Source organism: Saccostrea cucullata, unplaced genomic scaffold, assembly GCF_032062105.1.
Source record: "Saccostrea cucullata isolate Sc308-1 unplaced genomic scaffold, CSIRO_AGI_Scuc_v1 ctg189, whole genome shotgun sequence".
NCBI classification, from domain to species: Eukaryota; Metazoa; Mollusca; class Bivalvia; order Ostreida; family Ostreidae; genus Saccostrea; species Saccostrea cuccullata.
Genome location: NW_026927680.1, coordinates 1 through 59882, shown reverse-complemented (window position 1 = coordinate 59882; position 59882 = coordinate 1). Strand labels below are relative to the sequence as shown.

General features: G+C 33.5%; 2 protein-coding genes and 2 pseudogenes across 6 annotated transcripts; 2 read left to right on the top strand and 2 right to left on the bottom strand.

Annotated features, from left to right (window-relative positions):
- Positions 1 to 10459: 10459 nt before the first annotated feature.
- Positions 10460 to 39918, top strand: LOC134275183 (uncharacterized). Of its 5 annotated transcripts, none has more exons than XM_062757436.1 (6): positions 10460 to 10634; positions 30585 to 30686; positions 35279 to 35450; positions 36059 to 36204; positions 36499 to 36652; positions 38134 to 39917. In XM_062757436.1, exons 2-6 carry the CDS (start codon positions 30662 to 30664, stop codon positions 38351 to 38353), a joined length of 717 nt encoding a protein of 238 aa, XP_062613420.1. In that variant the 5' UTR covers positions 10460 to 10634; positions 30585 to 30661; the 3' UTR covers positions 38354 to 39917. The 5 variants fall into 5 exon arrangements, with proteins under 5 accessions (XP_062613420.1, XP_062613421.1, XP_062613423.1 ...); XM_062757437.1 differs by lacking the exon at positions 10460 to 10634 and adding an exon at positions 17834 to 18039; XM_062757439.1 differs by lacking the exon at positions 10460 to 10634 and adding an exon at positions 23739 to 23762 and having other exon boundaries at positions 38134 to 39918.
- Positions 11741 to 13751, bottom strand: LOC134275176 (uncharacterized; annotated as a pseudogene).
- A 1640-nt stretch (positions 39919 to 41558) lies between the features above and the next one.
- LOC134275175 (transmembrane protein 45B-like) lies at positions 41559 to 44481 on the bottom strand (annotated as a pseudogene).
- Positions 44482 to 58875: 14394 nt separating this feature from the next.
- LOC134275194 (dnaJ homolog subfamily B member 9-like) lies at positions 58876 to 59682 on the top strand (the record flags this gene model as incomplete). Its single annotated transcript, XM_062757453.1, has 2 exons — positions 58876 to 58935; positions 59247 to 59682. Coding segments are annotated over exons 1-2 (496 nt in total), but the record flags the coding sequence as incomplete, so codon positions are not given.
- Between the last annotated feature and the right edge of the window lie 200 nt (positions 59683 to 59882).

Below are 59882 nucleotides of genomic sequence, written 5' to 3'. Positions count from 1 at the left end.
AAATTATTTTTAAAAATGAATGTGATCCATACATATAACAATTAACTTCTATACATATGATTCTGACCTTGTTATATAGATATGACCTATATATGCAGTGTCTGCTATCCATTCCTATTTATTTATACATTTTTTGCATCCCTGGGATGTTATTTAATATCAGAGGGATGTTGTTCCACTTTAAAATTTCTGTAATTTCTTTTTTTTTTTAATATACCTCGTAGGAGTTATTTGTGCTTCATTACAGTCTATAATCTAATCAGTGGATCATAAAGTGACGGGTTTTCAGTGTAAATTGTAGACTACAGGGAATACAATTAGTCTTTTACAACTCTTACAAACGGTAACAGACTAAAAAACAAGGGAATTAGAGCACGTTTTATTAACTTTATTTTTTCTCAGAGGGACCATTGTCTAACTTTTAGAACTTTATCTTCATTTACGACCGTTTTAGTTCGTCTTAGAGCTTCACTTCTTATATCTTATCTCTTACTTTTTTAAAAGTGAATTTTTTTTCTATCCTAATCTTGTTATGTCGTTATGCAATATTACATTTTCTTTTCTTTTGGACACTTTGACTTTTCTTGAAAAATGAAAATGAAGATAATTTAGTGACAAATAAAAAAAAAGAAGATAATGTTGTCACGTGCTTACAGTAATTGTCACGTGATACACTCGAATTATGAGCTCAGGGACCTAAAAACAACTTTCAGATCAAAATCGTTTTGATCACGTTAAAAATTTTAAGATCTTTTTTTTTTTTTACACAGCGCAAATTAAAAGCAATTGATTTATAATTATCCCAGAGGCCTTGTTAATAGATTTTACAATTACTTTTATTCATGAATGTATTTCGACAAGCCTTGTTCGATTTTCAGTACAGTATCGAGAAAAAAAACGAGGTTTAGAATCCGTTTAAAATCAATGCAATATTATTCTATTGGAATTAAAGTATTCTATCCTGAATGAGTTTTTCCCCCAAGCTGGAATAATGAAAAGATTAATTAGGACCATTTTCCGTATATTATTTGTCCAGGACAATAAATCACTCTTAAAGTGTAGATTATTTTGCTTATGTTATGTTTATGTGTTATACCGGTATTCTGTAGACAAAATTGTTTAAATGTGATTTCGAATAACTTTGAATAAGCATTTGTTTTGCCATATAGCTTTAACAATACCTACGCATAAATTATATTACTAACAGCTTTTATACAATCATCAGTAAATTTGTACAAAATACACTGCATTTTTCCCGAAGGACTTAAATTCAATACCACTGATGAAATTGTAGATTTGAAGTATATATTTCTGCAACATCTGCAAAAAAATATTTATTCCACTGCGCAGATTGAGATTTCCAATTTGATAAATTTAAAAGGATTACATGTATCTTGATAACTGTGGAAACATGTTTCATTTGCAAAAATCAATCTTGTTTCAATGAATATAATTTTGAACACATATATAACAAATACATGTGTAATTCTTTTTGTAAACTTGCCTTTAAATAATGTATCGCAGAAATGCTATGATATAGCATGGAAATATATTTTGGATTTCTTTTAAACAATGTACATATGTCTATTTGGTCGATTTCAACACATTGTTAAAAAAAAGGTTATTTAAAATATTATAAATAATTTCCTGAAAAATTGGATGCATTTGGTTTATTACATGTAACCCCTATTTCGTTGCTTAAATATACATGTAATAGTATATTTCACAAGAAAACGTAATAGAATGTAATAGAATAGCACTTTTGATACCATACGCGGCGATTTTGTATATGTGCGAAGGCTGAAAAAGAAAGATTTTCATGTTGAAAAGAATTTTTCAGAGAAAGTCTACTTTCAAAAAATGAATATTGTTTTAAAAAATCGTACAAACTCGGTCAGCATTTTCTACACGGGACCCGGAAAAGGCGCGACCCACACATAGAGTTCTTTATTAAGCGGTATAGGAAGAATTATGGATCTGTCATGGGCACCCCCTTATTAAAGAAAGAACTATACAGTGTCCATCTTTTTGCTTTGGGAAACCCAAAATATCTCTTCGACCGAAAGTGAACGAAGGGTCACAATGGTACTACATGTATATAATAAATATTCTGTGAAAGTAATTGTAATTTTTATTCAATGGCATTGGAGGAAGGTGCAGATAAGAGATGGGTACCCCTAAGTGGTACATGTATGGACGTACTGACGTCCTATCGCCATTAAAACCCAGATTTACAAACAGAATGGGGCATAAGTAAGTACATATATTATGTACATCATATGATTCCATCTAAGCTTAAATTACCTATGAAATAGGTTATAAACAATCATTTTAATGTCCTTTTGATGACCAATTTTGGTTATTTTTTTTATTCGCTTTAGAAAAAGGGAAAGTGTAATTGCTTTGAAAAAGGATTTGATCGGATGAAATGATTCGTGCACAGAACATTTTCATCTAGTTGTCAATCGATGTAGTTGCCTGTAGATATTCTGTTTAATGCTTAATTTGTAATGAATGAAGCATTAATCCGTAACTTTTATAGTTGGGATTTGATGTTAAATTGAACCAAAATTTATATACCGCTTTTATCGATATAAAGTATTAATCTCTAAAGCCCTGTAGAAAAGAATCTAATAGGGTCTTGCACAACAGCTGTTTGAAAACTTGTTTTTCAAAATGTTACATGTACTTTTTTTAATGTAAAAGTTAGAGTGGAAATCGTTTTACACCAACGAAGAATTACTTTTCTTCCCTTCCCGAGCCCTCAAGTAGGAGTTCACCGGAAATTGGAAAATTGTATAGGTAAAGTTAAAGCTTCAGTTTTTATTGCAAAGGTAGAAAAGCCGACATACGCACACAGTATAAGTACTTTGATCCGTAGGCTTTGTTGTCGCCGGCGTGGCGCAGTGGTTAGAGCATCTGCTTTAGAATCGCGGAGTGAGGATCTGATCGCGGGTTTCGAATCCACTGCGGGACGTGGAGACCGGTGATTCGGTTTAGACCATAGAAATCGAAGTCCCATATGTTGCAGTAGGTGATGACACGAAAAAGATCTCTCACAGCTAAATGGCCCTAAGTGCCGGATTTAGGTGCACAAATTTGCAGCCCTCCACCGGCAAGTGGTGGCGTCTTCATGTTAGTGAAAAATTCTTAAGAAAGGTGTTAAACAAAATGGAAACAAACTGAGAAAAATCGTAGTAGATTTAAAACACAAATAGTGACTCTCTAGCTCTTAAGGAGTCGCCAATTAGCCCAATTTCAAATTAATTTTTTTTTAAAACCAATTTCATCTTTACAGAAGTGTAGGTTTAGAAACAAAAATGGTGTTAGCTGAAAATAATTCAAGAACGAAAATTAGAAAAAGAAAGATCGAAGTGCAAAGAAGTCCGGACTGATTGATGTAAAATCTAATGGTTAAATGGGCGAAGTTCAACAATTAATCTCAGAAACTAAAACCCACACAAAATCTGAACAAAATTCTCTTCTGAAAAAATCTCTTTTTTAAAATTTTATTTATTTTTTTCAATCCAATATAAGTAAGATTTAAATAAAGGATAGTATAAAACTGACTTACTCTATCCCCAACTTGTACAAGAATGTATGATTTGTACCCCATCTCATTTGTTTCATCAGCATTTTTGATGGAGTAGTTCGTTTATATTTAACACTTTCTGTGTGAATTTAGGGCCTATATATCGGATTATTTTATTCACTGTTAGACACTATCTAGGCGCCGACAATGACATTAGCAATTTCCTTAATTAATCCGGACAATCCAGTTCAGCAAAATGAACCAGCTCTGGTCATTTCAGAGGGATATATATACATCTCGGTGACTTGATGAATTGTCATTACGGGACGAGATGATGAATGCTGGTAGTAGATGACAAATCTGTAAATTGTCTATCTCCTAGCAAAATTAATCACGAGCATTGTGAAAAAATTGCAGGACATGCATAGCATTCTGTCTCCCTCTCAAAATCTCAGTTATATATGTGTTTGTGTATTTGTTCAATTTGAGAGAGCAAGACCTTTTTATCTCAAAAAGTCATACATGATTTATGATACCATGACTTGTTCAGTTTATAATCTGATTATTTTATATGTGTTTTTCAACCCGAAGTTTTTATAGTAAGTCATTAAGTATCAGGCGCGGATCCAGGATTTTTTCCGGGGGCGGAGGGGTCCACCCCAGTCCAGTTTAAACCACTTTAAATGTTATGGCCAAGGTTAAATTTTTTACAAGACGGTCAAACTCCGAGATCAGGGTTAATAGGTCAAAAATATTTATACCCACTGAAAGACATTGTTACAATTAATACACATGAAGTATGAAAGCCTTAGCACCAACTGATCAAAAAGTTATGACCAAGGTTAGAATGTGATAATTTATTGTAAAAGTGTGTCAAACTGCAAGCTCAAGGTCAAGAGGTCAAATTTGGTTGTACCCAAAGAAAGGTCTTTAAATAATGAAACATGAAAGCCATAGCACACTACCCAATCAAAACTTATGGGCAAGGTTGAATAAGTTTTTGCGGAAAAAGAGACGAACGGATAAACAGACAGGCAGACGGATAGGGCAAAAAATATATACCCCCGAATCTTCGATGACGGGGGCATAAAATTCAACTACGAACACCTTAAGCTCAAACTTTGTATGATAACGCGAGACCACTGCGTGAATTATACGAGACTCCTGCCTCTGTTCTTCATTTGATATTCTCCAGACGACAGAGACAATCAATTTGAGTTTCTTTCTGTTGGTGACAGCTAAGTCGATTGCTGAGAAACCTCACAACAGAATTAATTTCCAAGACATGCAACTTGTCAGCTTGCACGCGGTGTTCGTTTCAATTCTAATCTTCGTCAGGACTAGCTTTCATATACAGGGCCAGCAATCACGCCATCTAGTGTTAATAAAAACAATATGTCAATCAAGGGGGCTCACCGATGTCAGAAAGTATTGTAATCTGACCAGATTTGTTTCTTTTTTGTTTGATTCATAATAATGAAGATTCCTTTTTTGTATATGTTAATTTTATTAGATTATTAAGTCTGCGTTTTCTATGCACCATCGAAGATCGAAGAAGGCCCCGAATTCAAAGTTTTGTCCTGTTCGTCTGCCTCTATGTATGTATATATGTTGTTAATTTACCGGTATTTTTCTGTAAGTTCGATCGCCCGCGTGGCGCAGTGGTTAGAGCGTCTGCTGCGTCTGCTGTAGAGTCGCGGAGTAAATAGTTGATCCTTACGTCGCGGGTTCGAATCCCATGCACTCTGGGAGAGACCGGTCCTTCGGACGAGAGCGTATAAAGCGAGGTCCCGTGTCGCAGTAGGTGCTGGCACGAAAAAGATGTCTCCCTGCTCAATGGCCTTGAGTGCCGAGCATAGGTGAAAATTTGTAGCCCTCCACCGGCAAGTGGGGGCGTCCATATGAGTGAAAATTCTCGAGATGGACGTAAAACAACATACAATCAATCAATCAATCTGTATGTCCGCTCATAATTTTCTGTTTTTGACCCTTTGACCTTGACCTTGGAGTTTAACACCGACTTTTTACAAAAAATTAATGTTAGCTAAAGCTTTATATTTATTTGCATGCAATAATCATTGATACAAGTCACTTCTTTGAAAAACAACATTATCATTTTTGACCTTGACCTTCGAGTTCATTTGAGAAACTGGAACATTTGCCATAGGCTGCCACACGGAGGCATCAGTGTCCTGTTTTAGGCGCTTTAAAATTTCTCTCAGCTGAACTTTTGTAAAACTTAATTTAGGCATCTTGCCTGTAGAAACATTGCAGTTCAACTGAACTCAAAACTCCTGTTCGACCGAGCACAGTTCTAGTGGTTTTTTTTTTTTTGTAACATTAATGTGATTTAAGATAGCATTTGCCTAGAGGAAGATAATTCGCAGTCTGTCTGTACGAGGTAGTCAGTTATTTCGGACATGGTGACTGAATTAATTGATCCATAACTAATAGAGGTGGTCTTGGCAAAAAATCTTATTAGAAACTTAAATAATACAATGTTGTCTGGAAATGTGTCGGGCATTATCCATTCGCGCCTATAATAAACATCTTCGCCGATGCACAATGCTTCTGTAAATATCATTCACGTATTGGGTGTATATGTAACCTGCTAGGAAGTGCCATTTCTATCATGAGCGTGACCTGCAAGCGTTTTCTTGTGATATCTTGATTGCCAAAATACTCGCAATGTAAATGCTCTGATAGCTAAATGATGGGCGGTCATCCTAGAATTTCACGTAATTTTGTTGCCGATAAAAATGGATCAAATTAAAAGAATGTCTGATTTAAAGATTTTGCATAATTTATAAAATGTAAAATAATCTCTCAAATTAATAATAAAGCAATAACCGAAATGATACTGCAAAAAGACCCCCTGAAAATATAAAGCCCAATTTCTTCTGAAAAATTCAATCTTTTAATAAAATGATGACCTTTTATTCACAAAAAGAGAATTTCTGGTCACTCGAATTCCAATTACAGGAACACACCATTGTGGTGATTTTATAGCATGAAACAAACAGTACAATTTGACATGCAAAATAAATCTTTTCGCCAAATTATACTTCGTTTTTGTTTACGACACTCAAGGGAAACATTTTTCGGCAGCGAAATCAATGTTTTGCCGAAATACGGTAGTAAAGAAAGAAAAATGGCCGACATCACCGACAGGTTGTGGGTGAAAACGGTGGCAAAACAATTTCAAGAAAACGTGCTCGTAAAATATTTTTTGTACATTAATGATGTTGATTTTATGTATTCATTTCTTTAATTCTAGTTAATCCATATATAGTGCATATTTATAATGGTTAGGTTTCCTGCATTTCTACGTTTCTTAACAGTACACATGTACATGTAGATAATTAGTTAGAATAGAATCAACTTTAAGATCATAACCATATAAATGTACCACTTTGAAATGTGACGTTCGAAGTCATAATTAGTATATTTAAGATGTGAAGTCGTAGACAAAGATTTGGGTGATAATTCAATTTTTGGATTACATACTGTATATCCTTATATATTTTTATAGAAGTGCATGTACATGTGTGTTTCTGGACTGTACTAGTTGTTCTTTCAGAGCATTGATGCACAAAATATAACAAATTCAAATTAATTTTCTCTAAAAAATGGATAAAAAGTGTCTAATCAAGCATCGATTGCTTTTGAATTCTCCTTTGTGGTATCCATATTGACGAGTCCTGCTTCAAAATTGAAAAAGAAGCTTTGAAGTCTATGAAAAGAAATGTTTATCAAAGAGGACGCAGAAGTTCTTTTGGTAGAAAACTCATTATACATAAGATTACGAGTTGTTTATGGTACATGAAGTTTCATGGTCTTTCATTATCATCCCAAAAGACGGTTAATTATTAGTTTTATATCGATACATGTCTTTTTATTTACCGAGACTCCTGAAAGACATATTTAAAGCCTTTTCTAACTACATGTGTAATGCAAAAAAAAAAAAATTGATAGGAAGTCTCTACAGAATATTTCAAGAAATTAGTAAAATTAATAACTATGTACTCATACCTTTCAAATTTGATTTTATGTAGGTAAAGCATATTTGCAAAAATATACATAAAGTGCATGTATTTAAAGACAATGTTCAATTGAACGCCACCAGTTGTCGGTGGTGGACTGCAGATTAAGACCTTTGGCATTTGAGAAGTGTGGAATGCACTAATAAACTACGACACACGGTCTAAGTTTCTTTATACAGCCTCATCCGAAGGATCTCTCTCCAGACTCCAGTCATTGGAAATTATGAATCGGTTGCCAAAGAACCACTCCTCAGGCCATTCTGAGCATCTTCTTTTTTTTTTTGTTTTTTGATTAGCATACAATATCTTAATATGAAAACCTATCTTTCTATTCGATTAATAAACACAAACTAAAAGGGAAAAAACAGAGCATTTTAAGCACAATACTAGAATTTCTCGTCATCATTTGAGAATTCTTGCATTTTAATCGTAGTAAATAAACTACTAGTTTATTGAAACAAAATTACAATGCTTAAAAAAAGCTCGGTACTAATCCAACGAGATTGAATTGCATTTCAAAGATTTTGTTTTGTTGATTTTAATTTGTTTTACATTTTTTGTATTTTAATTTAAAAACGTCAAAAAGTCGCCCGCGTGGAGCAGTGATAAATGTTTGCTCAAGAGTCGCGAGTAAGGAGTTGATTCTTGCGTCGCGGGTTCGAATCTAACTGTGGGACGTTGAGACCGGTCCTTCGGATGAGATTGTATAAATCGAAGTTCCCGGACACGTGTTGCAGTAGCTGTACTGGCACGAAAATAGATCACCCATTGCTCAATGTCCCTGAGTGCCAAGTTAAGGCCAAAATTTGCAGCTTTCCACTTACAATGGGTGGCGTCTCCATGTGAGAGAAAATTCTCGAGAGGGACGTTCAACAACAAGCAAAACCTCAAAAGCAATCCGTATGTGGACGCTTAACATAAAAAGGAATGGCTTTTGGTACATAAAAGATCAGTTATTATAACTTGATCGTTGTTTTAATGCTGTGATAGACAGAATCTACAACAAATCTTATCCATGAAGTTCAAGTTCGCCCGTTGATCGACAAATATCGGTAGTTTCGATAATATAATCCCAGTCAGAACTCGTTAATATCCGGTAAAATCCTCGTGTACGTTAAACTCTCTAGAAGAACCCGCTGTCAAAACCAATAGTCTACTATCAACGTCAGACCCAAACGCTGCAGGTGTATTCAGCCGCTACTCGATACCAAATATGAGAGGCACTCGTATTTTACAACAAAAAGCAATTTCCGGACAAAATTCAATCGTCCAGTTTGAGATTTTACATCGAGGTCAGAAGTGAGCAATAATTAATGTCTGAAAAAAAGGAAGGGAAATAAAATGATCAGGCCCCTAAAGAATAAGAGTCCGACTCAAGATGGGTTTATTACACGGGAGAAGAGAAATATAGACAGAAATCAAATAGATTTCCCGGCATCGCAAACTACGGCTTCCTGTAAATCAAGTTACGAGAATTCATTTCGACACCGTATCAAAGGCTTTCCACGCAATAAACAGGCAAAGTTTATCGTTTTGTTTGATGCGTCGAATTCAATTTCCAGGAAATCAATAAAGAATAAGATTGAATTCTGAGGGATTACAAGACTTTATTAATCTTTTGGACTTCTTTGTTTTTCAGTATCAATTTTATACATTATAAATTATCATTCTTGAGAAAAATGAAAAAAAAGTTACCCACATAATTAGTCTTTAATGTATGGAAACTGCCAGTTAAACATTATCCAGAATAACCTTTTTCTCTGTCTAAGTGTCTCTGTACTTTGTAATAATAAAATGCGTAACAGTGAAGGAACCTGATTTCCGGACCTGAACCGGATGCATATAGTTTTATCTCCCTCTCTAGCAAATTTACAGGAAATGGAAATTTTTAATACCTGCATGTCTGAACTGCGCATATAATTTTTAAAGTTATAATCAGTCCCGAATGCTCATTATATAAATCTTGCAAGTACTAGAGTTTACTAAACTGACTGACTTTTTCATACTTTATATATATTTACATACTAAATTGTCGGCGGATTTTTCCGTTATTTTCCGACCATGACTAGGGGCACACAGCGAGCGTGACCGATCGGCAGGGGATGTTCACTCCTCCATGGCACCTGATCCCACCTCTGGTGTTTTGGAGGTCCGTGTTTGCTCTGCTCCAAATTTGTATTGTTTCAAGGACTTTGAGCTTGGATAATGTTAATTTTCTCAAAAAAAAAGTATGTTTCAAGTATATTCAGAAGATAACTTGCAATAGGGCGTCAAAAGGAAATTAAAGTGCGATCGCACCGCCCTTAAAAATGTATGTCTTTAAGAGTATACATTGTCCAAAATATTTGTAAAGGATTATTTTTTTAAAGATATACATTTATTCACGAGAATGTTTATTAGGAGACATCATTGAAGACCTTGACTTTTTTCTATAGTCGTGTTGGTATATTAGCGAGACCATCTGGTGACAAAAATATGGGTATCAATGAATTCCTGTCAATAACAAGGGATAAATATTTGCAATCTGATTTTTTAAGCAGAAAATCTTAACTTGGAAACAGCTGTTCGTGTTTGACATGGAATCGATATACCCCTCCGTAAGTGTATCGGCAAAATATCGATTAAAGAGGCGGTGCATAAGATGTTGATCGCTTTAACCGTAATACCCTCGTTCTTAGTAGTTAAGTATGATTTAATCGGACGAGCTTTAGTAATCATTTACTCCTGTGCCAATAGGTCTGATAATTATTGCAACGTATAGCCAATAAACGGAAGAGTAAAAATCGAAATTTCCCAACAGTGTATATATTTTTTCTTAAGTTTACACGTGGTATGTGTTGCTCTGTGAACTTGTGATTGTTATAAATACAAATATATTAACATTTTTTCCAGTGTGTAAATTCTGGGACCAAGTGGTTTGAACAGTAGCAGGATTAGAACATAGATCGGGGGCACGGGATTACGGATTTAAAAATTCGGACTGAGGGTCGGAGCCTGAAGCAAACCTATCGAGAAAAGGGGAATTATTTCATTTCTTTTATCTTCACCACTTAATCAAGGTAAATTAATCAATTTTTATTATTTTTAGTTTAATTCTTCAAATTGCTTTTAGAAAGGCAGTCAGAGGCAGTTTTAAACCCTAACAGGGAACTATATGACATGAATTTTTATTAAAACATTTTAAAGCAATAAGGAAGTTCCTTCCTTTTTATGTGACACTTATTTTTTCGCTAGATATTCTAGGTTAATTTCACATTTAATGTAAACCCTTTTTTATCTTTTTACATTTCTTAATGAGAAACTGAAAAAAGATCCCATTAAACAATCAAAACGCGAACCAGGTCAGACAAGAATAAAACTTTTTTTCTCCTTATTTCGGGGTTTTCTTCAAGTACACTTTAGAAAGTTTTAAAATGAGTGAAGTAAATGGCATTACTATTTATCAGATTATAAGTCCATTTATTGAATAACAGAAGCACAATTAAATATGATTTAGTATGCCTTGCACGTTCATGTAAAACTGTGAACTTAAGACCTTTGTTTGAAAAAGTACTTAACGGTTTTTTTTTTTTAAAAAATATTGTTTCCCAAATTACATAAAAAGGTTGAAGAAATTTGTATATTCAGTATGATACTTTATTAAAAATAAAAACATGAAAAATTGAAATAAACATTCTATGTTAGGAAAGGACTATTCAGCTTAAAGCAATATGAGCTGCAACTTTGATGTCAGATTTTTTTGTTGCAAAATTGTAAATAACTATTCCAATGACAGAAAAAAGTATGTTTATAAACTTCTGTTATTCATATTTGCGATGTAAGGACTGTTTGTAAGCTTTGATTGAATCAACATTGTGACACGACTTTGGTGTTTTTGTATAGAAATTGACTGTGCTGTAACTGTGATACAGTACACTTTTGAGGGGCGTGTTTTATGCAAATGAGGACAAAAGTGTACTGTATCTGCAAAATATCCCTGATACAGCACGAACAATATTTGGATCACCGCCAACATCTCAAGTAAATTTCAAAGAAAGAGACCTGTGTAAATTTTAAAATGTTTAATGCAGCTATCTGGCATGAAATTCAAAATAATCTGAAGCAACATCAATTTTTTCAGTTTTTTTTTTTTTAACAAATCTGAAGCAGCATCAATTTTTCAAAGTTTTTTTAAACAGAATCTGAAACGACATCAATTTTTCAAACATTTTTTTTACAATATAAAAAAAATTACACTGTAAAAGTCTGCTTAATTGCCAATGCTAAAATTAAAACTACAATTAGCAAAAACTGCCTTATTGTTTGAATTGGTAAGATCTTCCAGAACACGGAATTCCCTCAAACCGGAACGATATTCCTCTGAGCCTGAGGAACTTTCACATTTCACCTTCTTTCTTGGGGGCTCAACATCATTTTCAGATTTTACACATACGGACTTATTCTGGGGGGGATCCAAAACTTTCGACACTGCAACATCAATCTCTTCACTACTTCGCTTGTACTTTCTTACACTTTTCTCGGACCTATGCCCCGTGCGTCGCATAATTTCTTGCTCAGAAATTCCACTCATGTACAACTGCATGGCGCAAGTACGTTTACCACTATGGTTACTAAAATTTCCCTTCAGTCCACCCTTTTCAGCGATTGTTTTCATAAATGATTTCAGCTTGTTTACTCCAACCAATTGTTGACCGAAACGTATCTGAATTTCGTCTGTGGGAGGTAATGGCCGTCTGTAGAATGCACCCGTATTCCCCAGGGACTGTAAATACAGCTCAAAGTAGTCAACCATACAGCGATCACCTTCAATAAATAAAAGGAAGTTAACTACAGTATGTACATTTCTTTGAATGTTTGGGTGTAAAAGGGGGGGGGGGGGTCAACTAACAGTTACAACTATAAATATTACACTAGGCCTATATTATATCAATTAATGTAATTTGTATTCATCTCGACCAAAATTAATTACGTCTCAAATACAAATACACATACAGTAAATAAATACAGTACATGTACTTACCAGGGGGAGAATGGTGCTTCAAGTTTTTTGACTGCACATTCAGATGTCCTAAGCCGCCTTTATAGATTTTTGTGGCCCTCCCAGCGAACTGGATGTATCGTCCAGCACCGTCCTCTCCGATTTTGAACTGCGCACTGTAAACTGTGGTGTTCATCGTATCCTCGTAATCCAGAGTTTACACGCATAAAAAAATACGGTATGTTGCAACTGCTCTGAGGTTTCCCTTCCAAACACGCTCTTTTGCCACAGGATTTCCTCATCTTGGGTGAGAATAGGGTCCGCCTGCTTTATATCACACCCCAGTCCTTTGTCGATAAGGGATTTCATCCTTGCGTCAACTAATTTCCGGAATTCTACAAATTCTCCGTTAGACTCATCGAGGAAATTCTTGTCGTGTACTCCGTTGTCCTTCAAAAATCGCAACAGTCCGCACAAACTCAAGTAGATTGATCGGGGTGGGTATTCTGTACCATCTTTCTTACGGGCTTCCATTACGAATCGTGCTAACCAGAAATTCATCTGTTCTGCAGTCATGTGGTTAAGCTCGGGAATGTCCGCTCCTCGACTGGCCCGCCATTTCTCAAATAGGTTCATGGCCCATTTGGTGTTGTTTTTCGTATTTACATTTTCTTGGTCTTTTATCAGATTCTTAATATCAATATCACTCACCGGTTGAGCAAACCGACTTTCACTCAAAACAATGTCTTTGTTTTCAATTTCCATCAACGAGCTATTGTCATTGCCAGGCACAGGGGATAGGGAGAGGTCCATCAATCCTTCATATATGCCGCGTTTTCGAATTCTATCGTCTCACAAACTTGAGATAATGTTATATCATCGATTTCGTTGATTAGGAATTCATCTAAACACGGCAAGTCTAATAAATCAAAATCGCTGCCCAGCTCAAATTCTCCAAAAGCGTCCACATGTTCCATCGCAATGCTACAGTTTTAGCGCGCTCTCTCAACTTTTTTTTATATATTCAACAATGAAGTAATCTGATTGGCTGAACAGTGAAATACCGTAATCTGATTGGTTTGTTCTATCGAGGGAGCATTTTAAAACACAAACTTCATTTAGGGGTCGTGTCACAAGTCATTTAGAGTACGAGTTTTCTACTGTATCAGAGATACAGGGCGGGGCCCGGCTCGAGCTGTCGCTCTCGCCTTAAGCCCCGCCCTGTATCTCTGATACAGTAGAAAACTCGTACTCTAAATATAACTTACATTATTGTCGTCCTTGCAAAAATGATTTTGTGTATGACTGTATATTCGATTGTATAGAAGTTTTTCTTGTGAAATAATTTAATGCTTTATTTTAGTCTAGTTCATCAGAAAAGTTTAAAATACATACATATTTATCAAAATAGTATATTTTGATAGCAAAATAAAATTTTCAAAAATGCAGCTCATATTGCTTTAACGTATAGAGGATGCCTAGAAAATGTTTCCCAAAATCTATACCAATACATAAATATTTCAGAGTCTGATTTTCTGCAACAAACTCGCTAATTGTACAACCTGGGCTAAGTGTAAAATTCCCATCAATTATTCACGATTCAGCAAAGATCAAGAAAAAAGTGGAAATTAAGGTGACGTCATCAGATAATAAGCCGCAGTAAAGATTCTAGACTATTTGGGCTAATTCAGTTGTAAGATTTTGACCAAATATTGACATCATAAAATCGCCAGCAAATCAAAGATATTCTGTAACCTCGCTTCATTAAGTTCACTTATTGTACAAACACAAATGCAAAAAGGAAGTCCCTTGCGTGTTTTTATGTAAAGGAAAATTCGTTATGTATTCAAGTGAAAAAGGTAATTAAGAAAATAGAAGAAACAAATGAAAGCAAATTACGTTTTCCTTGCATAAAAATAATTATCTTGATTAGATAAAGATAGGAAAAAACGGCGATTTCGAAGGAATTTCTTGTAGTCATGCAAACTGCGATAACGTCTGCTTCAGTTTCGCAAGTTGAAAGAAACAGTTATTGGAAACAATAATAAATTTCTACCAGAAGGATTATAATTAGCATTTATTTTGTTTTCTCTGTCTCTCCCTCGGCAGAGAGAATCAATTTGTATCTATCGACGTGCTTATCTCGCCTGCACGCGCGCCTGACTAATTCTCCCCTGGTAAGGATAAGTTTTTAATTATTAAAAACGGCAACGCATAAAAATGTGGAATTCTTACATCTGTTTAGGCGAGATTAGCATGTACCAAGGCATGAAATTGATTAAACATTGACACTTGGAGGTTTTTGTTCTGAACAGTCATTTATGGCAATAATTTTGGTCTGCGTTAGAAATAGATTATTACCCATCTCCGTCTCCCTTTCTGTTTTTTTTTCACCCGCGGTAAATGAGATACAAATGTATTTTTTAAAGTGAAATTACTTATCTATTTTGTAACCATGGTACCAAAAATATATAAGTAAAACGAACTTAAAAAATCCTTCCGCATACTTTTTAAAGCAAAAGATTTGTAAAATAAAAGAAGAAAAAGATTGCTAATATTTAACCCAAATATGTATACTTTTAATATTTTCAAAAGATTTAAAATCAGTTTTAACTATCAAGCAGAAATATCATTCATAAAAGAAGGATATGGAGATAACGAACAGTATTCAATCTCAAAGTCCATTAAACAATATACAAAATAAGAGCAGAGCAAACACGGACCTCCGAAACATCAGAGGTGGGATCAGGTGCCACGGAGGAGTGAGCATCCCCTGCTGACCGGTCACACCCGCCGTGTGCTCGTTGTCATGATCGGGAAATAACGGAAAACTCCGTCGTCAATTCAGTGTATAAATCATGGACTAACAATTGGTATGAAAAACGTCAGTCAGCATTCATAAAACTGACGTTCTTTGCAAAGCATGCTCTAACCGCCATACACTCTTTGACGAAATGAATCGGAAATTTAATTTCTATTGAACACCGAAAAAAGTTCGCTGCATTTTTCAGTTGTCGATATTTTTATGTAATTCTAATACAAATCCCCCCGGGATTGGATACAGTTTTTGGTTTCGTACTTTATCTGATTCAGTCGATTAACGACATGAACTTTGTCTATTGTTTGATAAGATTTGCGATTTAGTTTAGTCTCATTTCCAATGGAGAGAAATTTGTTTCATAGACCAATGTTCCTCGAGGAATTTTTCCCACTTCAAAAGAATGCATAGGCTAATTTCATTTCCGTGCTTTCCTGCTGTAGTTTAAGTATTGGACAGAATCGTCTGGCTCTAAATCATTTTGATGTTTTTATATCCGGCAAACATGATCTGAAATTATATTCGATCTTTTGATTTTTAGATTCAAAATCCAGAGGAAGCTACTCTTCTACTTTGATGGCATTATCTTTTTATTAGCAAGTTGTCTCCTTTTTTTTTAAAAGAAAGCAATTGACAGATTAAAAAATGTTACCTTTGTTTGGAGTATTTAGAAGTAGTGTCGGTTCTTTTTTTTTGTTGGTATACATGTAGGTTGATGTCATGTTACAATGTGCCGTGGTATCATAATAAAACAATGCTTTATGTTTACTTGAAACGACGTGTACGATACCTTAGTTATTTTGTGCTTCTGTATAATGTTGCATGTATATATATTTAATACAGTAAAGAATTTATATAATAAAGGTAAAGTCATACATGTAGCTTACGTAAACGATGAAACTGAAATGAAAACAAGAGGTGTTTTGTAAAACACTTATGCCCCCCCCCCCCACACACACACACAAATTGGAATTTTTAAGTCCAAGGGGCATAACTCTGTCAAAAATGGCGCGATCGTATCCAAAACAGAACTTGACCTAGATAGTCATCTGATATATCTGTATACTAAATTTCATTTCATTCATCTTCGAAGGGGGGCATTAATATCATGATTTCATTAAATGAGTCGCCATTCCTGATAAACATGGGGAAATCGAAGTAGGAGATGGGGGTATGCAAAAGTGTTACTGAATGCTTTGACAAAAGTCATTGTATCTGATTGTGTGTATCATTCAATGTAGGTTTTGAATAGCAATTCGCCTTTTGCATGAAATGACAATTGGTTAATTGTGGATTTATTTCTCCCTTAAAAATAATGATTGATTGATAGATTGTATATTGTTTAAAGTCCCTATCGAGAATTTTTCACTCATATGAATACGCCACAACTTGCCGGTGGAGAGCTGCAAATTTTTGTCCTTTACTTTGCACTCAGGGCTATTTAGCACGCAAGGATCTTTTTCGTGCCAGCACCTACTGCGACACGGGACCTCGGTTTATACAGTGTCATCCGAAGGATCAGCTTCTTACTTCGCGACTCTAGAGCAGACGCTCTAACCACTGTGCGACTTATAAGAATTTTGTTTGAGTATTAGGTACCGGGTAGATAGATCGATCGAAGTTGTGCAACTTTTTAATTAATGTGACATCATAACAAATTTATGATGTTTATTTTTAGATGTTTGATTATACAAATAATATTAATTTAAATTTTCCGCACTATAAAAATCATGGGCTATTTTCTGTTCTATTTCCGTTCTATTAATCGTTTGTTTAGAACCAATTGAAGGAAAAATTTTACTAAAAAAGTAAAAATATTATTATTTAACGTGGACTGTGTTTATAATGGTTGGGTTTATAAGCTAAAAAAGAAATAAACAACAACAAAAGTGAATGATAATGGTTTTTTGTGAATACTATGCAACCTAAGAAAAAATTGACTGACTATATAAGGTCAATTATCTAGAAAAAAATAGAATAACGATCGTTTCGTATAATTTTTCCCGGAATGCTTTACCTTGTATAAATACTTAGTCTAGTAGTTATTTTTAAAACAAATGAAATGTTAATATATACATTTGCAAAATATAGGCAAACATATGGTACAGGTAGTCTATTTGATTAACTTTATAGTTAACCATCCACAATCTTAAAAGACCTTACTGTGAAAACAAAATATTTGCACAATGTCAAATAACATTCATTAACTGCACAAGATTTATCTGCAACATTGTTTCAAATCAATGGCAATTTGACGAATATGCGATCTTAATATTCCAATTAAACTCGCGTTTAAGCTGTATCGCCGAAAGAAAAAGTAAAAGCTATGTAGCACGTGGAAAAATAATCGATGGTTTTCGTTTTAAACATAATGTACGATATCTGGATCCCTTACAAGCTGATTCTATTGATTCAGTTATACACTAAAGCACTTTAGGCCCTGGATAAATAATTTAAGCGCTCGTTGTTTTAGCAAGAAGTTTTTTTTTCGGGTGAGGCGAAGTCATTTCATTTGTGATTTTTATTAGAACACAAAAATCGTATAGCAAAGAAATAACATTATATAATAGGTTCAATTGATGATTGAATCATTTTAGCATTGTTGCGTCATAACATGGATCTCAGACGGGTAAAATTCAGCATGGAAGTTTGCTGCTTTCGTTATTGTGTAAGTATATGCTTGGTTCATGTGTTTAATAATATATGATTGGAACATTTTTTAACAAGAGAGAAAGAGAGAGTATCATAGATTCGTTTTCTGCTTTGATATTTCTTTTTATCTAAAATGCTTGAATTTTAAGTCGTGTAGATCAAGTTATGTTTACAATGACATCTGTCAAGAGTCGATTCTGTGACAGAATAGCTGAGTTTGAATTATTGAACAAACATACTTGTAATCAATTATATGACCTTGTATAGACAGTGCATAAAGGAATAGTACTAGTGTAATATATTTACTTTTCTCTGAATGCTTGGAATATTACGTCACATCAGTGATATATGAGTTTGATATTGCTGGTTTGTTTAATGAATTAAGTTTGAGAGTTAGGCCAGTGTTGAACATTTTAGTAATGAATCTATGCATTACAATGATGAAAAAATGTATCTTTATCTTGTATTCGTCATATTTTCGATTCAAAACTCATCATATATTTTATGAAACATTCTGTAAAGAGCGCATGCGTGAACGTGAAAGGTGGACTAAAAAAGAAGAGAGAAATTATGAGCTAAATTAGCGTATTGTGACAAGAGAACGAAGAAAAGAGGTATTCTAATCGCATTTATAGTATTAATAGATCACACTGACTCCTGTTTGGTAAAAAATGTAACGTGAATTACTGTAAACAAAGATAATAAAGAAGTGTACGTGTTCGATAGGGCTGATCGTTCTACAAGTCAGGAGCGTCTATTTATAGCAAACATTCCTACTAGTAAACAACAATGTCGACCGAAGCAAAAACTGTGAGTATATTAGGAGAGGCTAGGGCCGTACTTTATGAAAGTGAAGATTCGAAAGAAAAGGAAATTACTTTAGAGAAATTATATGAGCTTGTGAGAAATATGGGTGTCTCCTTAGACGATCGGCTTAACAAAATGAGCTCAATTATCGATACAAGAAATAAGAAAATCGACGAAATGTGTGAAGAAATGGTGAGGCTTTCTCACAGAGTAAATTCCATTGAAAGAGAAATAAGTTCTATAAACCAAACAAACGCAGAGTTTCATGAAAGCTTACAGGGAATAAGTAATGTTTTTGACGGGATAAAAGAGCAAGTGGACAAATCAGAAAATGAATTTCAAAATATGAAAATAAAGCTAGACGCTATGGAGGCGAAAGTTGTACACTATGCGTCTAACAGAGAGAAAGAAATTGAGGAGTTAATCGAAAAAAATGAAGAGCTAACGGATCAAATACTCGATCTCAGATGCAGATCCATGAAATATAACTTGATTTTCTCAGGTATCCACGAGAATGTACCAGAGAACACAGAGGAGACATTACGAGGTTTTTTAGCTGAAGAGCTTGAAATTGATTATGACATTGAATTCACTGTTGTACATAGATTTGGGCAGAAAAACAACAAAAGAAATCGACCAATTGTCGCAAAGTTCATTTATCAACGTGACCTCGACTACGTACTCCAATGTGCAAACAAATTGAAAGGGAAACCCTTCCAAATAAATCGCCAATTTCCGGACGAGATCGAGCAAGCAAGGAAAAGCCTCTATCCCATTATGAAGGAGCTACGACGCAAGGGTGAAACTGTGAAACTGGTCAGGGACATATTATACGTGAACGGAAGGCCATATGACCCAGAGGACTCAGGACCAGCTGAGACACCGAATCACCCACAACGCACCCCTAGCAGATACGGCAGTTCGTCGAACAAACGCAGGAGAATCAACTCCACCCCAGAAAAACACTAGGGACTCTCCGGGGAGTGTGAACATGTACCAAACGTGAGAAACTGCGCGCAGAAAAGGAATGAATTAAAAATTCTCTCATTAAACTGTTGCGGTATAAAGAAAAAATTAAACTATCCCGAGTTTCAAAAACATTATGAATAACAATAAACACTGCTTTCTAAGAAAATTGTGCTCCTTTGTAAAGAAAATAAATAAAATATGCTCCCCGGCCTAAATTCCCATACTTCACATTTATAGTAACCTACAATTTTTTTTTTTTTGGTTTTGTTTCTTATTCACGCATGCCTTTCTAGACCTATTGTTGTATATAACATCACCTATGTGTTTTTTTGTAGTCTCTGTACGCTATTGTAAAATGGTGAAGAGATTCAAATAAATGATTGATTGATTAGTAAAAGGAAGATGTGAAATATATTATGTAATAGAAAATTAAGAAAATCCTGTTCTTCGACTATTTCCAACACGGTGTCTGTATTCATAGTATTAGTATGATTACTGATCTACTAATTTATATATTCTTACTACAGTGCTCTATTTATGATAAGAGAAAAAAGAACCTTTCTCTAGAAGAAGACGTGTAATTATATTACATTGATTAACCATTTTCCTTTTTATTTTGCGTCATGTTTCGGACTAGAGGACGTATAAGCCATTTTATCTCGTTTCTCTACTACTAGCGATATCTAATCCATTTCGGTGGTCATAACTTGCAGGATATTGACTTTTTCTGGCAATTTGGCTAAAAGTAATCTATGGATCTTGTGGGAGTTTGTTTTTTTTTAGTTTCCCCTCTCGTTCCCCCTGTTTTGTACACTAGTGGTGCATTTAGCCCTTCAGTTCAAATATTTCAATGGGTTTTGATCGCAGAAATATATAACAAGGACTTATTGGTCACTTGAGATAAACTTCACAAGTTTTTAGAGAGCCCCACCCCTTAAAAATTATTTGCAATGATTTTTTTTTAAATTATACAATAATGAGTGTTTCTATATACACAATACCTGAAATTAGAGACTGAATTTCAATGATTCATTGTAGTACAGTGGTATAAATTGATTTTCGATAGTCTGTTGCAAACGACCTTTGTTAGGTAACAACCAAATGTAATTTTTGTCAGTATAAGCTAATTGCTAATTTGGTTTATGTAATTCAAACATTCAAACCCGTAGGTTATACGCGTACATTGTATGCAACAAAGATACACAAAAAACGGCTCGTGCCAATATATTAATGCTAAATCACTATAACACTACCCCTAAATCCGATATTGGGGATGTCTTTTATAGCAGGTTTTAAACACTAAATGTAATTAAGTATTGTGCATGGGAGTATTTACAGATCGAATAAAGTGTCACATTATATCATTTGAGTGGATTTTCCTAATATTTGCATTACAGAAAATCAATTCGCCTCTCCGGGCTGTAGAACACGATTCTTTGTTTACTTTTGACGCTTTTGAGATGGTCTTTTAGCCTCCCCGGAAGTGATCCCTTGGGATTAATGATGGCGGGTATATTTGTTCATGTAGTGACACCAATGCATGGCAAGCTATTTATCGAAATTCTTTTCTGCAAAATAATGTTGATTTGTGTATTAAAAGAATCACATATTGATTCAATACACATGCACATAGGGAATCCAATTTTTACATGGAAATATATATAGGTAAAATCTTTTAAAAATCTTCTCAATAACCACTTGGCTAGAAATGATAAACTTTTGTGGAAGTGTCCTGCGGTAGATTCTAAAATGTTCAAATCATGACCGTTCGTGCTGATTAGACGTTGCTGGATTCTGTGAAACAAGAAAAGGAAATACAGTATTTTCTCGATACTGTATTTTCATTTTTTTATGCCCCCGTAAACGAAGTTTCGGGAGTACAAATGTATATACATGTAGTTTTTGACAAGACCTTTCATTTGATATCAAGAACCTTGTTTCTTTGACCTTGACCTTGGAGTTTGACTCATTTTTACACAATAATTTCAAACTTTTACTTTGGTCCTAATTTTTAAACGGTTTATACTAGGAATTTGAAGAAAACATCGAGATCTTGTTTGTCAATCTGCTAATAAAATTTTGAGCTCCACTTATTACAAATATCAATTCTTTATGACAAGACCTTTCATTTAAAACCAACAATTTTGACCTTTTGACCTTGGAGATTTCCGTACTTACGAAAAAACTTTAACCTTGGTCATAACCTTTTAACGGCTTTCATAAGAAACTTCAACTATGTAATCCTTTTATTGGATATCAATAATTCTGACCCTTTGACCTTGGAGTCTGACCTACTTTTTACAAACTTTAACCTCGGTCATAACTTTTGAAAGATAAAGGCCAGCGCTTACATACTTCCCATATGTAACGTTTGAGACAAGGCCTTTCTTTAGAAACCAGCAACCTTGATCCTTTGACCCCGGAGTTTGTCCTACTTTTAAAAATGTCAACCTTGGTCATAACCCTTGAACAGGTGGAGCTAGAGTTTTATATTTCACATTTGTATTTCTTGTGAAAAGGCCTTACTTTAGGTACCAACATATTTGATCTGCATTTGAGAAAGCTTAACCATCGCTATGTTGCCATACGGGGGCATCAGTGTTTCACAAACACAAGTAAATGTAAATCCCAAAAGTTAGTCCATTATGTAAATGCAATGCTTCATAAACGTTTTTAAAAAGTTTTCCGTTTTCGATAGATCCGATCATCTGACGCATGCGTCACCAGTCCGAATCACTCAAAAAAGGAGGATATTTGGTTCATTCCCCACACAATGTCAGGTGCCCTATGTCCAGCCGAGGATGTGGGACCTTAGACAAACTTGATTCAGTTTACGGTCTGATTGCGCGACGTCTTTCGGGACTGCAAATCTGAGTGCTTCCTATATCTCGGTCAATCACGTTATTAATAAGCCTTTTCGTGATAAACAACTAATAACACGTAATGCTTAAGCTTTGAGAAATTGTCTTACTTACGCCACAATCTAATATGAATTTACGGGATTCAAACCAAAAAAGTTTATAAATTGGTAAACATTCGTTGCGTCTCCCTGAATCTCCTAATTAATTTCTTACAATAAAAATGTCAGGGGAGGTCACTCCGAGGTCGGGGTAACCAGGTTTGAAGAAAACATCAATTGATTTTGAGATTTTATTTGTCAATATGCTAATAAAATTTTAAGCTCCACTTAATCGCAACATTTAGGACATTTTCGGGTAGGCTATCATTCCGATTGCTGAAAATGACTAAGGGATTTGATATTCACTGGATCAGTTGAACAAGGTCTTTTTTATAATATTAATTAGTACACTGGTAATCAGTTATGGACTTGATGCTATAAGGAAGACCGATAACTTGGTAAAGATCCGATTGACTAACGCTGTAAACTACTCAAAATATGTAATAAAGTTCACGTATCATAAGTATTAATTTGACTGATCATTCAAAAATAATTAACCTCAAATCCATGTTATAAGCAGGTGTGCGACTTATAGTCAAAATAGGATTTTTTTCTGCATGATGAGGGGTTTTGATCATGTAATAAAAGGATAGCAAACTACTCAGATGGACGGGGGTCACGTGATTTAGTATACCGATTTAAAACACCGTGTGAAAAAGAAAGATTCCTTTTTGAGAAGTCCATAAAAAAACTTCAAAGTTACCTTTTATCAGGATTAAAATGTTGGTACATGTTTAAATTGGATATAAGTTACACACAAAAGGCATTTAAATTCAGTCCCGCACAGTCAGCTTGTTGATATTAATTAAAGCGAATAAAACATCCCGCATAACAAAATATCACATTTCGACCAATTTTTATTTAAAACCATGTCATAGCCAGTTTAACCTTAAAAACACAAGTTCCGTGTCATTTTTGTGGAAGAGATGGTGAGATTTAGAAGTCTCTTTTCTCCATCTGTCATTATTGTGTTCGGAATATGGACATACAAGGGATGAATTAAGGTATTTCATAAATAAGTAAGTTTCAAGTTGTATCACGGGCAAAAGTAGTTACTCTTCTCTATTAAGTTGATGGCTCATTTTAATACTCAAAACGAGCCATCAACTTCTCAATAGAGAATAAAGTAGTTTACATGTATAATGTAAATATAGAGTATATGTAAATATTTCCATTTCTAATTTTTCTCTCTGTGATATCTCTTTGAAAGTTAGCGGAGTTAATTTCTTGATAATTCTACCGTAATGTAAATTAGACAGGTCAATAGGTCAGGAGATAAGGAGGCCTAATATGCATACAAATCTCGTGTGCATCTGTCTCTGAGTCTGACGCTAAGGAGACCAAACATGCATGGAAATCTTGTGCGGCTGTCGTTGTACAACGTTTGACGTCAGTGGGCGAGGAATCCTCGTGTAATTTAAATCTATGTCTACATGTATAATTAGAGTCTAAATCTACAATTTCATTTCACAATTAAATGGAAATATAAGAAATCACTGTCTACTAAATATAGTATGCCAGGGACATCAACAATAGTGGGAAACATGGGATAATTTGCATAACGGGCTGACATCAACAATAGTGGGAAACATGGGATAATTTATGCATAACGGGCTTCGCCCGTTATGCAAATTATCCCATGTTTCCCACTATTGTTGATGCCCCGGCATACTATACTAACTAGACAGTGATTCCTTCAATGTACGTACTCTAGCCTAACGTTGTATTTACATTAACTTCCATGGGTCGTGAGTTACATGCATACTGTATACAGGGTTATTTTCGCCCCGTTTTTTGTTGCCCTTTCACACAGCAAACAATTTTGCCCATTTGAAATAAATTGAAATAAAATTAATATAAGTCTACATCTTTATATATCTTCAATGTAAGGGTTGTATCCATGCATGCTAAGTTTATTTATTACTTCAAATTATTAATTGTCGTGTCGTGAAATCAGGTATGAAATGTGCGCATCAACTATTTCTCAATAAATATGCATTTCTGCTAACTGGTAAACTCGTTTATGGGCGTATGTTTATAAATTAAAACATTTTTTACCGATAACGTGAAAATGATATATTGTTGGAAAATCTGGAAATCACACAAAAAATGCAAAGATGGTGGATAATTCGAGAATTCTTGCACATTGAAATTGAATTAAAAGCGATAATGCAGTCATGGTACAGCGAAGGAAAGAATATTGGAAATACATTAACAGTGTGATAAAACCCGAAGGTACGGAGGCAGTAATTCACACCGATATGTTATCATGCAATGAAATCAACATACGAAATGTACATGGTGCCTATTGCCAATTATAATATAACATTAACACGTGCTGAGGCGATAATCCAATACTAAAATTTGCATCATGAATTCCCCTGGGAGGCGGATCCAATGACTACACTCGATGCTTGACGAGCTCTCGAAATAAAAATATGCAAACTTGTGATGGTATGGGAATTTAACATTGTGTTGATGTGGTGCAAATTAAATTATCCCATCTTTTTGCACTAAACGTTTTGTTCGTTAAATTAAGTGTCATTTGAAACTTTTTCGAAGGGTTGTTGAAATACGTACATCTCGTTTGCAAATAAATGTAGATCATAACTGATTAGGAAATTATAAGAATGTAGCATTAATAATTCATGCACCTAGAAATAAATGCAATGGATAGCTGCTTTTTAGTAATCAAAATTATTGTCAAATGTTCCGCCAATTTTTATAAATAATTAATTCAGATGAATGAACAAACTCTTTACCTTGGAAATACAAAAGAAAAAAAAAACTCTTTTCTGTTAATAAAAATGAATTGCTACAAATTAAGGCATACAATCATATCATGGAATAAATGAAATTGAAGATATCTACTTTTGAAAGGAAGTCATAAAATTTTTAGATATAGATGTACAGTAATATATTATCTATCAATAAAATTCTTGCGCCATGACTTCTAATAAAAGTTGTGGTACATGTAGTTCAAGTAAATTAAAACTGAGTTAAAATTAGACAATGGAAAAAGATATAAAAAAAGCAAATAAAATGTTGTTCAGCTAATTGTGTAAAGTTGGGAAAAATGTAAATTCTTATTTAATTGTGAGCAAAAATAGTTTACGTAGAGTCGCTTTTTGAATAGACAAATCCGATCTAAAATACGTCCAAACTTGGATATTTCATCATGAACTAGTCCGTACTCGTGAAAGTACAATCATTTTATTTAAAATGGCTCAACTGCCACTGACATAGCAGATTAATTAACTCGGTCCGTGTTCAATACCAAGTTCATGAAGATTCTTGGGTCGCCGGCGACGCTCTCAAATTTCTAATTTTCTCTGATCTCTGGCGATGCTGACAAGCGTTAGAAAATAATCGATAAGAACTTCGGAGAAAAGCAAGTGCTGCTTCAATACATCAGTCAGGCCCTGTGTATAGATAGAAAAGAGGGGCCTCTAGCAGAATTTTGACAATTTCCCCCCTTCACGTGCCAGTAATCCAAATAGAAGTGGTGTCGAAATGTTACTTTACGCGCGTGTGTGTATACAGCAAATGTGATGATAAGTAAATGGAGATACTTATCAATTGGACAACTGTCGAGAGATAGCGCTTGATGCACGAGATTTACTGTTGTTGGTTTTAAGACAAAACCCATTAGCACAAAACAATTGCTGGATCAGAGTTCAGTTTTGTATGGCGCCTCTTCAGATGCTGAAGTTGTTTCTTGTTTCCTATTCCACCTTATGAATACAATGTAGGATTTACTGTTTATATTCACGATGGCGTGAGGCGCGGGTACGTATGTTCTCAATTTATGACTTGTTTATGGGGCGGAAAACTTATTTGTTCATGCCTTGTTGCAATTTATTGTTTCTGGCTGCAAAAATATATCGTTAATTTCATCTGCAAAGTTTCATCGTCTTAGTTCGAAGAATAGTAAACAGTGGTAAAGGGTATTTTTTCCGGGAAATAAAAAGATGGAAAGGTTGCATGCAATTTCGGCACAGCAGGGCGAGAAATTAAAAGCATTCACAGTAAGATGCTTTTCTTGTCATAATAAGCTTAAAAGCGTGTACTACATCTATGTGTCGACTCTTTCGGGTGATTTGGTGAGCACCAGATTTCCGAGGGGTGTCAAACCATATAAGGGGGTAGCGTTAACTTACCAGTACACGTAAACGTTGAAATTCTTTCGCTGCAAAATTTTATATCCTGAAAATATATCAGGTATTTACATTTATGCATGTATACCAGTTTATTTTGAAAAGTGCACTTGAATGAAGTAGCACTTTTTCTTCAAGAACTTATAGATACATGTGTAGCTTTTGGTCTTTTTTTTTTTTTTTTTTTTTTTTTTTTTTTTTACAAACTTAGTAATTTAAATCACATTAGTTTTTATGAAAATGTATAAGAATATCAGAGATGATTAAAGAACTGACGGGCTAGAGTGTTAGTATTATAAAAGTTTGTGATAATAAAGATTTAATTTATGGTCCATGACCGTTCAAGACAGGTCCAGTTCTCTTCTCAAGACAAATAGGAAAGAAATTCTTACAAATATGTCAAGGTTTTATCTTTTCATTTATATAAATGTAAATGAGCTTTATGAAAAATATATTTTCGTACGCAGGTATCTCTTTGTAAGAAATAAAATTAACAGTTTTACTCGATAGAGGCCGCCACGACACCTTGTACTGAAGTTTTAATTACGGTCAATGTCACGGATATCATCCCAAGGTCTTGAAAAATTAATGTCGCTATAAATTACAGTGAAGAAATAAATGATAAATATGTCATACAAAAGCTTAAGTTGTTTATATACTGTGTGTTTATATATATGTAATTAACAGTATAAGTATTCGTGCATGTTGTGCATTGCCAAAAGTCGGTAGATACCTTGTAGAAACACGTGCTGCACATGCACTGATGCTGCTCGTGATCTTAGCACTAATTAGGCTACTTTTTTGAGCATTACGTCCCCAAGTATTTGCATCATACCTAATGATACTACTTTGTCTCTCTTAATTATTGGCAAAAAAGCAGTACCGGTATTAATAAAGCATTTGGCTTGTCCTGTTCCTACAAAAATAAGAAAAAAATTCCTCGACAATACCCCTCTAGCTAACAGAAAGTGTGGAATGTGAAGACAGAAAGAAAAGTTTTCGCTCTGTATTTTCTTTGTGAGTTGGAAGGAGAAAAAACATATTAAGTTAAGTACAGCATCTTTTTCTCCCCTTCCCAATGTAGAGAATTTGTAAAGATTACAGTAGAATCTTATCTATTTGTTGCCTTGCGCTGATTATCCACTTCCAGCTGTTTATAGTTCTTGTGTAAACTTACTCTTAGTTCATGATGTATCAGAATTGTAACGCGTTCTCGTCAGGCAAATATGAAAAGGTAGATGATAAAAGATATATTCTGAATGTTAACCATTTTTTTTACCAGCGTGAGTTGTTCATAAGCTACATACTGAGACCCTCCCAATATTAACTGGTAAATAATTTTTTTTCTACTGTATATAATAACAAAATATCTCGTATATAAAATATAGTACATGTATTCTTATTTACATTGTACCAATTAAGATGGGGGTTTGCCTCTTATAAAAATATGTAACTGCATGTTGCTACAGTGTAATAAAAAATTAATGATCATAAACAATATAGCTGTAAAATAGGTTCCCAAGCACAAGTCAAAGCCAAGCAAGAAACAACGCCTTAAATATGTAGTCTTGTGTACGAGTAATAATTAAGAAGTTAGAGTTTTCCGAAGTTGTTTCCAGTTTTTGCATGTTATATTATAAAGATATTAATGAATTTGCCAACGATTTGGTGGCTTCCCATTCGTGCAAGTTCTTTCTCTTTCGTTGAATTTTCAGAGTACTTTCTTGGTGCAGACACATCAAACCCAAGTGCACCAATATGTTTTTTGCTTCTTGGAAAGCTTTTCGAGTCCATTATCCTAAGCATCTATTGTCTTGTGTAATACTTGTATTTTGGAGGGGGTAAAAGTAGAAAACTATGCACACACTTAGAATCGCTCTCCGGAGGATGAGGGGCTTGGTAATTGTAGGTCTGTAGAGATATGTTAATATCGATATCAATATTCTCTAGTCTCAGGAGTGACACATTACAAACCTGCTTTGGTGATAAAACAACAAAACTGAATAAGATGAAATATCGACCGCCATTAACTAACCTAATGAAGAGTTTTCGAAAGAAGTCTCGCGAGATTTGAAAGCAGGCGGCGCGATGATAATTGAAAAATGGAAAAACGTTTATGCTGTAAAAAAGAGATTTTCTGCAACGAATATAAATTGCCGTCTTATGATTGTTGTATAGTTGACATGAAGCCAGAATTATCTTTGAGGTTAAATTCTCAGGCGGTTGAATGGAGCCAATCGAAATGCTATCAATTCACAAAAGGAAACAAAGAATGAAAGTTTAAAATAGGAAAAATCGGATCTGGTTAAAGATGGTTAGATTAATATTGTGATAAAATGATATTGATCAATGTTGTGATAAAGTGCAACATTTCTGAGGAAAGTGTATATTGAGAAATTCAGCTGGATTGTAAATATATAGCTGACAACGTTTGTTTTTTAAAGAGAGAAAGTTTTCTTCATGCTAGAAAAATATATATTTTCTTCCCAGAAATACAATTTTAATATACACTGTAGCTGTTTTACACAAATTGTATCAAACAGCATGTGTATTTGCTGTCTATTTCTTAATGTAACCTTTTTATAAAATTTTCTCAGAAAGAAAATCCATGGTTGGTCATGTTTATATAGAGCATAGTGAAAAGTTACTTGCATTTTTTTAAAAAACCTTCTCTTCAAGAACCACTAGGCCAGGATAGATGAAACGAATGTCACAACATTCTCAGGTACTGCAGAGGGTGAGGGTTTGACCACAATGGACTATCAAAGTTTTAAATAGGAAAAAATATTTTAACTTTTCAATAAATTTGTTAAAAACAACTGGTTTCTGCTTTTTCCTAGCAAAAATGTTCAGGAGAGCGATATGGCTCTTGGGCCTCTTGTTTGATTTGTTTGGCCTTTTCATTCATTGAAGTAATAAAAAAAAATATATACCGGTATTTATATATATTTACAGGTTTTTTAACCTGAGTGTGTTGTTTGTATTTGATCAATTTTACTTCAGTAATGAATCAACAAATTATATATTTTATAGACCTTTAAAACCAACATATTTCCCCCCAGCGGATTAATCTTGAAATCTATCTAGTTGTGCTTCCTTTAAGTTAATTATCTAAATGAAGTTTTCATGTTAAAAAAAATTAAAAGAAGTTTATTGGCTGGTGCCGGATGCCGCTTTTCCAACACAAACGTTTCCAGTAATTTATAAATTTGCAGGCAGGCCACCAAAGCTAAAAAAAAAAAAAGAATCATTACCTACATGTAACTCATCCTAGTGACAAATTTTACGGAAAATATTTAATTTTCTACAACCTGACTTAAAAATGACAGAGAGTTTACATAAGTTTTCTTCAGGTGTCTTGTTGCACGGATGAATGAACTTTTTGGTATACATTTTGGTATACAATTAAAATTTGTGCAGATATTTAACTCGGCGGGTGCATTCGGGCATTTATCCTTAATTTCCCTCGTGAGGACTGCTTTTAAGGGATTTCTTTTATAAACCTGCGACTGATAGAGCTGTCACACGGCGGGTACATATATACTTATCAGGACACACACAAAAATAACCTCTCTGTCGAGTAGAGGACTGGTTACTGAGATTCATTTTCTCAGGCAATTAAGTTGATGCGATGTTGCTTTTTGTGAGATGATCTGCATCTATTTTTAGATTGATGGACTTCAAATATGAAGAAATTCAGAGAGAAACCCATCGTGTGACGTATTTTTTGCATTCAGTCAACTGATATGGTGGTGTGGCCAGTAATTTTGCGTAAGTCCAGAATTTTATTTTCCTACATGTATTTAGTGCATTTGTTAAATTAGTCATCCATTGTGTCACTGAACTGTTCTGAGCTCAGATAAGTACTCCATTTTTATTGTGAATTGAAGAAAAATGTTTGGCAATGTTATTTAGTTTTAAGAGCCTGTATCCTGCAGTTACTGCATTTTTTCCACAAACCATTGTCCAGCTGTTCATCGAATGTACTATATATTCATCTAATTATTAGATTGATTCCTTATTATATAGCATGTATCAACTACATGTATCAACTAAGCTCCCCATTTCACTTGTTCGTATATTTTTTATCGTAAATAAGAAAAGAGACAGGGCCCTAATATGTGGTCATTAGACCAAAGAAAATACGTTAATTCAAGCATTATGACAATAGTTAAAATAGCATCAGGACCTTTGTTGGGATGTACTTCAAATATTTTGTCAAAATCTTCTTTCAGTAAAAATTACTTGATGAACTTGTATGCATGATAGGACATATATAGTTTCTTACCACACACATGCGTGAAGTGTTTTTAAAAGGAAAATTACTTCTGACTCAAGAAGCTACACTTAAATAAGATTTTATGTGCTTAGATTCGTATATTTATATAAAAAGACGTATGACTAAATGTAAATAACATACATGTAAGATAAGGAATTCCTCACATTATACCAACTTCTCAATGCATGGATTTGTTAGATTTGAATCAGATATACGTTTGTTGTTGAAATAACTTGGAACATTTGGGGAGTTGAGGAGGGAGGGGGGTTGTCACCCGATGTGCATTTTTTACTTTAAGAAAAGGTAATTGTTAGCATTTATTTTTACAATGTTCTGAACTTAATTAAGTGGGATGCCAGACAAAGGAATACTACAAAGAAAACCTCTTCCTGAATATATCTATAGTGTTGTTTTTAAAATGCATAACTATTTTAAAAGAAATTCTTTACAACTGGAGACTTGATGCTCGTAAGCATTAAAAGTTAAGAAACCAGAACTTATTTTGATAACAAGGAGTAAAGAATTTGTGTCTCTAGATACAGAATGAATCTTTCCTGCTGACTATTAAACATCGGATAGCTGGTTTATCTAGAAAGTATTATATAATATTGATCTTAACTGTCAGTGGATGCCCGTTATCAAACTCAGTTTATAAACCTGACACGCGTACTAACGTCAGTTTGTATACTTAATTTCAAATTCTGTTACCGATTTGGGGGATCAAAAATAATTTTTAATCTTGTATACTGTATTTAAAAACCTATTGCTGCTCAAGAAGTCAATTCCAACTGCAGACCTCAGTTAGAGTGTAAATTGAACTTTTTGGATTCCCCTCCACACACATGTACGCAAAATATATAAAGGTAAGATCACAGTGCTTATCCGTGGTACTTTTTCTTCCATTTTATATTAAAAGTGATAAAAGAGATTTATCCCCGTTTTTCCCGTCGTCCTGTAGCCTGGCTTGTCTAATACTGAATACACTAGAGTCAGTTATAAAAGCAGGTGGTAGAATGAGATGTAATGCATTACAAACACGAAACTGGTATTGCTGTTATACATTGTAGCGTGACATATCAAATACTTCACAGATTTTACAAAATTGTTATAAGTTGTAGCCTGACTTGTTTCATACTTAACAGAAAGGACAATGAGGATGCTATTATATAAATATTGCATTTACCCGCTGAATAATGAAGCCACGCCCTCCAGCGTAGAAACAGTCAAAATTGCTTGACGACGGGTGGTATTCCAAAAAATAGCGACTGCGCAGAATTTATGCGCGCACGGTTCACTGTTATATGTATTTGTATAAAACATTCAGTATAATATAATAAATATAGCATACTTTCATGAAAATTTTCAAAAACCATTATCAACTTGAATACTTTACAGACATGACATTGATAAAACTGATATAAGTTGTAGACGGACTTGTCTAATACTTTACAGACACGACATTGATAAAACTGTTATAAGTTGTAGACTGACTTGTCTAATACTTTACAGACACAACAGTGATAAAACTATTATAAGTTGTAGACTGCCTTGTCTAATACTTTACAGACCCAGTGATAAAACTATTAAAAGTTAGTAGCAACAGTCAACATAATAATGCTAATATAATTCGCAGCATGACTTGTCTAATATTTTGTATTATATGTTGTAACTTGAGTTGTTTAAAACTTCACAGATATGACGTTGAGGATAGTGTTATATGTTGTAGACTGACTTGTCGACACCACAGTGATAAAACTGTTATAAGTTGTAGTATGACTTGTCACAATTTATAGACACGACAGTGATAATACTATTATAAGTTGTATGTATACTTGTGATAAAACTATTAAAAGTTGTAGACTAATATAATAAATAATAATGCTGATATAATTCGTAGCATGACTTGTCTAATATTTTACAGACACGACAATGAAGATAATTTTATAAGTTGTAACTTGAGTTGTTTAAAACTTCACAGATATGACGTTGAGGATAGTGTTATATGTTGTAGACCGACTTGTCTAATACTTTACAGACACCACAGTGATAATTTGTAGTCTGATTTGTCTAATACTTTGTCGATGCTATTATGTGATGAAGCCTGATCTGTCAAATACTTTACAGACACGACAGTGATAATACTATTCTAAGTTGTAGTCTGACTTGTCTAATATTTTACAGACACGACAGTGATAAAACTATTATAAGTTGTAGTCTGACTTGTCTAATATTTTACAGACACGACAGTGATTAAACTATTATAAGTTGTAGTCTGACTTGTCTAATTCTTTACAGACACGACAGTGATGATGTTGTTATAAGTTGTAGTCTGACTTATCTAATTCTTTACAGACACGAGAGTGATGATGCTGTTGTAGTCTGACTTGTCCAATTCTTTACAGACACGACAGTGATGATGTTGTTATAATTTTATAAGTTGTAACACGACAGTGATAATGTTGTTATAAGTTGTTTAAAACTTTACAGACACGATGATGATGCTGTTATAATTCGAGTATGACTTGTCTATACAAACACGACAGTGATAAAACTATTATAAGTTGTAGTCTGACTTATCTAATACTTTGTCGATGCTGTTATAAGTTGTAGTCTGAATACTTTACAGACACCACAGTGATAAAACTGTTATAAGTTGTAGTATGACTTGTCTAATACTTTACAGACACGACAGTGATGATGCTGTTATAATTCGTAGTATGACTTGTCTAATACTTTACAGACACAACAGTGATAAAACTATTATAAGTTGTAGACTGCCTTGTCTAATACTTTACAGACACGACAGTAATAAAGCTATTAAAAGTTGTAGGCTGACTTGTCTAATACTTTACAGATACGACAGTAATAATGCTAATATAATTCGCAGCATGATAATTTTATAATGTTGTAACTTGAGTTGTTTAAAACTTCACAGATATGACGTTGAGGATAGTGTTATATGTTGTAGACTGACTTGTCTAATACTTTACAGACACCACAGTGATAAAACTGTTATAAGTTGTAGTATGACTTGTCTAATAATTTATAGACACGACAGTGATAATACTATTATAAGTTGTAGTCTGACTTGTCTAATACTTTACAGACACGACAGTGATAAAACTATTAAAAGTTGTAGACTGACTTGTCTAATACTTTACAGATACGACAGTAATAATGCTGATATAATTCGTAGCATGACTTGTCTAATATTTTACAGACACGACAATGAAGATGATTAAAAACTTCATTATGACGTTGAGGATAAGTGTTATATGTTGTGACTTGTCTAATTCTTTACAGACACCACAGTGATGATTTGCTGATTTGTCTAAGTTGTATTATGTGATGACTTGTCTAATTCTTTACAGACACGACAGTGATGATGCTGTTCTAAGTTGTAGTCTGACTTGTCTAATTCTTTACAGACACGACAGTGATAATGTTGTTATAAGTTGTAGTCTGACTTGTCTAATTCTTTACAGACACGACAGTGATGATGCTGTTATAAGTTGTAGTCTGACTTGTCTAATTCTTTACAGACACGACAGTGATGATGTTGTTATACTGACTTATCTAATTCTTTACAGACACGAGAGTGATGATGCTGTTGTAGTCTGACTTGTCCAATTCTTTACAGACACGACAGTGATGATGTTGTTATAAGTTGTAGTCTGACTTGTCTAATTCTTTACAGACACGACAGTGATAATGTTGTTATAAGTTGTAGTATGACTTGTCTAATACTTTACAGACACGACAGTGATGATGCTGTTATAATTCGTAGTATGACTTGTCTAATACTTTACAAACACGACAGTGATAAAACTATTATAAGTTGTAGTCTGACTTATCTAATACTTTGTCGATGCTGTTATAAGTTGTAGTCTGAATATTGTCTAATACTTTACAGACACGACAGTGATGATGCTGTTATAAGTTATAGTATGACTTGTCTAATACTTTACAGACACGACAGTGATGATGCTGTTATAATTCGTAGTATGACTTGTCTAATACTTTACAGACACGACAGTGATGATGCTGTTATAATTCGTAGTTTGACTTGTCTAATACTTTACAGACACGACAGTGATGATGCTGTTCTGGCTGATGAGCGTCACGTGCTCTGGCACGTGCCCTGAGAATAACGCCCTGAAGGAAGCCCTCACGTGCCTCCACAATCTGACGGACGGGGAGAATGCAAAGGTCACCATAAGCCCTGCAGACATCTATAGGACCAAACAATTCTGCGAGTATGTAAATGTTATACAGTTTGACCAAGCAATTCTACGAATATGTACAGTGTTTCATGATAAGGTCAAAGTAATTTGTGTGTATAGTCTTGATTACTGATTGTGTAGTCTTGATTACTGAGCTGTTTCCTTTGAGTACAATTCTCAGTTAACCTTGGACTATCAGTAAGGCGTGGGATTCTCAACGTTACCTATTAAGCGTCTGAAATTTACACAGCCTTTCATTCACATTGTTGAAATATACATTCTGGCGAATGTCAACGAGTGTAGCAATGATCGAATGATGGCGTTTCGTACGGCAAAGAAGTGGGGCATAAGGCGTCTCATCGTTGTCAACAATAATTAAAATTTTTTGATGTTATAATAATTAATTTCTTAACCAATAAGAATCTGTTCTCCATGTGAGAGACGCTAATTACGTAGTGTCGATAAACTCACGTCCTACTGAACGTCCAAGGTTAACTGAGAATTGTATTTTTAAATGAGTCAAGGTCGGCCCATAGGGATAGGGATATTTCTAAGTTACACGAAGTTTAAAAGATGAAAAAAAAATCTAGCATAGGTTTCTTTGGATACAATCAGAATCATGAATGTTTTTTTTCGTTTAGAAATGGAAACTTTAGGGATTCGGTGAATTGTTTAAGAAATTTACATCAATCGTGTAAAGATCCGGTCAAATTAGAGATGTTGACAAAATACGCTGACCCTAATGCCTGGGAAGCTGGATTTGACAGACTTTGTCATAGCATGTCACGTAAGGATTTTTTTTATACCTATTTTATCTTGATCTTAATAATAATAACGATGGATATATAGAGAAAATTATAATTTAATATAATAATTTATGTTAGAGATATTGAAACATGAATCCGTTCATTTTCCAGTGCTTCTATACTCATGCAGCTCTTGTAAAATTCCAGCTGTATGCTTGTACGCCTGATCCTACTCATTCTGTCATTCATTGCCTAGATATACTAGTAATCCCGATAGTGTTAGTTTTCGTTTTACCTGTTAAAACAGTGTCAAGGTATTGTGATGTCTTTTTCAGTATATATTAGTAAGGCTGACTGCATCACAAAGCAAAACTCCGAAATCCAGAAATGCACGGAGAGCAAACATAAAGATATCGAAATTTCCAACGAAGCTGGCGTGACCTACAGCATCAGTGAAGACGAAGAAAAATATGTAAAGAGTATATGTGGGTGGGTATTTACCGAATCTTATTTACTGTTTATTAGTGCTATACCTGTAAACCAGATTGGATTTTAACAGGGGTTTTGACTGTCTGTCTGTCTAACTGTTTAGCTGTCTTTCTGTCCGTCTGTCTCTGTCTTTCAGCCATGTTATCAATCTCCCATGCAGAGTTTTTTCTTTTTTCTTTTAAACACCACTACAAAGGACTTTTTAAGATTTTTGACGTGTTAGTCTTTTGCTTTAGCATTAATGAAAAAGGCGAAGATAAGGAACAGTGATCGGTCTCTATGTTTAAAGTGGAACATGGGGATTATTGAAGTCTTTGTATGTAGCATCAATTCATTTGTCAGTAGCGTGCCTCAGCAGTGTCTGGTCTTTTGGGTATTGAACAAACCGGGAGATGTTAACTCCACATGCAGTTTTCAGCGGAATACATAATAACTATAAAATTAAGGGAAATTGACATTGGAAAAACTAAAGTTATCTAGTTTGTCATACAGCTTAGTTGTTAGTTGTAAGTATCATCTGTTCATGGCAGTAAAACATCCCAATAATACGTGAAACAGATTGGCAGACTCTGTGGTAGCTTTTATTTCAAGTTTACCATGATATATCAAGTCGACATATACTAGTAAATGGAAGTAACTAAAATGAAAGTCACAGCAAGTGTTTTCTCATTTAAAAGTTTTTATAAATTTTGATTCATGGGAATAATAAAAGTGGAGAGGGGTACCTTTAAAAAAAACATCGTGCATCCAGAGAAATAAAACGATTTCGTTAGTTTGATTGAAAAGACATTTTTGCAAATTAATATTAAACAGAATTTTTAAAACTTCCAAATCAGTGACATGCTTTATTAACTTGTATTTGCGTAGGAAATCTAAATGCAAATTCTCCGTGTAATTTCGATCATTATTTTAATACCTGGAAATAAAATGAAAGTTTATCGCATTTAGCAGTTCTTGCTGCCTGACTTAATGATAAAAGATACAACTGATATTATCGCACAAAAATATGCTCGGCCCCATTAAACTTTTAGACTCATCTTCGATACGGGGGCTCCAATATCCGTTCTTCCTATTAAATTGTGTCATTAATTGTGAAATAGAGGTATTATATGTTTCCATATCATTGATTGGGTGAAGTCACAAAATAATGATGGTAAATTAAACCAACTGCCTTTGATGAGTATAGATTTCTTTCGTTTATTAACAGGAAGGACTTATCGTTTAAAAATTAAATTGCTAAACTTAATTAAACTCAAATTCTCTTATTATCTATATATAAAATACACTGAAGTTAAATTTACTGTAAAAGAAATATTCTCATGCGGTCATACCGGTAGCTTCAGCTTATTACGATGAAAAAGAAAACTGAATTTCAGTGAAATTATCGAGTAACTTTACTTTTTGCTTTGAAGGTTTGCGAAATTACACGATATTTTCATACATTAATACGACCCACTAATATTATTTTGTTTTTATTACAGCATATTCCAGGTTTCAAACCATTGTTACAGCACACAGATAGGAAATCATTGTGGGGAGGATATCAAAGCTGTTTTAACAGACTTCAATAGTGGTCTAACGCCACCCATTTGTAGAGACTACAGCTTCGCGCCTCGGAGCTCAGCAAGGACCCAGTCCCTTAGTTTATCTGCACTAACTGCCTGCTTAATGTGTTTCGTGGCATGGATGAAGATATCATGATTAAAAATCAAGATGTAGTCAGTGTTTGGATTTAACATTCCAATATCGATATTCGGAGAACATGTGAACAAACTTAGAATTCCGGTGTAGCAAGTTTACAAGGGGACTTCGATTTCGAAGATGTGATGGAAGAAAGATAACTCGTACTACGCTCATTATACAAAGCCCTCCTTATTCTTTGGATGTGTGCAATTTTAAAAGTGAGAAAGTGGCTTTTCTCTCAATGTGTAACATAATTTCTTACCATGGATAAAAGATTTTTTTAATCTGTGTATGGAATAAATGAAGGTTTTATTTCAGAACATTTTTATTTTATCTTCAAATGTGTTGCATAAACATATAACATGCTTATGAATTATTATGTTCATGAAAGGACATAACACACTATTCTGTGTATGAGTGTTGGAAAGTTCTATAAAACACATGGATAAGTGCTTAATTAAAAGAATGACAAAAATGGCTACATAGGTACATGTAATAAAGGAGAGGGAGAGGGGCAAAAAATCAATTTGCTTGAAAACAGTGCTTTTTTTTTATATAAAATGAGAAAATGTACATAACCCTTATTTGACCATACTGCATGTAAAAGTGGGGGTTGTGGGAACCAGCCTTTCAATGTACTTTTTCTTTTTCAATAGTAAAAAAAAATGTCTACAGGGGAAAAGAAGGGGGGGGGGGGCAAAGACAATTGAAAGTAAATCAGATGACATTATTTTGAAATTTGAATTTGTTTGGACATTTTTTTTTTTTACCTTTTGATATATTCTTTCCTACCACTGTTTTTGCAAATAAAACATTTGAAGTATTGACAAGGTATTTATGGAAATATCTGTTTATGTCCCTACTTTTTTATGAAACAAGTACTTAATTTTTTAAGGCAATGTTGAATAATAATCAACTACATGTATTAGTGCGTTTGAATGGGAACCTGGAATTGTACATGATTTGTGAAGAGTATGGAAGTACCATATAATGCTTGTCCATAAAGTTTATGTTTTTCTTTGCAAAAACCTTTTATATGAAATTTAGGGTTACAATGTATTTAACATAAGAGTGAAGGAAACAGTAATTTAATGTGAAGTGAATGTGAAAATGAAAAATCAGCCCCATTCTTCATGCATTATTTTTTTATTTCAGTTCAGATGAGAGTTAATTGTTTTGGGTTATATTTGTTCAAATGCTTATAGTCTGTATTGAAGAAAAAATGAGGCTTTTTCTTTTACCTTTTCATATTATATTTTTATATTGTTTATCTTTTTGAACCAAAAGTCTTCTCTATCCGATTTTAGTTAATTTTTTGTTGTTGAATTTTAAGCAATTATTTTATTTTATGCAGGAACCAAATAGTTTTTCGTTGGACATATTTTGTTTGTTTCAGCAAAGGTTTTTTTTTTTTTTTAAAGATTTCTTTTGTTTGTTTATTCAAGTTTATTGGGCATGTGAAATATTTGAGTGTCTGTAGGTATTCATTTTATACATTCTACTCACAGCTTGTTTTCTGATTATATTTTCTTGCCTTTTATTTATATATATTTAACCTGTGGGAAAATATGCGAAAATAAAACCATAAAAAATAAAATTACTTATTTTGTCATTGTTTTGATATTCTGGCGGATGCGTTGTTATACAAACACATGTTATAATTGACCTGTTCATGAACCAGGTGTCCTGCTGTTAAGCGGATTTAGAACTGTTAAATATTGATCTTTAGCTCCATGTTCTAGTACCGATTCATGTGAGCGCCGAAAAATTATCTCTGAATAAATACTGTCGTACATGTACTAATAAATATGGCTAAATAAAATAACGTTTTAACTTCATTCGATACATGTATCAACGTGAGAATCGCGCAATGACGCATTTCTTCTGTCATCAATAATCCCAAAGTGAGAAAAGAATCGCAAAGATTACATGTACACTATTCATTTAATACTTATCTAGCTGACAAAGCAGGTATACAACAACTATGCCTCCGTTTGCAATGCTCTTCATTTTATTTAATGATTAACTTCAATTTAATTTTGCCTCTACTCATGGGTACTTTTCCAATAATTATAAGAAGAATAATTAATTTCTCTGAAATCAGGAGTCAGTATTAAATTTCATTTTCAAAAATTTAACGGAAAATGGCTAGTAGAAACTATTATAAGTTGAATGAATTACTGTACATAAACGGATTCCGAAACTTCATATCCTTACAAAAAAGCTACATACTGAAGGAGTTCCAGTAAATGTTTAATCAAACCTGTTCTTACTCCCCGTTAGAAAATTAACACTAGAGGTACTGGAGTACTAAATTCACTAAATGATACCCCCGCCTCCCATATGGTTATAATTTATGGCAAAATCATTAAAATCATTGCTTTTAATTTGATCTGGGAGACCCGAAATACGTCTGAAGGACGGAATTACGGAAGGATGGACATCCCGATCACTATATACAACGAGTATTGAATACTACAGATTTATTTTAGAAGTGGTGTTAATCAGATGTGGATACCACGGGTGCTTGTGGACAGGAACATCCCCCTCGAATATCCACCCCAGGCCCAATGATATTTTTATGTCTTTTTTTCATAGATTTATCCTCAAAAACACATTTACAATGTTTTCCATAAATAAAAAAAAAAAACCGTTGAAATACACTTTTAGAGTAATAAATATTTTAAACTTCTAACTTTTTTTTCAAATAAAACTCTTTTTTTGTTCAATTGATGTTTTTGAACATATATTTGAAATTTTTATATTAAAATATTTAATAGTAATATGATGTCACATGGTCCATTTCAAATAAGATTTGAGAAACAGGATATTAAAACATATACTAGTAATTTGAATAATAAAAATAATAGTGGCCCATTTCAAAAATACATGTACATGAATAAGATAAGTCTGAAGATAAGAGTCATTTGATACACGTATGTCTAATGCAGACAGTGCTACAAATTAATTAAATCAATGAATGTACAAGGTTTTCTTCAGGCTTTTTAGCTGAATTGGATCTACACACAATAATTATACAATGTATCTTTAGTGACAGTAAACAAGACTTAAATAAGCACCGTGTACTAGTATTAAAGATTCCTTCTAAATACAAACCATATAAACACATTTTAGGGTAGTGAACATTTAATAATGGCCGTAAACATAAAATTCGCACTAACAAACATTTCATTACTACATTACTTACATTTCATTACTACAATACACATGACTTGGTAAAGGTAAGCAAGTGTTCCTCGTCATGTTTCGATATTTTTTTCTACACTGTCTTTCTCTACAAGACTGACCCTTTCTTCGCTACAGGACACTCTTGTATACCCGCTTCCATGGTTTTGTAAAGAGAAAACCACGATACCCAAAGCAAACATGAAGAGGAAAATGGCAGCCACATGCCACGTGAAATAGACCGCGATCATCATCTGGTCATGGTTATCTCCGCTAGATACCGGAAATGGACCGTACAGGGTGAAACCAATCTGCCAAAACCATGTTCCTTTCAGAAAAAAAGAAGAATGGTCGCGCTAGTGAGGCTAAAATGCTGTAAGGAAAGCACATTTCTGCCATGGTTGCACAAAATGCAAGAAAAATGGCGAACACTAAGAGTTTGTGCACGCACACATCAACTGGTTCCCTTCCGTGCACGTGCCAGAAAAATAAAAAACCTTCAACGGCAACAGAGAGTATGAAAATTGCATAGTCTACGTTTTTGGGGAGCTTGAAATCGTAGTGAACCAGCATATCTATTAATCCGGAAAGTCCGAAAAACATAAACATGGTTGCATGGTGCCAGTTTTTAGGAGCGAACTCGTTATTTAGATGTCCTTGGATAATTTCGCCGACGATTCCAAACATTATGAGAGATATCTTTAAAATTGGTTCAACTGGAACTTTGGGAAGGGAATAACTTTTATGCATCACGGTTGCCATATACTCCGTACCAAACTTTCTGCACCGAAAGTACCGTTGTAGCATTTGTATCGTCCACCAAAGAGCCAGAAGCAGGAAGATGGAGCCCGGGTAAGCATGGCCGATGAAGCTGCCCATGTTATCTTCTCCTGGTCTGAAAAGAAGTGCACGTTTGGAACTTAATATCAATGCTTTGCCTACGTATTTGACACTTTTTCCAGGAGAGATTCAAATTAAACATCACATGTATGATATGAAATTATGAAATACTCCGTATATACATGGATTATTGTTATTTTTACTTTCTGAGAGTCTCATGTTACCGATTATATTGATATACAACGTGTTATACCGTCTGGTTTATTTTCATGTGTTTTTTGCATGACAAAGTGTTTAAACAGTGGTATTGTTTTTTTCTTCTTTCGATGAGATTTTTTCTTTACATGAACCTTGGTTATAAAAAAATCAATCAACAAGAGACATAAATATATAGTTTTCCAGGAAAACAATTTTATGATATACTACATTAATGGTGTATATATTATATTGATACCCGGTAATTCTATGGGTGTGGCCAATACGTATTTCAAGTATCTTTTACATCACAATATCACCTTATACAGTATGTACATTATCATTTTGGATGATATGTAAAGCTAGGGTCATTTTTCCCTCGTGTTTTTTCTTTGATATGTGTCTTTTAATGTGTAAGGGTTTATGTACGAGTAGCGCTTCAATAGCGCTTCAATATTTTCTTAATAATAATGAACAATAGGCTTTTTACATTATTCTAAATTTCAGAACCCCTTGAATCAAATGAATATACATATGACATATTACATTTTTAAATGAGAGAGAGAGAGAGAGAGAGAGAGAGAGAGAGAGAGAGAGAGAGAGAGGGAGAGAGAGATTCAATTTTCAAAAAGGTTGCCTTTTAGACCATCTATTGTAAGGAATTCAATTAAAACATGGGTCTTTCACTTGAATTATTGCGTAAATTTTGCAATAGTTCAACTGTAAGTTTATGGAGCAAAGGTACTCCTGCTGCATTGTCACACCATTAAAGAAAAAATACGAGGGAAAAATGACCTTAGCTTTACATATAATCCAATATACTGGCTAGAATAAACCAGGTACGTGTGGACAGGATTCACAGGAACCCCCCCCCCCCTCCCCCAATATCCAAAATATGGGAATAATGTGAGAGGGGTTCCTATCCACAAGTACCTGTACCTGTGGGTCAGAAATACCACGTTTACATGCTCATAACATCTAATAGGTCAGAACTACCACATATCCTACATAGCCCTGAAAACGGGGGTAGGCAAAGATCTTCAATAATTTTCCCGATATATAGATGTATTATATTATAGAAAAGTAGCTACTGTATGCCTGTGTCCCTACTTTAAAAACGTCTGATGACATTAATTGCAACCCTCCTAAGTAATTGGATGTGCCCCCTTCTTTCCTTTCAATTGAAAATGCTTCCTGCAGAGCTGCTTGTCATTTGTCAAATCAATTTTTATCAAATGCAGATCAACATGGCAACACCTTGTACTTGAAGTGTCAAATACATCTAGACCTATATACTTAGCATAAGTATGAATGAAATATTTCTTTATTTGTTATGGTGGACAAGAGCTACCAAATTAGAATGGGGAATAATATCCTTAAATCCATAAGCGGATAACAATGAGGTCATCGTAAGTAATGAATAAGCGTATGACGTAACTTCCTGACTTCTGTAGGCTGACTGCTAACAAGCATGTACTGAGATAGAGAGAGGGGGGGGGGCAAACTTCGCCTCAGGAAATAGACTTGACTCTACGAGAAATGCCTCAATAATTTACTTTAAATGTATACTGAAACACTGACATTATTATTACTAGCATTAGCTATAGTTTTTCTATATCTTTCGAATACAATACATGTAGAATTGTGTCCGTGTGCTTATCTAGTATTGGGATAACTTATTACATTTCAAAAACACAATGTTTAACATCACAATGAAAATAAATCAAAAAGAGTAAAATATAAATTTTAAAAAATGGGAAATCAATAAATAAATGTAACTTACTACTCCGACTCTTTCTACACAATTCTAATGTTCAAACTATACTTCTAATCTCTCCGAACAGTATCCGCTCCTATAAGATGACAGGATGCGCATTGAATCACATCTGAATGGTGAAGAGCATCGTATCGCTAAATCAGTTTGAATGATGCAAGTCGTTTAAGTGGAAAGGAAACATTTTCACTTTCATGTACATCTTAATTTTCTTCAACGATTTTGTTCCTTTAGGGAAGTATTGCTATGTACTTGATTGTGTTGTACTTTAAATAATTACATGTTTGCTGGAGGTTATAAGATTTACAACAATATATTTTTCACAAAACGTGTAATATAACCGAATAGCCTAAGATAGGTTTCAATCGGCAACCCCTCGGGTGACTCCACTACATGTACGCTCCATACAAACCTCGCATGTGATTTGTTGGAGGAATCTGCATACAATCATGCATTGCCCTCAAAAAGTTTTCCTGTCTTGTCCCGGTCTATTGCAATATTATCGTGCCCCGATAGCGCCATTAGCGCGTTAGGGACATCTTCACTTCAGTTGATGTTTTACAAGGTTTTGGTTTACTGTTTTACATTACTAATATATTTCAACTCTATAACGCAATAATTACTAGTTGATCAAAAAATTGTTTTTCATTACTTTTCCTTACATCAGATTTATCCTTGGAAGCATAATTTGAAAGTATGAATTATTTCATTCATATTATTATATTAGTAACACTGAGTTGTAAATTTTGCATGATTAAAAAAAAGTTTAACTGTCTAATTTAGAATTGTGACTTTATTTAAAATAATAAAATACTAATGCCCTGTTATAATTCAAAGATAGCAGCTTCGGACGAAGGACTGCATACCACGATACCTAACATCCTTAGACAGTCTAAAACACAGAGGGCCCTGAATAAAATCTCCACAAAAATGATACAGTTGCTTGAAGTTATCTGGGTTGCGTAATTACTTGTCCAACAGCTACTGTTGAGAGGGGATTTAGTTTAGTTTAGTTTAATTTAGGGGATGAACTCCTTATGCACACATTTAAGTATATAAATTTTTGGAAGCCTCCTTTATTTAAAAAAAAATATCTAATAAAGATTTTCCACCAAATATTTCTGCTATATTTTCTTAAACTTGGTAAGACAAAGAGGAAAACTCACGGTGTCGACCTCCAATATGGCGACCAACGGGAGGTAACTTTTAAGGTAGGTCCGTACTTTCAGAACTTTCTGTCAAACTGTTTGTTTTTCGATTTGGAAATCTTGAATAAGTCATAATCTAACTAAAATACCCATAAAAAACATATCTTTGCAGGTTAATTTTCATGCAACATGTCCCAGAGTATATACCTCTAAAAATTCAACAGCCAAAATTCAACATATAAAAGTGTAACATCATATTTTATTTAGCTATGTACCAAATCACATCCAATTATTGTAAAAACAAAGGAAAATCATAAATATTCATTTGTCAAGAAAATATTTGAAACTTCTATTTGAAAACACTAAAAATTAATGTTGATGGTGTCAAAATCTTTCATAGAAAAAAAGCTCAAAATATCTTTATTTTAAATATTTCTCAAAATCTTTTATGTTTATATGCTATTTTTTCTTCACAATTATTAAATTATGATTTCACAATTATTTAGAATTATATCTTAGGTTAGCAGAAAAACATACTTTATTATGGTTGACCAGAAAATTTTTACAAAAGAGCCTTTTGAACACCTATACCCCCATTTTTGGAATATCTATTTTTTCAATCGTTCTTCGCAAAACTTATAAAAAAGTAAATTTAAAAAGATGATATAGGCTAAAAATTAAAGATAAATAGATCTCAAGTTAGTTTGTTTAAAAAAAATCAAAAGCTTTAGGTCCATAACGGCAATTAAGAATTCTCTGTCTGTGTATGTACTAAATTACATATAGATCCTATGGACAGAGTGCAAAGTGGTTATTCCTATAAATAATGTACATTAAATGCTTTGTGTGCACAACGACACTATAATAAACAAATATATACTTGCTAAATCATTTTTAATCATCTAAAAAGAATTTATTTCAATAGACAAGGATAATCAAAATTTTATATCGGTGTGTAAAATTAAAACCGGATCCGTAAAAGGGTGGACCTGCCTTAATTCGTCTAGTCTGGATTTTCTAATGAGAATATGTAAGGAAGGAAAAGACAACTCTTCCTATGAGGAGCTGGTGGACATGGTGGATCTTTTCAAAACAAGAAAATCAGAAAGCTTGAGTTTTTAGAAAACTATAGTATTTTCTTTTAAACTTTTGTCTTTCTCTTCTAAGTGATATACAAATAAAGATCAGTACCATAGTCAGTATCATTTTGGAGTTTTAAAAAAATACTCTAAATAGCCTTCGGTGCAATTAGATTATTTTTATTAAAATATCATATTATTCTGTTTGTGAAAGAATGAATATGTACGACACTTGCCATCTTAGATTTCGGGGAGGGGGTATGTGTCACATTTAATATCAATCAATAGCTAGACTACACATTTTTACCGGTGTCAGGTAAGATCTAACTTGAACATCCCCGTTCAATCCACAATATGAACTAAAAATTCAACTTTCCATATAAAACATGCAGTAAATCGAAAGCGTCCTCGATACCTGTAACTCTTTCTAACTATGTAAAATGCAAACTTTAAAGCAATATGAGCTGCATTTAAAAAAAAATATTTTGCTGGTAAAATATGTTATTATGATAAATTTGTATGTAATTAAAACCTTTTTGATCAATTAGACTAAAATAAAGCATGGAATTCAGGCGCGTAGCTGCCTATACGCAAGTACGCAAGTGCGTACACATCATTTTCAAAAAAAAAAAAAGAAGGAAAGAAAGAAAGAAAAGAAAGAAAAAGGAATAAAAAAGAAAGAGAGATATTTATTCGGAGAAAAAGAGGCACTATCTGTCTTTCAAATTATTTTACGTTCTTTTTTTTATACAAATTTTGTTCAGAACATCGTTTAAATCCAGTCTTTTATAAAATGAATTCCAAAATTCTTGATTAAGAAAATATTGTTGAACCAAAATTTTCAACTGTTAATCCACGTAATCCTGATTATCCGGACAAATACGTGTATTTAATGAAGGAAAGCGATCTAAGTGACATTGATCTAAAGAAAACTTAAAGTTACAAGGGTCTCGGACGACTATACAAAAATTTCCGTTGAAGTAATGAATAAATATTGATAAACAAAAAAAAAAAAAAATGGCAAAATTCAAATTACTGAACAAAGTAAAAATATAGATCATTTATGAATATCTTCTTTTACTGATGTTATACCAATTTATAGAATTTAAGTACTCTCACATTGTTTAAGCTATCAGAATATAAACGTTATCAAAAGACCCACACCCCCGTTTATATTTTGAAATACTTTAACTCCAATGATAACTTATTAAATTGCTTCTCTGTTTTATCTTGTCATACTTGGAAACTTTTTTTCCAATACCAATATATTCGTAAATTAATTTGATCAAATTATCCTTCTCTTCCTGATGTATCCATGGAAGTATAACTTAGCTAAGTGTTTGCTTGTGAAAAGAGATGTAGCGTGATTTCTTTTAAAGGAAAATGAATGAAAATTTTCGTAAAATCCAGGAGCTTCCGGAGGCTTCGCCCCTTGTCCCACACTGGGGGCCTCATTTTCTGCGTACACTTTATTTCAACGCTGGCTACGCGCCTGGAATTGTTTCTGAAGAAAGACTTCTTTACAATCGAATATACAGTATTATATAAGAAATCATTATTGTACAGGACGTCAATAATGCAATTTTGATTCAATCAAAGATTATAAATACCTCTTACGTATATGATCAACGGAAGTTTATAAACATTCTTTTTTCTGCCATTCAAATAGTCATTTACAATTTTGCAACAAAAAATTCCAACATCAAAGTTGCAGCTCATATTGTTTTAAGGTTTGGCGGTTTCAGGCACTATATCAGTAGTATATGACATGTGATCGATCTGCATGAGGTAACGCGATTTGTAAATGACATCATAATAACCTTACTGAATAGCCCTTTTTGTATAAATTAAATTTTAGTTTATTTCTTATTAGCTTTCGTGTTACGCAATTATATTCGTGTTAGTTTAATTCTCATTTGTTTAATTCGCATTATGTTAATGCAAAACTTTCCGTGGGAACAGGGCATAACTTTCAGATCCCGGACACGTGTTTGATTAAGATAGTTTTCGATGGACCTAAATTTAGCAAAAGTTACCTCCCGTTGGTCGCCATATTGGAGGTCGACTCGATGAGTTTTCCTCTTTGTCTTACCAAGTTTAAGAAAATATAGCAGAAATATTTGGTGGAAAATCTTTATTAGATATTTTTTTTTTAAATAAAGGAGGCTTCCAAAAATTTATATACTTCAGATAAATAATGATTCCTAATTCAAAATCGGAAATATAAAATATTAAAATTGGTTGAACAATGAAGGAATATGAGCATATGAACCTCCAGTATGGCAGTCAACGGGAGGTAACTTTTGCTAAATTTAGGTCAATCGAAAACTATCTTATCATTGCACTTATTCTTAATCATGTTAATTTAAAAAAAAGGGGGGGGGCAGCGTTGCCTCCAATAGAATAATGAATATGTAGTGGTAATATAAAAATAACAATCGGATACTTTCCGTCACAAACCTCAGAGAAAAGGGGAGATAATCCGGAAACATAGCACTTGACTAAGTATCGAAATTGTATGGATGGATAACTAAATTCCGACTTGAGTTAAATGGACAAAATTTTAAAGTTTGGTGAAACTCAAAGGTCGCGAAACAAGTGTTTTTGCTACATACATTGTATGTACATGTATGTCTTTATTGTTGATATTACATGTATTTCCACTTTATAATGGTTTCCATGGCCACATAATTCAGTCAAAATCGGTTTATAAATAAATGCACTTACAAAACATCATTATTAGTTATTGTCGTGGTATTAAAAAAAAATTTCATAATTCGAAAACGAGAGAGAAACAGGATTGGTAACATACATGTATAAACAAACATACCTTGTCTTTCATTTTTTCAATATTTTTTTCTCTCTAGAAATAGCCTGAAAGGATTCTAAAACACACACAATAGTGATGTACATCAGAAACAAGAACGGAAGGACCAGACGACAAAATGTTGTTAGAACATCGACAATAAAAAATTACAAGCTAATCGTGTCGGCTCTTTGCATGGCTAACATAGGAAATCAAAGTACTGAAAGTACTGAAAAGCGGTTAGCATGCTTTCATCTTATATGTACCGAAAAAAGTGCATGAAATGATATTTAAGTATGCATATCTTTGTCCAATGCCATCAGAGAAAAAAAAAAAAACAGACATTCTGTTTTTGTAATACTTTACTTAATAGTAAAACCAATAACATTCCAAACTGATGTCACAGATGGATGCAATCTAATTAAAATCAGATGTTCCGAATCCGCTACTGCTTCTCAAACATCTAACAACATCCTATTTGGGGTCATGTAAGAGTGAATCTTCGATTAGCCAAAGAAAATGGTTCCTCCGAAATCTTGGCTTATAGTTCAGATGGGATTCTTGTTTTCACCACCGAACCAAAACACCCGAGGAGTTTTGTAGTAAACAAAATATGCATTGCAAAAGCTGTGTTATGTATGACGTGTGGGGTATCTTGTATAGTTTGCGCTCTTTCGTTTGCATTATTCACGTTCAGATGCCAGACTGCAGACTATACATGAAATTTATTCCAAAATTACTTTAATTCAACGTAAGACAGTATCAATAATGATGATATGTAGCCGTGGAATTAATTTGAGAATTGTTTACCGAGGCTTGAATCTACATGGCCAAAGTGTTTGTGTTTACTAGTACATGTACTCATAATCGAAAGGTCGCTCTGATGTGACCCCGAATGGGATGTTAGATGTTTGAGAAGCGGTAGCGGTTTTGGAACATTTAAATAAATTTTAATTAGATTGAAATACATGTTTCAAAATTCAAACATGAGATTTCTTCAGTTTGAAAGACAGGACGTGCATTTTTAAAACTTCTCTCTTGGTGGCATCCAGTCGTTCTCTGGATGAAAACAATTATGTTGATGTTGAAAATTTAATTGTCTTTCATGCTCTATTGAATCTGAAATTAGGTAATTGTAAAGCCTACTATAGCAAACAACTAAAAAAATGACAAGTAAAATTCTTTAGATTAATGGATTTGGAGTAGAGAGAGAGAAAAAAGGATGGCTGAGCAGAGACTTTGTAAATGAATTGATATCAGAGAGCTCCAGATGTGTAGGCTCACTGCGGGTGTAACCGGTCAATTAGGGATGCTTACTTCTTCTAGGCAACGGAGGAGTCAGTTTTTCTTCTTAAATCGATCATTGATCATTCTGTATTTTGATACAGATACTTCCGTTTAGAAATATTATGAACTACTACTTCTACGGGAAGACTGGCGAGTAAACACGATTATCAAGCTTTATGAAATGTACTTTATTGACTTTTCAAACAAGTGAATGTTTGAATAAAGTAAATGGTATATGAGAATCATTTAAAAGAAGTCTTGCACAATATGTCTAGATAAGGACATATAATGTGTATTTGCCATATACTCTATATGCAATATTGTTCTCAAATAAAACATGTGAAAAGGAAAGTTGTCTAATCAATCAATACTAGTATTTAAAAATTCAAATGTACACTAAAAGTCAGTGTAGCTTAAGAAGTTATCAGTGTCATTTTCTTCAATATGTCGGTTAAACAATATACACTGATTTTTTTTCTATCAATGTGCCTCTAAACACCTGTATTTTAATTTAATTCTTCTCAAACGCTCAAAATAATAATCGACAAATTGGAGAAATTCAAATTTAAAAAGTATTTTCACAGCTAATAATACATTCCCTAGGAATTGATCAAATTTTCAAAACTTATAAATAAGCATTAGTATATATTTTAAATTTTTGCTAATTGCCAAGATTTTTCATACCTCATTCTTCTGTGAATAATAATGTCGGTTGATTTTTAGAAGAGGATCACAATGCCGATTAAGATTAATATATATTTATCCATTTTTTTTCAAAATTAATTTTACTACTTTAAGTCCCCCATTATTTTTTTTTCAAAACTAAAAGTAAGTGATCCCTTATGATCGTTTGTAATATATTAATATCAAAGACGGGGTAGAGAAATTACCCCTGGAAGCAGAGCTTTTATAATCTGTTTATTAGACAGAGAAGAAAAGAGAAGAAAACAAACGTTTCATTGTGGAGGTAATCCTATTGTTTCCATAAAAACGTTACAAAAAGTGTAAACCTTACAGATGTATTCGTTTTTCAGGTATTACTTAACTTAATAAATGGTGTTTCTTAATACTTTGGCAAGGAAAATCAAACTTGATCGAGAGATTTGCTGATGTTTTTGCAGTCTGTAATAACCTTCAACCTGCTGTATAATTAACCGTATCGTTCAACTTTCAAAAATAAGCTAACAGTTGCTATAAATCGCGATCGCACGATGTACATGTAATAAGGACCAAATTCTCAGTTCTTTGAAGTTAATATTGTTCTAAGTATTGTCAATGCTTTGGTAAATACTTAAATAAGAATTCGATATAATCGTTATAATAGCCACTCTTCATACACAGCATATTGTCAATCTCTCACCAGGGGGCGTATTACGCCAACAGTATACAAATCATAGGAAGCGCTTTGCTGAAGTTACCGTTGTCGATAGGTCGCGCCTTGTGGAAATTTCCGGTTTTGGTTGCAGAAGGATAAGGTTACGTGCCATAAAGCGATGTCGATAGGTAGCGCCTTATGGAAGTTTCCGGTTTTTTGGAGCCCATGCCATAAAGCGGTTAGCTAGCTAACCGCTTAAAAATTGCATCGTAAGAGCGCGAAAGCTTTTTTTTTTTATTTTATCAAACCTTATGTTATTTTTATATGTTTATTTTTTCCAATCATGGTCTGTCAAATAAACACCTTTAATTCCATCAAGGTACTGCAATTTGATTACATGAATATTTTCTACTATTCTTCAAATTCACTGTCTGTCATACAACAATGTCCCATATGTCAAGCACGTGGTATTGTTTTTTAAGAGAGAGAGAGAGAGAGAGAGAGAGAGAGAGAGAGAGAGAGAGAGAGAGAGAGAGAGAGAGAGAGAGAGAGAGAGAGAGAGTTGTCATTGTAGTTGTTGTTGTTGTTGTAAACTTTTCACATTTTCATCTTCTTCTCAAGAACCACTGGACCAATTTCAACCAAACTTACCACAAAGTATCCTTGGGTGAAGGGGATTCAAGTTTGTTCAAATGAAGGGCCATCCCCTCTTCCAAGGGGAGATAATTATGAATTAGTGAAAAAATGTCATCTTTTAAAAATCTTCTGCTCCAGAACCACTGGGCCAAAAAAGATGAAACTCATGTGGAAGTATCCTCAGGTAGTGTAGATTCAAGTTTGTTCAAAGCATGATCCCCGTTGGTAGGGTGGGGACACAATGGCGTATCAAAGTTCAACATAGGAATACATAGGAAAAATCTTTAAAAAAACATCTTCTCCAGAACCACAGGGCCAGAAAAGATGAAACTCAAGTTGAATCATCCTTAGGTAGCGAAGATTCAAATTTGTTCAAATTATGTCCCCCGGGGGTAGGATGGGGCCACAATGGGATATCAAAGTTCAACATAGGAATACATAGGAAAAATCTTTAAAAATCTTCTTCTCCAGAACCACTGGGCCAGAAAAGATGAAACTCATGTTGAATCATCCTCAGGTAGCGAAGATTCAAGTTTGTTCAAATCATGTCCCCTTGGGCAAGGGTGTGCCCACAATGGGTGATCAAGGTTTTACATAGGAATTCATGGTAAAAATTGTTAAAATTCTTCACAAAGCCATCATGATATTGATCATTAATTCAAAAGCATAAAAATGGTAACGTAAATTTGAAATTCAGGAGAATAGAGGAGCCATAAAGTGGACAAATGAATACAAAGGCTATATCAATAGAAATTTTCATCAACATTTTCATTTTCATAAACAACAAAACCATAATGTTACACAAAAGTATTCTAAGGAAGTGTAGATTAAAGTTTGCTTAAATACCGCCTCCCATCCCCAGAACCCATTTTTATAATATATTTAAACTTTTCAATTCTGAACTAATTTTTGCATTTACTTAGCCAGTTGCTCAGGTGAGGGATGTAGCCCCTAGGCCTCTTGTTTTGGTTTGGAATTAAGGTGGTCGCCCTTGCAATCGGGTGTTCTTTCTTTACTTCTCACTAAGCTATTGACAGTAGTGAAGGAAAAAACTTCAAGAGTACTGTGCAACAATATATTCAAGAAGTGGTGTGAATCAAATGTGGATACTAAAAAATTCCAAAGAACTTTTGGACAATTTGAAATCATAAGATTTTACCAAAATCAACAGCTTAAAAACTTAAGGTTTTTTAACTTTATACACAACCATTCCATACGCGATGAATTAAAGTCCAGACTTTTTATGTCATTGACAGCTTCTTTTTCAATAAAAATGGAACTCGTAAATTTACTTACTTTGTCATTGGACATTTGCAAAATTATTTTGTTAAAACACATTCTGATTGCACACATAAGTACTCTGAAGTTGACGTAAAAAAAGATGCCTGAGTTTCTGATTTACAATATCTATGTGGTTTTTGGATACCAGGTCTTCCAACAACCTGTTGGAATTCCCATGGGTACCATTTGCGCTCCGTTATTAGCAGACCTATTCTTATATTCATATGAAGCAGAATTTGGGCAAAAACGATTTGTCCGTTTATAGAAACTTTTTTGTTGAAACGCAGGTAGCAAAATCCGATGATAATCAGCATGCACTAAATTTGGCTGGTTAACTGTGACCTCTTAGCTTCGAACCTCGGAAATATTAATCCTTAGTACTGTAATGCCTGACGCCGTGACATCAGGCAACTAAAAAGTTTAATTATTTATAATTGACTTGTACGATGTTGTGTTTTAAGGACAGGTAACTCATGTGTGAAAAATGACCAACTAAGTGCCGATTTATGAGTTATCGTTTATAGGAATAACATATAGGCTGCTTCAGCATTGGTATTGTTTTAAAAGTACACAAAAGGGTTCCTTACATTGTTTTGCATACAAAAGTGTTGACCAAAGGAAGAAGAATGTCTTCACTCTACCTGAAATAACAGGGTCAAATGAATGGGGAACAGATTATATTCAATATTTATACCCCCACTTGAAAAAAGGGAGGATATACTGTAATCGGTATGTCCGTCCATCCGTCCGTCTGTTACGCTTTAGGGTACCCATCTCTTAACCGCAACTCCTCTTATACCACTGAGTGAAATTTAATTAAACTTTCACAGAATCTCTATTACATATTGCCATTGTGCACCTCCTATTTTTCTTTTTGATCCGACACATGAAATATGGTTTCCCGGCCACAGCAAAACATGGACTTTGCCATTATAACCATATGGGAGGCGGGAGGTATCATCTCGGAAAGTGCTTGGGAAATAGTATGCAAAATTACAGATTGGACATTTAATTAAAATACATGTATAAGAATCGTATTAATATAAAGATAAATTGTTAATTTACCAGAAGGAGAAGAAAGTTAGTCTCTAAAATAAGGTCTGATTGTCAAAATGGCAGATCAACATAATTAAATACATCTAAACTGATCAACCTCTGGACAAAGCATGTCCAGAAAACCAAGAACCTTCGGGGGGGGGGGGGGTGCACCAATGACCTAAGGCCATTTCTACCTAAACACACTCATTGACAGACCATGGGTGGGGAATGTACACAAAAAGCTTTAAACTGAATTATTATTTTATTTAATATGTGCATTTCAAATATAATAAATGACAATTACAATACATGTAAATAATACATACATGTATGCAAAGCAAATTTAATAAAATGTGTATCTGCCACACTGTTTAATGAGGAATGCCACACCAACTTTTATTTTCTAGATATCTGAGTCAACCTTTTTAAACAACGGTTTCAGCATTGAAAGGCCGACATTAGCTCTTAATTATTTTATATGAATTTTTCTGTATTTTTTCAAAGAAAATTCAAAAAATTATTTACATCCAAATTAGTTGCTTTCTTGTAAAAATTTTGCCGTGAATGAATGCATCACATGAATACCTAATAAAATATGTAAGGAAAAGTCGTATAGATATTATTTTTTTATATTAAAAAAATATTTATGAAAATAAAACACATAATTTGTGAATATTTTTTAAACTTATGGTTAAAATCTTCTTAAAACCAGTAACAACTTGGGAGAACATGTTCATTGATCATATTTATAAAAGAAATTGAAACGAAATAGCCAAATTTTAGAGATTTTTTATTTTTTTATTTTGGCCAATCCCGATCAAAATTAAACCGATCCCAGCCATAATTGTACAATTGTTGGAAATAAATAACATTTCCCAAAGAACACTAGTCTGATTAAGTGTTATAAGGGTTAAAACATTATTGAACCTGACAATAAAATAGATTTCTTAATTGTAAATACATGAAGAGGCAATAAATTAGCATTTTATTCATTTTGTGTTATTTTGATCGGGATCAGTTTAATATTGATCGGGTTAGGTCCAATATAATTAATTTCTCTAAAATTTCTCAATTTCTTTAAAAAAAAATGTTAAAAAGTCTAACCTATGGAATGCCAAATACGACAGCCAAATGCTTACTGCCAATTGCTGACTGCTTACTGCCAACTGTCAGCTGCTAACTGCCAACTTATTTGAACAATTTTGAATTTTCAAAAAAAAAAAAAAAAAAAAAAAAAAAAACAGGCGCGGATCCATGACATTTTTCCAAGAGGGTCATCCTGGTAAAATTATTAAATGACCAATATGTTTTATCTTACGAAATATTCAATATATGCGATTGATTAAGTAAATGCATTGTTTATTTTTTTATTTGTTTTCTTAGTTGAAATAGGTAATAAAATGACTATTTTCTGCTTTAAATCTTTAAAGAAGTAACACTCCCCCCCCCCCCGGAGGCAACAAAACATTTGAAGAGAGAAAAATAAAAAAAAATTGTGGTTTCGCAAAGAGAGATGTTTTGAAAATAAATTTACATTTTCCAATATACTCTATAGTTAAAAATTTCCTCAAATTAAAGATTTATACCTCTGTGTGTTATACAGTTTCACATGCATAGATCTTTGGGGGGTGGGGGGGGTGGCATTTAAAATTTGTACAGTCATGGGTTAATGTATTTATAAACTAAACGAACTAAAACTGACCTTGGACCCCCACTTAGAAAACGCCTATCAAACATTTAATATATCTCTTTGTTTTTACAAATAAGATATGTTTTACATGCATAGATCTAGACAGATCATCCCTCTAAAATTTGTAAAGTTATTTAATGCACAAACTAAACCAACTAAATGTTATTTAATGTATAAATTAAATCAACTAAAAGGGACCTTAGAACCCCCACCCCCACCCCCCTGAAAACGCGAATTCGTGTTCAGTTGGTATAAAAAATGTCATAAACATGAAGGTACGACGCATAATAACCCCCTCTCCCCGGAAGAAATAATTTTTCACATTTAGGAAAGGACTTTACGTTTTATTTTCTTGTCAAGAAATTTCTGGGCTTGATTTTTTTTTTTCCAGAACATCTTTCTTGCGAAAAATGTCCTAGATCCGCGCCTGTTTTTTGTTTGTTTGTTTTGTTTTGTTTTTTGTTTGTTTGTTTTTGTGTGTGTGAAAATTTACATAAATATCAATATAAAAATAAAATTTATTCAAGTTTGTGTAGCATTTCAGCTGAAGTTGGAAAACAAATAAAAAAAAAATAAAACAATGGAATGCTTTTTCAGCCGCATATATTGAATATTACCTGCCACACATAAAACATTTTTATATTGTCATTTTATTCAAAAAAAAACAAAAAACAAAAACAAAACCAATCTTGGAAAAAATGTCCGGATCCAGGACATTTTTTTCCAAGAGGGTTACCCTGGTAAAATTGAATTGATTAAATTCATATAAATATTTGTTCAATATCTGCAAATATAAAATTTTTTATTTGTTTTCTGATTTGAAATATGTGTAAAATGACTATTTTCTGCTTTTAATCTTTAGAGAAGCAGCCCAACCCCCGACAACAAAACCTTTGGAGAGAAAAATGAAAAAAAAAAGAAGTTTGTTGTTTTGAAGGGAGATGTTTTAAAAAGTTTACATTTTCCATATATTCTACAGCTAAAAACTTCCTCAAATTAAAGATCCATATCTCTGTGTGTTATAATGTTTGTACAAAATCTTTGGGTGGGGGGATTTAAAATTTGTACAGTCATGGTTTAATGTATAAACTAAACGAACTAAAACTGATCTTAGACCCTCCACGGAAAACGCCAGTCAAACATTTATTTTTTTATTTTAAAAAAATATTTTTACATTCATAAATCTATAGAGAGGTCCGGACACATAAATTTGTAATATTTTTTAAACTTTTATGATTAAAATGGGTTGGGGCTTTACTTTATAAACCGCGAAGCGGTTTTATAACAAAGCTAAACTGTTCCAGAACATAAAATGTTCATTGATAATTTAATTTTCATTCATTTGATGTAAAAAAAATTTGAAACAAAATGACTTCAAATTTTACAAAATTTTTATTTTTTTACGTTTTTGACGTAAGTCATTGTGACGTAGGCAAATTTTATTAAACCCCCCCCTCCCAAAACGCCATAATTTGTACAATTGTCATAGACATGAAGGTAAATAACATTTCCCAAATAAATTTTCACATTAAGGAAAGATTAAGTGTTTTTTTTTTTTTTCCTTGTCATATATGGGTTAATTTTTTAACATTAGTGACCCTTTTGACAAAAAATGTTCTAGATTTCTTAATTGTAAATACATAAATATCAATATAAAAATGCAAATTATTCAAATTGTGTTATTTTGATCGCTGCTGACAGTTTAAGCATTGAGTTGGGTTAAGCAGCTGGCTGTCAATATAATTAATTTCTCTAAAATTTCTTTACATATTTTATAACATATTGATGCATTCAGTTACAGCAAACTTTTAACTGGAAAACAACTTATTTGGATATAAATTTCTTTTTTCATTTTCTTTGATAAAATATAAAAAAAAAATTAATATGAAATAAATAAGAGCTAATATCGGCCTTTCAGTGCTGAAACCATTGTTTAAAAAGGATGATTCAAAGATCTATAAATTAAAAGGTTGGTGTGGCATTCCACCTAAAGTACAAGACAAAATGACCCGTGGGTATCCGACGATGTATAAAACGATGAAAATGGTAGGGTTTTTTAAAAAGAAAAAATTACGGAAATCGGTATAGTTTTAGTTGCCAAAATTTTTATTTACAGCAGGTGTAGAGCAGGCCAGTCATCATATTAAAAATTGCAAAAAGGTCCTTCAACTTTTAAACTTTTGAATTAAACAGAGAATATATGAAGCGATTGAAGTTCAAAACTGAAAAAAAAACACAAACAAGCGTGTAAACGTGTATTAGAACATGGGATTTGAACAACATGGGGTCAAATCACCTAGACACCTCTTTGATAAATGTTATCAGGTTAATTGAACGCTTTTAATAGTACAAGATATATAGATACGTCAAACGTGTTAAAACGACGTTGATTGTTTTGGCCCAGAATCGAAATGACCATGATCACCTAAGCTAGATGTGATATTTTTCGTTTTTTGTGGGTTTTGTGCAGGCTATGATCAAAAATAATAATGATTCATTGTTTAAGGAAGGGCATTGCGCCAAATATTCATATTTTTCGCATGAAAGCTAACTTAACATGCATATTTAGCTTCTCAAACGTCCCCTTCAAAAACTACTACAAAATACTAAATATTGATGTTGATGCCTCTGCACAGGAAGTGAAAAATGCATACTTAAAGTTATCTAAAATATACCACCCAGACGTCAACCAGAACGAGGATGCGAAACGCGCTTTCCAGGAGATAACAGAGGCCTATACAGTGTTAGGAAGTGTGAGTGATAGAAAGCAGTATGACGACAATACATTAGTCTCTAGACTAAAGAAACGACGCCCTACACAGAAACGCCAAGAAAAAGACAGCGACCGAGCTACCTTTGAACAGGTTCATAGGGCTTTTAAGAAAAACCAGATTGATCAGGAGGAACTGTTCGCAGAATGGAGGAGGATAGATGACGAAAAGCGTCGAAGACATTTTGAGGAGAATATGTACATGGATCCGGATTTCAAAGACGAGAAAACTGGAAGACTAGATAATATATGGAAGGACATTTGGGACAGAGATAGAAAGTATTCCCAAGAGTCTGTTAAAAGTAAAATGAACTTGATGAAGTTTGGTTGTCAATTACTCTTTGCAGCACTGGTGTTAGCACTTATTTTCGAAAATATTGGATGAATACAATATGTACATTACATTCTACACATTTACCTGTAATATTGCCTGAAAGATACTTTAATTTATGAAAAGTAAATCAAGTAAAAAGTTAACATTCTGAACAGATTTGTGCCAAAG

Coding starts and splice junctions, on each gene's coding strand:
- LOC134275183 (XM_062757439.1), top strand. CDS start 30,662: ATGGTGGTGTGGCCAGTAATTTTGC. Junction 30,687..35,278: donor GGTGTGGCCAGTAATTTTGC/GTAAGTCCAGAA, acceptor AATACTTTACAG/ACACGACAGTGATGATGCTG. Junction 36,205..36,498: donor ACTTTGTCATAGCATGTCAC/GTAAGGATTTTT, acceptor TGTCTTTTTCAG/TATATATTAGTAAGGCTGAC.